Below are 72,089 nucleotides of genomic sequence, written 5' to 3'. Positions count from 1 at the left end.
TCTCCCGGACAAAAAGGGGGAGTATTGGTTTGTTAATTTTTGAGGGGTATATATGGGATATAGTTTGTTATGTCTTGCATTATGTCTTGCATACTCATTGTGGATTTTGCAGGCAGCCTGGACATACTACTGGACTAGTTTTTTGCTTACTTTATGATCTAGTTGTGTTATGTCTTAATATGTTTTCTCATTCTTTTTCTTGGTGTTGATTTTCTAGTTTTGCATATATTTGGTTCACGTTTCTAGTTTTGCAGATATTCAGTTCAGGTTGTTTTGTTAAGCTAGGTTGGTTGTTTTCTTTAGCTCATGTGGTGTCTAGGAAATTGTTAGAATGTCTTGCCGGGAATTGACAAAGGGGGAGATTGTTAGGTCCCTTAGTCTTGTCAATCCTGTGAACAAACATGTTTTTATCGAGTTATAATTTTTCTAGGTTTTTTTGTCTTGCTCGCTCGAGCGAAGGAGTTCTCACTCGAGTGAAGGCTGCGTCTGTAAAAAACCTGAGAAGGATGATTATACGCTCAAGTGAAGCCACTTAAAGAAAACACGCGTTTTTGGTTCCCCGCTCAAGCGAGAGAGTTTTCGCTCGAGTGAGCTCCGCTGCCCCAATTTTCTATAAGTAATTGTTTTAGTCCCAAACTAGGATTAAGTTTTAGAGATCCACTTTAAGGTTTTTAGAGTTTTCTTTTGGGATTGTTTACTAGTTTTCCTTTATGATTTGATTAAGTATTAAACTCATGTTTTGATAAGTACACATCAAGGAGGTTGATTGTTCATATTCAAGAGTGTTGTTCTTCGGTGGAATCCAGAGATTCAAACGTGGAGTATCAAAGGAGTTTGATATTAAGCGTGGTCGTTGATTCGACAATAGAAGTTGTGGATTCAACTTCAATCTAATCAATTCCGAGACGAAGGTTGTGGTGAAAGATATACAAAAGATTTGAAGACAAATTGGAAGCGTTTTGGGTAATTTGTTTGTTATCTTTATAATCTTTCTTTCTTCAGTAGTGGATTGATTAGTGGTGTTTCACCCGTGGTTTTTTATCACAATTGAAGGTGCTTCAATTGTGGTTTTTCCACGTAAAAATCGTTTGTGTCGATTTATTGTTTTTTCGAAAACAACAATCTAAATTACTTTCGTAAGTGCTTGATGATTTAGATTGTGAGTTTTATTTGATTGGGAATTGGAATAATTAAATCTTAATCTAATCACGAATCACTTAGGTTTTTCAATTATTATTATTATTATTATTATTCCCTAGATCTAGCGTTTTCAGAGAGCGGTGGCAGGTCAAGATTTGTTGACAATGGTGGGAGGTGATGGCAACGGAGGTGGGTTATGATTTGGCAACTGTAACGCCTTGTATTTTATTACTCGCATGACATTATCAATATTCATTAATTAAGTCCATTTATAAATGACAAGTCATCTTTTGATGAATTGATGAATATATAAATATACATGTTCCCTCTCGTTACACAATAATGTCATTTACAAATAAAAGACATGCCCTGAGACTTATATCCATATTACATACAAGGGGGGAAAATACTAATCTCTGAACTACAAGTATATCTTACAACCTCAAAATAAAATCATAAGACTGCACAAGAAGGAAATTCCATGTCTTGATATTTGAAATCTTCAGTTAACTGTGAAGTTCATCAGTGTGGGATGAGCACTAATGCCCAATAGGAATCTCATAGTTATAAAACAATTAATAACACATAAATAGAAATGATCATGCATGCAGGGTGATACCATATAGTAAGGTGACGTTTTGTATGCCCAAAATATTATACATAGAGTTATCATTTTCAAAAAAAATCATTTGAGCATCCAAGAAAACTTTCTGCCATAAATATTATCTTTCATCATCAGAAAAATCATAAGTCTTCTTTGAAAACAAGTATACTTGAGAAACAACATCATTTTAAATTTATTAATCCAATTCCAAGATGTTCCTCATTTCATTTCCATTTTTACAATTCACAAATACTATAATTCTATAACATTAAAGTCCAAGTTCCCCTTATATTAAAAAATAACCATCATACACTCTATTCCCACTTGTCTATCCGTTACATTATCAACATTTGCATTATCAATAATAATTCAACATAAAACAAGAATAATAAACCCTTTTAATTTTATTTCTCAATTATTTACAATTGATTTCAAATCCATCTTTCAAATAAACAGTTGTAGACACCCTATTTTTTACCGTCCTCAAGACTTGGACGTCACTACTTGAACACCCGGTGATCATCCTTGTTTGTGTTCGTTTTGAGTTCCCAGAGGTCTCGGCTATGCACCTTGCCTCAGGACCTCTCGACTCGACTGTTTTGTGTCTGGTTTTGCACCAAACACTTGTGTTTTGCCTTGGAGGGGCAGGGAATGGCTTGTGAGCTATCCCCACACTCCACCGGCCATGGCTTGAGGCCATCGGCTGTGTTTTGTTTCAACCGGCCAAATGTTTGGCCGGCCGGCACTATAGATGGCCGGCCGGCTATCTTTTTTTGGTCAATTGTATTTTTGGCCGGCCGATTACTATGCATCTACTTTTGCAGATATTTTTGTGCAGCTGGCATACACTTTCACCCCCTCCATACACGTGTATGGAGGGATTGCCCTCTTGTTAGCTTCCTTTGGAAGCTTTACAAGACTTTTTTGCCTACAAAAGAGAGGCTCTTCTCTCTTGTTGCAAGGGTTAGACAAGTTAGGCATTATTTTTCAGAGCTTTGAGTTCTAGGGTTAGGGTTTGTTTATATCCTATCTCTATATCTCTCTTTCTTGGTGTATTTGTGTGTGTTTTAGGCCTTAGTATTGCACACAAACACCTACTACTACACCATTCTCTTGGAACTGAGGTTCTAGAGGGTTGTTTTTGAAGTTTTGAAGCTGGTTTGGACCTAAGGAGACTGCTGGTCCACCATTTGTGAAGAGGGTCTACAAGGGTAAGAAACTTGTCCATTTTCTCCCATTTTTTGCATAGCTTATTTACCTATCTTGCATCTGTTTTTGAGCTTAGTGTATAACATATAAAAGTTGTGTTTTTACTTGCTCTAAGTAGTTGCTTAAGGGTGTTTCAAGCTTTGGGGTTGTTTGACCCCTCTTAAGCCTTGAAAGGCTCCATTTTGTGCCATTTTGGTTGAGCTCTGGGACCATTGTGTTTGGGCCTCCTCACCACTGAAATCTTGAGGGATTTCAGAGGTGAGGATGATGCCTTTAGGTCCCAAGAAGGAGAGGGCCAGCCCCTCTCCTTGTTGTCCTTGAAAATGGCCATTTTTAGCCTCTTGAGGGAGCATATAGTTTGAGTATGTATTGACCATGCCTTGGCTGATTTTTAGGCTTATTATGTCATAACATAGCATTGTTGTATGTTGGTTTTGGTACACCATGCTTGTCTAGCATACATACCTTGTAATGCCATGATTTGCCTTAATACATGCATAGCATTTAGACTACCATGCTTTTGTATTTTGGCCAAGCTTTGTGAAGCTTATATGCATATTTTGATGTGTTAAGGGACTGTTTTAAGTCATTTGAGTCATCCATGCCTTGCTTTGTATAGCTACCACGTAATCCCTCTTGTATGCCTTAAGCTTTGGCCCTTCTAGCATGCCATCCTTGCTTTGTTTCAGTGGTTTGGAACCACTTGACATATTATTTCAGACCTCATGATGTGCCCATATGCTTGCATTTGATCCCCCTTCAATGTGTTTAAAGGTTGTTGCCTTATGCCCCTTGTTTAGGCCTTGGAGTATGCTTGCATTTTTAGACCACTTAGATGCCATCTAAGTACATCCTTAGCTTTGTTTAGGTCTGCATTAGACCTATTTTAAGTCCCTTTAGCCTTGTGAGGCTTGGTTGACCTAGCCTTGGTTTACCTCCCCTTTGGCTTGCCTTAAGTCTTGGACCATTGTTGCATGTTTGGCTTGCCTTATTTACTTGGTTTGGCACCTTTATAACATGATTTTCAGAGCTTTATGTGCATGCCATTAATCCATGTTTTGTCACTTTTAAGTGTTCTTAAAGGTTGCATGTTTGATGCTTGAGTGTTGGCCCATTAGCATGTGCATGTGTGTGTGTGTGTTGGCCCTCATTTCCATAGCATTGGCTACTGTTTTGGACCTAGTTTAGGGCTATCCAATTAGTGTAAGTCCCTTCCTAGCATGCCATTCAAATGTCATTATATTATTCCATGGTTGCATGCTTTGATTGCATGTGTTGCATGATTAAAATCACTTGCATTGGGTATGCATCCTCTTGGTTAAGTTGTTAGCATATTTGTATGACTTGCATGTTTGCATGGCTGAGTTGCACATTGCATACTTGATTAGCTTGCATGGATTGCATGCCTAGTGAGCATTGTGCATTGCCTCTCCATGTTACATACTTAGGTTCACATGCTTAGGTTGCATTGTACTAGCATGCATGCTTGGCCTCTTGAATTGCTTGTGATAGAGGTTGAGCTCAATTTGTTTTTTTATGTGCATTGCATGACATTTGAAATGAAAATGCACAACTTGGTCTCTTGGGCCATGTAGACGTCCCCGAACACCCCGGGAGGAACGAGCTCCCGTTCTGTTCATTTGGGGTCACTATAGCTCAGGACTCTCAAATTTGTCACGGTTCTAAGTCTGAACCAAAGAGTCCAAATCCGGCAAATCGTTTTGAGAAAACAGATTTTGAAAGAAGTGCCAAACATGGACTGCTTTGCCAGATACAGAGTCGCCACCTAAATATTTTATTTCGGAGAAATTTAGGAAACCCTGACTCGTTTGCCTAAGGCCACGTGTTCGTCATCACCAAAGTTGCCTCGGCTCGGGAACTTGGGTACGATTGGGGAAGGTCACTTCGTGAGCACCCCCGCTCGCCCGATCAAAGATCGGCCTCTACTAACCATGATATCTATTTTTGAAAACTTTGTGTGTTCTTATTCCGATTATTAGCCTAGGTTACTATGTGATGCACACAGCATATAAGTATAGACTGGGTCGCCCGAATTGGAACAAAACATTTCATGCTTGTTTATTTGAAAGATGGTTTGCTACTCGCAAATAGGCTTAAAATGCAGATTTTTCCACCTGCGGGTGGGCTTAGAAAAGATGGTTTTGCCACTATCTAGTGGGCTTAAAACAAACAGTTGATGATTTATTCCAATCCGAGTAACCCAACCTTCACCCACAGGCATTCAGGCAGATATATCACATAAGCATTTAGCCTCATGGTAAGCATGCTATTTATGGCAGTCACTCACACGCATGCAAGGATGCTAAAGCATAAAACTTACCGAGTACTCCAAGCCAAAACAGAAACTACATTAGAAATCATGCATGATCCTAAGTATACAGAAATGCCTAATGCAACACATGCAAAAATGCAACTATAGCAGGCTCGGCTATTCTAAACATGGCATATGGAATGCTACAGTTAACAAGTATTCAACTTTGAAATTGAAATACAAATGCAGTTATTATGATGCGCCGAGCCCGGTGCATGCAAAACAGATGAATGATGCATACATGCTGTCATATTGTATGCTAATTGAAATATGCCCTAATCTAACCATCATAAGCAGGTAAATAAAAGGGAAGAAAGACGTGGGGTTGGAAGACATACATCACACTCACGCACACTTATTACAATTATGCCCTCGCACAGAGGGTCCGAATAAATATACAGTCCCGAATAAAAGAATATTACAGTCCAAATAATACAGTCCAAATAATGTACAAATTCCTAATCAATTAACAAATTAACTAAGAAAATAGATAAATTGGCATGCAAGCCAGGGACTACCTTGATTCCATTCCGGATGATAAATGATGCATGCCCGGGTTGCCTTTGCGCAGAAATCCATGACGATGCCCCAATTAGCCTCTGTTTACACCTTTTCCTGAAATGCGCGCCAAGCTCCAAAAAAAGTTGTTGATTCTTCATTTTGCTGCAACAGAGAGCAGGAAAGGGGCATGGCAATGTATTTTCACAGATATATGCATGCCTCGATCCTCGTGCCGCCAATCACGCATATCGATGCATGATGGCCGAGGAGTCGAAATGTGCAACTCAATATAGAATGAATGCACGTGTAAACACAACAAGAACCTAACTCCATCATGGATGATCCGGAGTGTCGGTGACTTGGAATTGAGACACGTCCCGTCACTCGGAGTACGAAACGTACCTCGTTTCCTGTGTCCGGGCTAACTCCTATCCTGAACACGATGCGATATGCATGACATGCATGAAATGCAACTAAGATACAATCCTAACATACACAATGTTATGGAATGGCATACACAATGCAATAAGGTAATACACAACCGAGCATACACAATGCTATGGATGAAATGGCATACGCAATGCAATAATGGGCTTACACCAACATGAGAGAGCCTCAGCCACACTCACACAGGAGGCCATCAGACGAAAGCAAGACAACTCGAAATGCGTGCATGCGTGCACGCAAACCGAGGACCGACCCTCAGGCACCGAAATGCCACTCTAATGAGACATGGCAAAGACATGGAATATGGCATACTATAATGCAAAAAACAGAAGTAAAATGAGATGCAAAACAGCCCCGAAACCCGGTAAAACGAAACCCGATGTATGGAACGAGCCCCGAATCATGGATTTTGGCGCATGAAATGGCCTATAGCTATGCAATGCATGCACAATTTGAACATGAGATGAAAATACAGAAGCAAGGCAGCCCCTAGATAAGCATTTTTACAGTTCAAAGCATGGCCAAACAGTAAACACAAATAGGGCAAAAATAGCATGCAAAAATGGCTCTAAATGTGAGATAATGAAACAACTCACAGCTGCTGACCCCAAACAGATTAGGGCCCTTCAACAAAGTTGAAGAGGGGCCCAAAATATGATCTTTTACAGTTTATGGAAAACCACAAAAACTAGCACAGGTATGGCTAAATTCTCATGCAAGAAAAGGGCCAAAAGATGGCCAAAGAAGCAAATAGTGATTTCTGGCCTTAAACACAAAGAGACCCTTCAACAATGTTGAAGAGGGGCAAAAAATAATGCATTTTACAGTTGATGGCCGGACCCAAAACAGTATGCAAATATGTCCAAAATGCTATGCAAAAATGAGGCCCAAAAGAGAGATATAACATGAAGTGTATAAAAGATGCCTCAAACCTTGAAAGGCCCTTAATGAAACATGAAGAATGGGCCAAAATAAGACTATTTTCAGTTCTGTAAAAAGACCAAAAACAGAAGCACAATGGGCTGCCAAAGCATGAAAAAATGGGGCCCAAAAGAGAGATATAACATGAAGTGTATAAAATATGCCTCAAACCATGAAAGGACCTTAATGAAACATGAATAATGGGCCAAAATAAGACTATTTTCAGTTCTGTAAAAAGACCAAAAACAGAAGCACAATGGGCTGCCAAAGCATGCAAAAATGGGGACCAAAGAGGGGTATAATGACAAGTGGCACATGGAGGTCCCAAACAGTGATGAGCCCTTCTCCAATGTTGAAGAGAGGCTCAAAATAAACTCACTTACAGTTTACAACATGCTCCAAAACAGATCACACATAGGCCAAAAATATTATGCAAGATAATGGCATTCAAGAGGGTATTGAAGCAAGTGCAATATGGGGGGCTCAAACAGTGTTGAGCCCTTAATGAAATAAGAAAATGAGCTCAAAAAAATGAACATTTTAGTTTTGGTCAGAGCTCAAAACAGTAAGAAAAGAGGCTAGAAAAATGTTGCAAAATTGAGCTCAAAAGAGGGGAAATGATGCTTACCCTTGAAGACAAGTCTTTGGATGCTTCTTGGCTTGAGAAGTGATGTCTCCTAGCTGCTAGAAAGCTCTACAAGCTGCTGGAAATGGAGTAGTGGTGGTGGTGCTTGGTGGTGATGAAGAAATGAGGTGTAGGACTTAGGAATTTTTGAGGAAATGAGAGAGATAGAGGGAGCTATGATGCAAAAGCTCTTAAGGGAATTTTTTGTAACCCTTATGACAGACCTGGCCAGCCAAGTATATACACCAAATAGGGGGGAAAAGGAGGGAACGAAATGGGGGGAAAACAAGCCCAGTTTCCCCCCAAAAGTTGTCCCCCCGGATAGAGATTTTTGGAGGGAAAAAAGTGTATAGCTGTAATGTACATGTTGCAAGGATCATGGCCGGCCACTTATTGGAGCTGCAGGTGGCCGGCCGGCCACCTCCCATGGCCGGCCGGCCAAGGGTCAAAAGGGCCAAGTTGAATTAATGGTCGGCCATCACATAATGCTGTCCTCCCAGGTGCCCTCAACACAACCCTGTGGTTCAAAATTGTCAACTGTAAAACAGGAGAGAGAATAGCCCAATTTTAGGAAGGGTTCAAAAGGGTCAAGTGGAATTAGTGGCCGGCCACTAACTTTTAGGGTCCTCCCATGTGTGTACATCACAAATATGTGGTTAAAAGTTCAAGAAAATGGCCCAAGGGTGTTCAACATTAGCTTGGAAGTGAGAAAAACGGGCATCGGAGGGCGCCGGAGGATATATAACTGGTTGCTGAAACAATTGCTGGCCTTCCACCCTTCTACAGCCTTCCTGGTGATGAAATAGAGGTACCTGCCAAAAATGAACGAAAACCGATGCAAAACGAATGTTCGGATGCCAAAACGCGCAGTTCGGGGCCCCAAAAACTGCCTGTTAAGCACCGAAAGTGGCATTCGGCCACGAAGTGGGTCTCTCAGACCTCAGTGTCCCTCAAAAGGGAGCAAATAAGAAGTATGCCAAAAACCGGGGCAAACAGAGGTGGTTAACCGGTCCCGAACCGAGGCACACGGTCTGACAGCTCCGAAAATCGGGAATCGGGCTCCGAAATGGGAAAAATGGCCTACAGCCACAAAATGTAGCCCACGGCCACTGAGAGATGGTCTACGGCCACCGAGAGATGGTCTACAGGACCTCTCCCTCCCCTCAGGAAAAGAAACAGAGAAAACCGAGCCTGGTTCGCAAACCGAAGCAAGGCACAGAAGAGGGTTCGGAAGTCCGGAGGTAGGGCTCGCAGCCGAGACTCTGAAACTTCTGAACGAGCACATTATGCAATATCACCAAGCACTTAACTGGTGACGCCTGAGTCTCAAGGTCGGTCAAAAATGGGGTGTCTACAGTTGCCCCTCTTTGACAGAACTCGAAAGTCATAAGTGACGGGAGTGAATGTCAAAGCCCGGAGACGACCCATTTTTGACAAGGCCGAAGACTTAGACAAACGTACAAGATAAACAGAGATGTGCCCGCAGGCATGCCCGCAGGCAAGGGGGCAAAATGCAAAGCGATATGCACAGAGTCGAAGGTAACTCAATGATCATGCAAATGCAGCAAGCTGTAATGAAGCAAGTATTCGCGAATAGATGCAACAGTTTTAAGCAAGAATGCAAAGCAACAACTACATTTCATGCAGTTAAGAATGCGGAGAATTGTTCAATTCTCGTCGCGTCTCACACGGAGAAGATACGATACCTGCGCGATTCGTCTGGTCGCACCAGTCCTAAATGAATCGTACATACAATATCGTGCCTGCAAAAGAGAGAAATTCAACAAGCACAATATGCTAACAACATATATTCCATGTGATTCCGAAAGTTTGACACACGCAGTGCCGGCGAGTGAATGCATCGCGATGCGAGAAAGGAACGTTCGTGACAACGCATGCTCAAGCACAGAGGTATGGCAATATCAAGAAATGTGCATAATAATGCAAGTATGCTCATGACAATGCAAGTTATGTGCATGATAGTGCAAAAGCGAGCATAAATCAAGGTGCCCGTTTGTTACGAAATAACGAGCAAGGAAACGCGTATTTCGGCGAAGGCGACTCGATCACGGCCTCCGATTCACTTCCTGGAAAGGCTACAACACATTCAAAAAGGATACATCTTGATTTCGATGAATAATGATGAGACACATGTCAGAACTTGAAGCTGAAGTTCCGGCGGAGCAATTTCGCGACCGGAAGTGCACTTTCCTTGAACTTTTTCAGGTCTCGGGAACTCCAATCTTCCTCAAAATTTGCAGAGAGCTAGGTGAGCATGTGGGAAACATGGCCGGCTAGTTATTTTCCCAAGGGGAGGTGGCCGGCTAGTTTCTCAAAAAGAGAATAGCCGGCCGGCTAGAAAAGGTGGCCGGCCGGCCACCTGCCCAAATCCGTGGGTAATTTGGTCTTTTCCCTTTCTTCTATATATATCCTCTCACCCAAACATTTTGAGCTCATAACATCAGCCATGAAATCTTCTCCTCTTGCTTCCCAAACCATTTTCTTTCTCAGATCCGGGCCCTATACGCGTTTTCCAACGCCCCACGCAAGTTGTTTTCGCGAAAACATTCAGTTTCAAGCACTTTGAACTGATTAAATTTTGGTTTCAGGGCTTCTTTTCTCATTTTCGCCACTTGAGGTGAGTTTGTCTCAATATTTGGAAGATTTTCTCGGGAGTTGACTTTTGTTGACTTTTTCATTTCCCGAGAGTTGACTTTTGTTGACTTTTTCCAATTTTGGCTCATTTTTGCTCCTTTTGCAGATTTGTTGAAATGGCGGGTAATTTTCCTCATGGTAGAGGCTCTCCAGGTGCCGGGGATGATTTTGATGTCATGACTTTGCCTCCGAGGGTTCGACCCTTTATTCCCGAGAGGTATGCTCCGCCGGCACATGTTCTTCCTCGGGCCACTTTTCGTCACTTTACTGATTTTGATGATCGAGCACCCGGAGATCTACTTCTGCGAGAGCCAGAGCATCACCTCTCATATGAGGCACGAGAGGTATTTACTTTATTTTCTGCATTTTTTGTGCATTTTGTGCTTTTGCCATGCTTGAACACACAGTTTAACCTATGACATAGTACTTAAACACTTGACTTTCTGAACACTCGGCTCATTAATTGATTACGAACGCACGGCACACATTAGTTAAGAAGTGAACACACGGCTCAAACACTGATTTGTCGAACACACAGCCCGAATTTGAAGGTGAACACACAGTACACACTGACTAAGAGTAGAACACGCAGCCCAAACTCTGATTTTCTGAACGCACAGCCCAAGTTGAAGGTGAACACACAGCCCACACTGATTGAGAGTAGAGCACACAGCCCAAACTCTGATTTTCTAAACACGCAGCCCAAATTGATGGTGAACACACAGCCCACACTGATTGAGAGTAGAACACACAGCCCAAACTCTGATTTTCTGAACACGCAGCCCAAGTTGAAGGTGAACACACAACCCACACTGATTGAGAGTAGAACACACAGTCCAAACCCTGATTTTCTAAACACACAGCCCGAGTTGAAGGTGAACACACAGCCCACACTGATTGAGAGTAGAACACACAACCCAAACTCTGATTTTCTAAACAGGCAGCCCAAATTGATGGTGAACACACAGCCCACACTGATTGAGAGTAGAACACACAGTCCCAAACTCTGATTTTCTGAACAAGCAGCCCAAATTGATGGTGAACACACAGCCCACACTGATTGAGAGTAGAACACACAGTCCCAAACTCTGATTTTCTGAACACGCAGCCCAAATTGATGGTGAACACACAGCCCACACTGATTGAGAGTAGAACACACAGCCCAAACTCTGATTTTCTGAACACGCAGCCCAAATTGATGGTGAACACACAGCCCACATTGATGGTGAACACATAGCCCACACTCTGATTTTCTGAACACGCAGCCCAAATTGATGGTGAACACACAGCCCACACTGATTGAGAGTAGAACACACAGCCCAAACTCTAATTTTCTGAACACGTAGCCCATTTACTTGCACACAGCTTATTCATTTCATTGGCACACAGCTCATTCATTTCATTGGCACACAGCTCATTCATTTCATTGGCACATAGATCATTCATTTTTATACTGACACATGTATTCATTCTGAATGCAGGTTGGTTCTCGCAATGTGCGAGGATATGGCTCCACTGCCGCAAGAGATTGGTATACACAGCTCCCGGAGGCTGTTCGGGATTTAGTAGACCTGGCGGGGTTCGGGGCCTTCTGCATGGGGTTATCGCGTTGTCCTGCCAGGAGGACATTGATGGCAGCCCTGGTAGAGAGATGGTGGGACACCACCAACTCCTTTCATTTTTCCGCCACTGGGGATTTGACTATGACCCCGCTAGATTTCGCTGTATTGGCCGGCCTGGACATAGGAGGTTGGTCCATTCCTTATGACGAGGACATGGGCGAGTCGGAGACCGCTTGGATTCATCTGCTGGGGGCCCGCCCGCCCGTTGACAGGGCTTCCGGGAGAGTCCGGTACACTTGGTTCTCTTCCCATTTTCGGAGGGCGGAGAAGGAGCCCGGGACTCCTGAGGAGACAGAGCAGTATGCCCGCAGTTTCCTTATGTTCCTCTTCGAGACTACTCTGTTTGCCGATAGAGGGAACACGGTTGGGCTATATCTGTTGAGCGCTCTGGTTGACCTATCACAGGTCAGTCGGTACGACTGGGGTGGCGTCGGCCTGGCTACCCTTTACTGCTATATGAGCGCGACCTCCCGCGGGCAGGGAGACTTACTCGGCGGTTATTGGCGATCCTGGGAGGTACTTTCTGTCCTCTTGATTTACATTTCTCCTCCTCATTACTTGTACATTGCACACATAATGCACTTTACAGTCTGTATTTTGCCCTCAGCATTTTGTATTTACATTCTGCACTGCTTTTCTCAGTTATGGGCCTACGTCTATTTCCCGACGTTAGCCCCAGAGTTGGAGGTGGCAGGGCCCCTCATGACCCCATACTCAATAGTGTTCGAGAGCCAGCACCGGCCGAGACCCCGAGAGACTCTCCTTCATCTGCGGCAGTATTTTGACACTGTGCGCCCATCGGAGGTACTTTAGAACTCTCAGTCCCTTCCATTTTCAACTTTGATTTGCCACGCATATTCTTGATTTTTGATTGGTTTATGCACTTGTTATCCGCAGATCACATGGCAGCCCTGGGCACCCTTGGGTGATGGTCTCCGATTTCAGTATCCTGGAGGATCGGGCACCTCCCAGTACAGGCTCCTGCTCGAAGGACCGGTTGGTAGAGCATGGTTTCTGGGGGAACGTTTTTTACGTCAGGTATGGGGGTACCTTTCTCAGGACCCTCCCGCAGCGCCCCCAGTCAGTATGCGGACCGCTGATAGGTTCTCTTCCCAGGAGGTAGTCAGTGCTATGCTGGGTACTGATGCTTTGCTACATCTCGAGGAGGGGGACTACGCCACTTACCGTCATACATACCTGATGCCTCCATTGACGGGAGTTCGCACCCCGATGATGAGGTCTGCTGGTATGCCATCCTCTAGCCAGCCTCGGGCTTGGGCTGCGGACGCCCCTTCCACCAGCAGGGCTGGTACATCTAGAGGTGGGGGTAGACCGGTTCCCCCTATTCCTCCGACTCTTTCTCATCCTGGGTGGCCGGATATGCCGACTGAGCTGATGGGGTGGCAACTCGGGGCTACCTCTCCGACTCCGATCCCGATTGAGCCTCCGATGCCCGGTCATCGATATGCCATTGATCCCGACTCACCGCTGGTATGTTCTACTACTTTTCATCTATCATTCGAATGCTTTAGACACTCATTTATTCGTTGATGATTTGAGCTTGTATTTGCAGCCACCCACAGAGTACGTGGAGGAGGTGGTCGGATTGGTAGCCTCACTCGAGGGAATGGACTTGCGGAGGGAGGCACAGTTGTCTGTCATGGGCTTTCAGATACCCTTCAGTTTTCTGGCATTTATCATACTTCTGATGACATGCTGATTTCTACTGCATTGATAGGCTATTTGTGTAGAGCACATCTGACACACACCCCACTTGTACACTGTGTTTTCATGCACCCACTTTGTGTAGTTTTTGCTTGCATCTGCATCTGATGTACATATTTGGACTGATGCATTTAATTTCAACTCTTTGTTCTCAGATGCCTCCGGTATACGCTCAGCCGCGGGCTGGGCCACCTGGACCTTCTTGGGGAGCTGGGCCATCTGGGCCTTTTCAGGGAGCTGGGCCATCCGGGCCTTCTGAGGGAGTTGGGCCATCCAGGCCTTTTCACGGAGCTGGGCCATCCAGGCCTTTCCGAGGAGCTCGAGGAGGGTCCTCTCGCAGACGCAGGGCACATGTTGTAGAGGCAGAGCTCGATGAGGAGGAGGAGGAGGAGGAGGTTACCGACCGTCAGTTAGAGACATCTGCTGAGGAGGGGGACTCCGGTCTTGGTTCGGGGAGCGGAGGCGAGGCTGAGGGGGATCATGAGGACGAAAGCTCTGACCCGGATGATGATGATGGTGCAGAGGTTGTCCCGCAGAAGAGGATGAGGAGTGCCTCTCATTCCCGCTCCCGAGGGCATTGATGTTGCTGTTTCCTACTTTATTTTCCTTTTTGCTAGTAGTTTGTAGCACTTTGCATATTGTTAGGCAGTTTTATTTTCTGTAAAACTTATGCCTTTGTTTGTTGTAAAACATGATGGAATGAAACAGCTTTTGAAAAGGTGTTTGTATTTTAGACTTTTAACATCGTATCGCATCATTTTATTTTGCACAAAAATGAAATTGAATGGGAATGTGCATTGTGTAATCACCAAGTCAGGTAGTGAACCGACGCAACAAACTAAGCAACTCAACTTACTAAGATATAACAGAACCCTAGCAAGTTTACAACTCGATAAACAAAATGCAATAATGCTGACAATTCGATAAACAAGACTTAAACAAAAAGTTTAAACAAAGAGTAACAACTCAAAAACACGAAATACGACAGCTCGACAAACAACTCGATAAGCAAAACGACAACTCGATAAACAAAACAACAACTCGATAAACAAGACTTAACAAAGCGAAGTGTACTTCGGACGATCTGGGCACCGGAACGCATCCGAGACAGAGGGAAATAGAGGCTTTTGACACATCCGTTGCACGGAAATGCTTGAAACTTTCCCTCGGAGGGTAAAACAGGGCCAAAGGCATACATTGAGCATGGCCGGCCACTTTTATTGCAGATAGGGGGGCCACCGGCCAGTTTTTTGTTTTGGAAAGGAAAAATGTGGCCGGCCAGCTAGAAAAGGTGGCCAGCCGGCCACTTATCCCTGCAGCCGTCCAATTTTCGACACGTGTCCTCCTGAATAGTGTTTTTCCCTTTATAAAAGCCTCAACTTCGGGAACATTCATTTCATCACTACTTTGCACAAGAAATGGAGGCGTTTCTTATAGAAAATCTCACATCTTGGATCTCTTCTCTAGACGGCTCGGAAAAGCAGAACTTCCGGGGTTTCGGCTTGAATGCACTATTCACGCTGAGCCGTACTCGGCTACATCTCCCTTTTCTCCATGCCGCGGCGAGGTTTTGGAACCCGGTGACGCACGTCTTTAGCTTCGGTGGTCAAGAGGTATGTCCAACTTTTGAAGATTTTCAGGTTTTGATGGAGTCTGAAAGTCATGAAGAGATCTTGCCCCAGTTCCGCTTTGGCCATGCCCAGGCTTTAGGGCGGATGTGTGGACTCACCGCGCATGATGCTCGATCTCTGATCTGTAACGGGGAACTGGATATCCTTGGCTTGATCCATCGCTTTTCTGACGCCGGTGATCGCAGCAACCATTATTGGCAAGGTTTCCGGCAACATGCCCTTTGCTTGTGCTTGCTGTCTCACTTTCTGCTTTCCTCGGGCTTTGGCGGAGCTAGCATTCGCCTGATTGAAGTTGCCCAAGGTTTGAGAGAAGGAAAGAGCTGTATCGCCATGACCTTGGCCGAGACGCTGATGGGTTTGGATTCTGTCTATCGCCGGGAGACGACTAGATTTGCTGGGAGTCCACTGCTGCTGCAGGTAATGTTTCCCACTCTATCTCATATACGTATTTGCTCACATCACTCGGCCCTCAGGCTCGGTTTTTCTCACAAAACCCTTTTCTCACTTTTCTCTCACCGTACATCTCTCTATTCTTTATTCTCTCATTTTCCATCCCTCCCCAGGTATGGTTAATGGACAAATTGCAGGTTGTGGACTCTTGCCCAGCCTACTCAGCTCGAGGCTATTTTTTTCGACAGCGCCTAGTCGATGCCCCTGACGAAGGGTGGTGGTTTGACTGGATGTGCAACTTGTCCACAGATCGCATTGATTGGCGTTGTCCTTGGCTCAATCTCCCGGCAATGAGCTATAGCATGTCCCGGCTGATCGGGATCCAGTTAATTGATCTAACCCACTGTGTATTCTACTTTCCGTTCCGGTTCCTGCGCCAGTTCGGTCATGATCAGATCTGCCCACCAGAGGGGATTGAGTACCCAGCTGCTTTCCCGGTCCGAGGTGCACAGCTTGCCCGATATGCCACAGCATGGAGGACTAGAGAGCTCCTGGCTCCTGCTCCCACTTTCAGTTGCATTTTGTCTGACAAGTGCTTGGATTGGCTCAACGAGGAGGCACAGGTTGGGCCTAGCTTGGCATCAGAGGCTTCGACCAGCTCTGGGAGGGGGCGCAGGGATACTTGACTTGACCATGCCCCGAATTTATTGCTTTATTAGTGCTTTCAAGTTTTCTTTATGAATGTAATAAAAAGCAACTTCGATTGTATGCAAGAGCAAGAGAACTCTGTTGAAATCAATGAAATTGAAAGTTGTGGTACTGAAAATTTTCCGCTTTGGTCGAAAAATGGTCTTGGTTGTAAAGAGATTAATTTGAACAAAGTCAACTTTTATTAAAACTTTTCAAAACCATTTTCGATATGGATCAGAACTGGACATGCCGAAGATCTGTCACTGAGATGCACAACCCCAGATCCCTGCAACTGGAAAGTTGCCCCTAGTTTGAAGAGTACCGCGGCACTGCATGGTAACGGAAAGTTGCCCCTAGTCTGGATAGCGTTTGCACCGTCGCGGCAACGGAAAGTTGCCCCTAGTCTGAATAGCACTGTACCGGAGATCGCGATAAATGCTGATGGACAAAGATGACCGAGATGATCAAAATGGACAAAGTTGACCGGGGAAGAGTTTATGGCTGAACTTCAAGGTGAAGTTGCCTACGTATCCCAAAGATGGGAATCAACCCTTACGTAGTTCAGGCTTAGGTTCACTCGGGTATTTTCACTCTCCTTTTACGCTCTAACTTTTGCCAAGGTCGCTCTTTGCGGGTTTTTAACCTTGCGAGCTCAGTTTTTATATTTTCTAATTTTTTTGTGCACTAACTTTTGCCTAGGTCGCCCTTTCGGGTTTTCGGCCTAGCGAGCCTCTCAAGGGTAATATTTCTTCAACTTGTCCATGTTGATCGGTTGTGAAAACTCTAGGCCATCTAGATCCATCATAACCACAGCTCCACCTGACCAGATAGCTTTGATGATGTAAGGACCAGTCCAATTGGGTTTAAACTTGCCCCTTGGGTCGTGGATGGGAGCTCGGTTGTCCTTGAGCACCAAATCTCCTTCTTTCAGATTCTTGGACTTAACCTTCTTGTTGAAAGCCCGAGCAATTCTGCGTTGATAGCCTTGAATGTGGTACAGTGCTTTCAGTCTTCTTTCGTCAAAAAACATGAGTTCCTCAAATCTACTCTGCTGCAAGTCTGCTTCGGCTATTTGGCACTCAGCCAATACTCGTAATGATGGAACCTCAATCTCGATGGGTAGAACAGCCTCCATCCCATAAACCAATGAATACGGAGTTGCCCCGGTAGAAGTTCTGATTGAAGTCCTGTAGCCCCACAGAGCGAATGGCAGCTTATCTGGCCAATCCCGGTAGGTTTCCACCATCTTCTGCAGTATGTGTTTGATATTCTTGTTGGCGGCCTCGACTGCTCCGTTGGTTTGCGGCCGGTATGTAGATGACTTATGGAAAGCCACGTTGTATTTCTCCAACAAGTCTATCACTTCCTTCTTGAAGTGGGAACCATTATCTGAAATTATCTCGTTCGGGACCCCATAGCGACAAATGATGTTGTTCCTGATAAACTTTGCAACGTGTGACGCCTTCAACACTGCATATGATTGGGCCTCGACCCACTTTGTGAAATAGTCTATCGCAACCAGGATGAACTCATGCCCATTTGACCCCTTCGGAGTGACAGTCCCGATCACATCGATTCCCCAAACTGAAAATGGCCATGGCGAAGTCATGTTGTACAGCTTCGACGGTGGGATGTTCATGCGGTTTGCATGAATCTGACACTTGTGGCATCGCCGAACAAAACTAATACAATCATCCTCCATGGTGGACCAGTAATAATCCTGTCTGAGGATCTTCCGTGCTAGCATCACTCCATTCATATGCGCACCGCATTCTCCTCCATGGATGGCCTCCATCAGGCACTTCGATTCCTCGGCTTCAACACACAGCTTGTGCATTCCCAGATGACCTCTCTTATACAGTTTACCCCCACAAATGATGAACTGGACGGCCATTCTTCTGATTGCCCTCTTATCCTTGGAATTTACCCCTGGCGGGTACGCTTCCTTTTCCAAGAAATTCCAAATGTCATAATACCAGGGGTTTTCGTCCTGAACCTCATCTATAGCAGCAATCGACTCATAGGCTGGCGCAAATTTCTGGTCAATGACGACTGGACGCATCCGGATTCCGAATGGGATGTCTATCATGGAAGATAGAGTTGCTAGAGAATCTGTGAACCTGTTGTTCTCTCTTGGAAGATGAGCAAAGTTTAGCTTTTCAAACCGAGGAATTAACAAGTCCAAGGTCTGGTGGTACATCATCATCTTTTCTTCCTTGACTTTCCAGTCTCCGTTTGCTTGAGATACAACGAGGTTTGAATCCCCGATGACGTCCAAACGTCTTGCCCCTAGTTCTAAGGCCGCTTCTAGGCCGGCAATGCACGCCTCATACTCTGCTTTGTTGTTCGAGACTTTGAACCGGAGTTTGAAGGCTAGAGGGATACGGGAATTGTCGGGTGCTATCAGCAACACTCCTATCCCATACCCGTACTGATTTGACGCTCCGTCAAAGTACATCGCCCAATATTCATCGTCGATGTGCAAAATGACTTCATCTGGGAATAGGTACTCAACCGCTTCATCCCCCTCAACCGAGTGGTCGGCAAGGAACTCCGTTACTGCTCTTCCTTTGACTGACTTGCGTGTCACATACTTCAGATCGAATTCGGAGAGCAACAGCAGCCAACGAGCTAGCCTACCCGTAAGTGCTGGTTTCTCGAAGAGGTACTTGATGGGATCCAATCGTGAAACCAACGTTACGGAGTAAGTTAACAAGTAGTGCCGCAGCTTCCTGGTAGCCCATACCAGAGCTAAGCAAGCCTTCTCGAGCGGAGTGTAGCGGGTCTCGTAGTCCAACATCTTCTTGCTCAGATAGTAGATGGCCCTCTCCACCTTATCCTCCGATTCTTATGCGAGCATGCAGCCCATTGTAGTCTCAGTCACCGAAAGGTACAAAATCAACGGTTTCCCCGGCTCTGGTGGCGACAACACAGGCGGGTTCTGCAAATATTCTTTGATCTGTTCAAAAGCAGCTTGGCATCGGCCGTCCCATTGGAACTTCTTGCCTTTCTTCAGGAGACCAAAAAGTGGTTCACAAGTCAAGGTTAATTTTGAGATAAACCGTCTTATGAATTGCACTTTACCTAGAAAGCCTCGCACCTCCTTTTCAGTCCTTGGTGGTGGCATTTCTAAGATGGCCTTGATCTTTGAAGGGTCGACCTCGATGCCTCTTTGTGTAATCAGAAACCCAAGCATTTTTCCCGCTGTAACACCGAATGTGCATTTCTGAGGATTTAGCCGCAACCGGAATTCCCTAATCCTTCGGAAGAACTTTTGCAAGGCGGTGTAGTGGCCCTCTCTTTCCTTGGACTTCACAATCATGTCGTCCACATACACCTCAACCTCTTTGTGGATCATGTCGTGTAATATCGTGGTTGTAGCCCGTTGATAAGTAGCTCCGGCATTCTTCAACCCAAACGGCATTACCCTGTAGCAGTAAGTCCCCCACGGGGTGGTGAATGCAGTCTTTTCTCTATCTTCTGGTGCCATTACTATCTGATTGTACCCTGAAAAGCCATCCACGAATGAAAGTAAAGCATGCCCTGCTGTAAAATCCACCAACTCATCAATATGCGGTAAGGGAAAGTCGTCCTTCGGACTAGCTCTGTTCAAATCCCTGAAATCCACGCATACCCGGATCTTGCCATCCTTCTTTGGCACTGGAACGATGTTGGCCAACCAAGTCGGATATTCGGATACCAGCAGGAAGCCTGCATCGATTTGCTTGGTGACCTCTTCTTTGATCTTGAGAGCCCAGTCGGGGCGGATCCTTCAGAGTTTCAGCTTAACAGGTCGGGCTTCGGGGTCAAGGGGGATCCGGTGCTGTACAATCTCAGGATCGATCCCAGGCATGTCTTCGTAGGACCACGCGAAAACATCTTTGAAATCTTTTAATAAAGCGACTAAGCGCTCGCGTTCCTCCGAAGACAGCGTGGACCCGATCTGGACCAGCCGCGGGTCCTCCTCAGTACCAATGTTCACGGTAATGATTTCATCTGTTAAGGGTTTAACAAATCTCTCCTGCTCCTGCTCAATTAGACGTTGCAAAACCGGAGGAATTTCGTCCTCGTCGTTTTCATCAAAATTTTGAAAGTCTGAATTTATGCAATAAATTAAGGGCACAGAAAAGTACTCAGAAACCACAGTCACTTGATTCTCATTAAGTTCATCCAAATCGTCCGAATTCTGGGTTACAACAGACTCAAATAAGAAAGAAAAAGACGACCTGGACATAACTGTGGCATCCGGGTTATCATCCCCAGGATTACCAGACTCAGACTCAGTCGAGCTAGAACCTGATTCCGACTCACAGGACTCGGTGGAATCAGATTCCGGCTCACTACCTGACCCGGCGTTGCTGGACAAAAATCCCTCCTCGTATTGCCAAGTGAGAGAGGGTGCGATAGATGCATCCAAGATAGTCGCTGGAAAGCCCGCAGCTGTTTCATCTCCAATCATGGAAACCGAGGAGTTATCCCCCAAGCACTTTTGGTCGATCGAAGGATCTGAAAGTAGACACGCCAGCGCTACCCCCATCTCGAGTTCGGTGCTCTCAGAATCCACTGCTTTACACTCCTCAACCTCAGCTGATGGGTCTGTCTGCTCCTCGGCAACGTCATCCCCAGGTAATTGCAAGTCGAAGAAGATCTTGAAACCAGGCACGCGCTTCCTCTCCGCGTTCAGCCATGGTTCTGGGAAGCCGCAAAATGGAAAGTCTTCCCCCTCCCGAACGAAGCGTCCGTTTAGGGTGCCCCAAATGGGCCTATGCATTAACTCAAACGGCTTCCCAGCCTTCTTTGCTCTGGCTCTTCCAGCCATCTCTTTTTCCTTCCTCACCCAGTCCTCTTTGGTGGGCAGATAACCCAATCCAAAGGTGTGAGGGTTGTGTGGCACTTCGGCCAATGCCGCGACACCTTTCCGGCCGCTTCTTCCCAATCTCATTCCGGGGATGTGTTGTAGCTTGTTCATGAGGTAGACAGATTGAGCACTGACGTACACTCCCTCATTCACAGCCATGACATTCTGTACCACTCGAGCCTCAGCCAAAGTGAACCCCGATAAAAACACATCCTCCGTGCCGTGCTCGATCTCCAAGACAGGTGTGGACACTTCCGGCGGCGAAGTCATGTTGTACAGCTTCGACGGTGGGATGTTCATGCGGTTTGCATGAATCTGACACTTGTGGCATCGCCGAACAAAACTAATACAATCCTCCTCCATGGTGGACCAGTAATAATCCTGTCTGAGGATCTTCCGTGCTAGCATCACTCCATTCATATGCGCACCGCATTCTCCTCCATGGATGGCCTCCATCAGGCACTTCGATTCCTCGGCTTCAACACACAGCTTGTGCATTCCCAGATGACCTCTCTTATACAGTTTACCCCCACAAATGATGAACTGGACGGCCATTCTTCTGATTGCCCTCTTATCCTTGGAATTTACCCCTGGCGGGTACGCTTCCTTTTCCAAGAAATTCCAAATGTCATAATACCAGGGGTTTTCGTCCTGAACCTCATCTATAGCAGCAATCGACTCATAGGCTGGAGCAAATTTTTGGTCAATGACGACTGGACACATCCGGATTCCGAATGGGATGTCTATCATGGAAGATAGAGTTGCTAGAGAATCTGCGAACCTGTTGTTCTCTCTTGGAAGATGAGCAAAGTTTAGCTTTTCAAACCGAGGAATTAACAAGTCCAAGGTCTGGTGGTACATCATCATCTTTTCTTCCTTGACTTTCCAGTCTCCGTTTGCTTGAGATACAACGAGGTTTGAATCCCCGATGACGTCCAAACGTCTTGCCCCTAGTTCTAAGGCCGCTTCTAGGCCGGCAATGCACGCCTCATACTCTGCTTTGTTGTTCGAGACTTTGAACCGGAGTTTGAAGGCTAGAGGGATACGGGAATTGTCGGGTGCTATCAGCAACACTCCTATCCCATACCCGTACTGATTTGATGCTCCATCAAAGTACATCGCCCAATATTCATCGTCGATGTGCAAAATGACTTCATCTGGGAATAGGTACTCAACCGCTTCATCCCCCTCAACCGAGTGGTCAGCAAGGAACTCCGTTACTGCTCTTCCTTTGACTGACTTGCGTGTCACATACTTCAGATCGAATTCGGAGAGCAACAGCAGCCAACGAGCTAGCCTACCCGGAAGTGCTGGTTTCTCGAAGAGGTACTTGATGGGATCCAATCGTGAAACCAACGTTACGGAGTAAGCTAACAAGTAGTGCCGCAGCTTCCTGGTAGCCCATACCAGAGCTAAGCAAGCCTTCTCGAGCGGAGTGTAGCGGGTCTCGTAGTCCAACATCTTCTTGCTCAGATAGTAGATGGCCCTCTCCACCTTATCCTCCGATTCTTGTGCGAGCATGCAGCCCATTGTAGTCTCAGTCACCGAAAGGTACAAAATCAACGGTTTCCCCGGCTCTGGTGGTGACAACACGGGCGGGTTCTGCAAATATTCTTTGATCTGTTCAAAAGCAGCTTGGCATCGGCCGTCCCATTAGAACTTCTTGCCTTTCTTCAGGAGACCAAAAAGTGGTTCACAAGTCAAGGTTAATTTTGAGATAAACCGTCTTATGAATTGCACTTTACCTAGAAAGCCTCGCACCTCCTTTTCAGTCCTTGGTGGTGGCATTTCTAAGATGGCCTTGATCTTTGAAGGGTCGACCTCGATGCCTCTTTGTGTAATCAGAAACCGAAGCATTTTTCCCGCTGTAACACCGAATGTGCATTTCTGAGGATTTAGCCGCAACTGGAATTCCCTAATCCTTCGGAAGAACTTTTGCAAGGCGGTGTAGTGGCCCTCTCTTTCCTTGGACTTCACAATCATGTCGTCCACATACACCTCAACCTCTTTGTGGATCATGTCGTGTAATATCGTGGTTGCAGCCCGTTGATAAGTAGCTCCGGCATTCTTCAACCCAAACGGCATTACCCTGTAGCAGTAAGTCCCCCACGGGGTGGTGAATGCAGTCTTTTCTCTGTCTTCTGGTGCCATTACTATCTGATTGTACCCTGAAAAGCCATCCACGAATGAAAGTAAAGCATGCCCTGCTGTAAAATCCACCAACTCATCAATATGCGGTAAGGGAAAGTCGTCCTTCGGACTAGCTCTGTTCAAATCCCTGAAATCCACGCATACCCGGATCCTGCCATCCTTCTTTGGCACTGGAACGATGTTGGCCAACCAAGTCGGATATTCGGATACCAGCAGGAAGCCTGCATCGATTTGCTTGGTGACCTCTTCTTTGATCTTGAGAGCCCAGTCGGGGCGGATCCTTCAGAGTTTCAGCTTAACAGGTCGGGCTTCGGGGTCAAGGGGGATCCGGTGCTATACAATCTCAGGATCGATCCCAGGCATGTCTTCGTAGGACCACGCGAAAACATCTTTGAAATCTTTTAATAAAGCGACTAAGCGCTCGCGTTCCTCCGAAGATAGCGTGGACCCGATCTGGACCAGCCGCGGGTCCTCCTCAGTACCAATGTTCACGGTAATGATTTCATCTGTTAAGGGTTTAACAAATCTCTCCTGCTCCTGCTCAATTAGACGTTGCAAAACCGGAGGAATTTCGTCCTCGTCGTTTTCATCAAAATTTTGAAAGTCTGAATTTATGCAATAAATTAAGGGCACAGAAAAGTACTCAGAAACCACAGTCACTTGATTCTCATTAAGTTCATCCAAATCGTCCGAATTCTGGGTTACAACAGACTCAAATAAGAAAGAAAAAGACGACCTGGACATAACTGTGGCATCCGGGTTATCATCCCCAGGATTACCAGACTCAGACTCAGTCGAGCTGGAACCTGATTCCGACTCACAGGACTCGGTGGAATCAGATTCCGGCTCACTACCTGACCCGGCGTTGCTGGACAAAAATCCCTCCTCGTATTGCCAAGTGAGAGAGGGTGCGATAGATGCATCCAAGATAGTCGCTGGAAAGCCCGCAGCTGTTTCATCTCCAATCATGGAAACCGAGGAGTTATCCCCCAAGCACTTTTGGTCGATCGAAGGATCTGAAAGTAGACACGCCAGCGCTACCCCCATCTCGAGTTCGGTGCTCTCAGAATCCACTGCTTTACACTCCTCAACCTCAGCTGATGGGTCTGTCTGCTCCTCGGCAACGTCATCCCCAGGTAATTGCAAGTCGAAGAAGATCTTGAAACCAGGCACGCGCTTCCTCTCCGCGTTCAGCCATGGTTCTGGGAAGCCGCAAAATGGAAAGTCTTCCCCCTCCCGAACGAAGCGTCCGTTTAGGGTGCCCCAAATGGGCCTATGCATTAACTCAAACGGCTTCCCAGCCTTCTTTGCTCTGGCTCTTCCAGCCATCTCTTTTTCCTTCCTCACCCAGTCCTCTTTGGTGGGCAGATAACCCAATCCAAAGGTGTGAGGGTTGTGTGGCACTTCGGCCAATGCCGCGACACCTTTCCGGCCGCTTCTTCCCAATCTCATTCCGGGGATGTGTTGTAGCTTGTTCATGAGGTAGACAGATTGAGCACTGACGTACACTCCCTCATTCACAGCCATGACATTCTGTACCACTCGAGCCTCAGCCAAAGTGAACCCCGATAAAAACACATCCTCCGTGCCGTGCTCGATCTCCAAGACAGGTGTGGACACTTCCGGCGGCGGATGGATTGATGAATTCCCAAAAACAATTGCTACCCCCTTCCCGTGAGGCTATTTCAGCATTTGATGTAGAGTGGAAGAGACTGCCTTGACCTGGTGCAACCACAGTCGTCCCAAAAGTAAGTTAAAGGTTGCGGGAACGTCCAAGACATGAAATTCAATGTTGTGTTGTCCTGGACCAACCTTGGTTTGAATTCTGACAGTCCCCATCACTTCCCTGCTGGTATTATCGTATGCTCTGATTACTTGAGTGGTCGGGACGAAGTCCGCTGGCTTCAACCCGATTGCATACGCCGTTCTGGTCGGGCAGACATTAATAGCAGACCCAGTATCAACAAGTACCACCAGTATCCATTTGTCTCTACATTCTACGGAAATATAGAGAGGTTTGTTATGATTTGTGCCCTCAGGCGGTAGTTCCTTGTCCGAAAAGGTCAATGCCGGGGAACCTCCTCCCGGAAAAACCAGCCCGACCAGCTGTTCAGGGGTGGTATCTATGGAGAGTTTGGACTTGTCCATAGCAGATAGGACAGCTTGCCTATGTACTCTTGATGCCATAAGCAGTCCCCAGATGGAGATGTCTGCTTGTATCTTCTTTAGCTGTTTCAGCACAGCTTCCTCTTCAATCTGCTTCTCCTTCTGCTTCTCTGCTTCTCTATCCTTTCCGGATGCCTCGGGTTGGTCTAGGTGCGGGGGCTTGAAGTACCGCCCGCTTCTCGTCATGTGATCCACCTCATCGAGGTACCAAGTGTCATCCGGTTGATTGTTTCCCCAATCTTCATCCGTGTGAGCAAGACATAAGTCATCGTCTTCCCACCACATTCCGCTAGCATTCAGAAGGCACCCGTCTGGTTCGGGCATGTTCGTGCTCACAGCACTTTCAGTCTGTATGTCCACAGCATCCTCTATCCTTGTGCCCGTAGCACTTTCGATCCCTTCATGGATCTTAGCTTTCCCGGTTCTCTCAGAACCTTGTTGTTTTATCTGCACCGGTGCAGCTTGTTGTTCAGCCTTTCTTGCATCCACAATGCTTCCATCCAGAGCGAAATTCTTCGTACCGGCGCTCTCCGGCAATATAACTTGACTTCCGGCCCTTCTGGCCACAACTGATACTCCCGCCCCTGCCGGGCCCTGTTCTGGTTGCGATCCTCCCACTACATCTAGTTGATCATCGAGCCATCCAGTGGCCTCTGCCGATTCCTCATAGTCGAACCAGTTGATTACTGCATCCCCTGATTCTTGGTCATCGAAAAATTGCAGGTTGGCAAAGTCCTCCTCTACGGCTGTCAGATCATCTGCCCCAAGCCCATATCCATCCCCCCGGATCATGCACAGCTCTCCTATCTCTGGCAATTCTATACCCAGCCCAATCTAGCTTGTTGATAGGATGTACTCGCTTGGATCATAGGCTCCCCTGGCAAAACTTTGTCCAGTCCCAGATTCTACAACCCCATTCTCTCCCGAAGTCTGCCCTTCCCCATCTTCGATGGCCACCACCATCGGCTTTAGTTGGGTTGTGGAGATGTCCAACATGCACAAAAAATCAGTGCAGTCGGGGAGGAACACCTCCGGCTTAGGTAGGTGGGTGGGAGTAATATAGATGCTAGGATCGTAAGACACGACCCCAGTCTAGATAAAGTTGACTCTTTTGGGAGGTGGATTTTGGTTGTGTGTAGGGAGGGGGTTGGTTGTGACGTTGGGTTTTTCTGGCGGCAAAATCACATTTTTGTCAACGAGGTCTTGAATCTCGTGACGCAGCCTATAACATTGATCAGTATCATGGCCATGCTGCTGGTGATATGCGCAGTACTTGGCCGGGTTGTGAGAGGGAGGGAGTGGATTCGGCAATGGCCTCGGCTCTAAGGGCTTGAGATGTCCCTTTCGGATCAAGACCCCCAGAGCCTTGGATAAAGGCATGTATAGTGGGGCGAAGGTTCTTTGGCCTCTGGGGGGGTATTTGGAGGTTTGAGTATTGCTTCCGGATGCACCGGAGAAGGGTGTGGCAGCCATGGGCCTTGGAAGGGGAGGGGGAATGGTGGCGACCATACTAACTTCCGAGGCTCTTGCGTTTGCAGCGCCACTCGGGCCTGCATTGTTATTTCGGTTGAAAGTCCTCCTCGGTTGCTCCCTATCCAGGTCAAACAGACCTTGTTTCATTGCGTCTTCGATCTGTACCCCCATCTCGTGTAAATCTAAGAAAGTGGGAAAGGGGATTACAATCATTCTCTGCATCATCTTTGGTTGGAGATTGCGCACAATCATCCGGATTTGGTCCTTGTCAGTGGGCCTTAAAGTCATCATTGACGCCTTTGCCCTCCATCGGGTTACAAAGTCTGAGAAAGCTTCCTTGGGCTCTTGCCTTGTCGTTTCAAGATCACGAGTTGTAATCTCGATTTGAGTGTTGTACGAGTATTGCGCGACGAAGGCCTCAGCCATTTCATCCCAATTCTTCTTCACTTCATCCTCTAACTTCGCGTACCAGTGGGCGACCACACCCGATAGGGTTCGGCCGAACAGTGAAAGCTTCTGTGGTCGGGTTAGGCCCATTGGCCGTAGGATGTCTGAGAATAGCCGAAGATGGACCATGGGGTCGCCGGACCCGTCGAAACGGTCGATTTGCGGCATTTTGAACCTATCGGGCAATGTTACGGCCACGTCGGTGTACCCATCCTCAATGTCCGGGATAGCCCTTACCCCTTGGGATTTCTTGAAGAGCTTCTCAAGCTTGCTCAATTTCAGAGCTGTATGATCAATCTCGAACTCGAAAGGAGAGTCCGGGTGATTAGGTGTATGGGTCTTAGACAGTTGTGGCAGAAGCGGGGGCGGAGCTGGCCCCGTTGGAAGATTCGTGTCCTCTTGTAGGTTCTGGAGATTTGGCACAGTGTTCTGGGTGTTAGGCAGAGCGTTCTGAACAGTGGGTGCCTGCTCGGGTAATGGAGCCCCTGGCGGATGAGGGACTTGATGTGAAGCAGATGCCGCATTCTGCTGTTGCAGTCTGGTAATCAGTTCGGCCTGCTGGGCCATGATTTCGGCCTGCTGTTTGGTAAACTCATCCCGGCGAATGGCGTCCTGTTGCATGGCTCTCATGGTTTCTTGCATCTGACTCATCATTTCCTCGACTCCTGTCGGTGTTGCCATACTGCCTCGGTTCGTCTGAACTATTGGCAAGTCTATTTCTATAGTAGTAATTGGGATCCCAATCTGACAGTCCACTGACGGGGTAGTCCTCTGCTCGGATACACTGTGCTTCCTCGGTCTCTGCCTGATAACCGGGGGTAGAGAATAGAACACTGGCTGTCCGTCAATTAGATCCTCGGATCGATTGAGTCGACGACCTCGTGTCCAAAGTGCTTGGGGAATGTCTGTTGGGTTGGAAGCAATTGTGCTGGAACTGCCCTAGCAAAAGATAAATAAAGCGAAAAGGAAATAAATAAATAGATAAACGGACAGCATACAGCTTAAAATAAATGCATGACACACAGCCGAGCATAACAACACACAGTTGACAAGCTGAATACACACTGTCCTCCAACACTGATTATTATCCCTGAATCACTGTCCTCAATCACTGTCCTCAAATCTGAATCTGATACCCGCGGATAACTAATTCTCAAATACTGATTGATGCCCGCAGGCCTGATACCCACAATACTGAACTGACGCCCGCAGGCCTGATGCCCAAACTCTGTAAACTGATACATGCATTCGTATGGAGACGCACCCCAAAAGCACATAACAAGTAAGTGAGAGCCAAAACACCCCTATGTTGGGGTAGGGTTTCCCTGTCCTATTTTGTCAGGAGCTAGGGTTTCACTACGCACACAGCGGTTTTCAAACAACCTATAAACGGGTGAGCAACCTGTCATAGTTTGGAATGGTCACTATGGATCCGAATATGCACTAGGTCGAATGGTCAAAGAGGGTGCCCCGGTAAAACCGGGGTTTGTGTTCCCATACTGGCAGAGCCCACAACCGGTCAGCCTTATGGTCATGCCTTGACAAGACAAGCCTCCGGCAAACCGTTCAGGAATAGCAGATGGCAAACACGGTGTCCTAGGCGCACCAATGCAAATGCAATGCAAAGAAACACACAAGTGTAATAAAAAACAGATATCATGAGTTCGAGTCAAGTTCTCTAAATCCCCAGTGGAGTCGCCAGAAACTGTAGACGTCCCCGAACGCCCCGGGAGGAACGAGCTCCCGTTCTGTTCATTTGGGGTCACTACAGCTCAGGACTCTCAAATTTGTCACGGTTCTAAGTCTGAACCAAAGAGTCCAAATCCGGCAAATCGTTTTGAGAAAACAGATTTTGAAAGAAGTGCCAAACATGGACTGCTTTGCCAGATACAGAGTCGCCATCTGAATATTTTATTTCGGGGAAATTTAGGAAACCCTGACTCGTTTGCCTAAGGCCACGTGTCCGTCATCACCAAAGTTGCCTCGGCTCGGGAACTTGGGTACGATTGGGCAAGGTCACTTCGTGAGCACCCCCGCTCGCCCGATCAAAGATCGGCCTCTACTAACCATGATATCTATTTTTGAAAACTTTGTGTGTTCTTATTCCGATTATTAGCCTAGGTTACTATGTGATGCACACAGCATATAAGTATAGACTGGGTCGCCCGAAATGGAACAAAACATTTCATGCTTGTTTATTTGAAAGATGGTTTGCTACTCGCAAATAGGCTTAAAATACAGATTTTGCCACCCGCAGGTGGGCTTAGAAAAGATGGTTTTACCACTATCTAGTGGGCTTAAAACAAACAGTTGATGATTTATTCCAATCCGAGTAACCCAACCTTCACCCACAGGCATTCAGGCAGATATATCATATAAGCATTTAGCCTCATGGTAAGCATGCTATTTATGGCAGTCACTCACACGCATGCAAGGATGCTAAAACATAAAACTTACCGAGTACTCCAAGCCAAAACAGAAACTACATTAGAAATCATGCATGATCCTAAGTATACAGAAATGCCTAATGCAACACATGCAAAAATGCAACTATAGCAGGCTCGGCTATTCTAAACATGGCATATGGAATGCTACAGTTAACAAGTATTCAACTTTGAAATTGAAATACAAATGCAGTTAGTATGATGCGCCGAGCCCGGTGCATGCAAAACAGATGAATGATGCAAACATGCTGTCATACTGTATGCTAATTGAAATATGCCATAATCTAACCATCATAAGAAGGTAAATAAAAGGGAAGAAAGACGTGCGGTTGGAAGACATACATCACACTCACGCACACTTATTACAATTATGCCCTCGCACAGAGGGTCCGAATAAATATACAATCCCGAATAAAAGAATATTACAGTCCAAATAATGTACAAATTCCTAATCAATTAACAAATTAACTAAGAAAATAGATAAACTGGCATGCAAGCCAGGGACTGCCTTGATTCCATTCCGGATGATAAATGATGCATGCCCGGGTTGCCTTTGCGCAGAAATCCATGACGATGCCCCAATTAGCCTCTGTTTACACCTTTTCTTGAAATGCGCGCCAAGCTCCAATAAAAGTTGCTGATTCTTCATTTTGCTGCAATAGAGAGCAGGAAAGGGGCATGGCAATGTATTTTCACGGATATATGCATGCCTCGATCCTCGTGCCACCAATCACGCATATCGATGCATGATGGCCGAGGAGTCGAAATGTGCAACTCAATATAGAATGAATGCACGTGTAAACACAACAAGAACCTAACTCCATCATGGATGATCCGGAGTGTCGGTGACTTGGAATTGAGACACGTCCCGTCACTCGGAGTATGAAACGTACCTCGTTTCCCATGCCCGGGCTAACTCCTATCCCGAACACGATACGATATGCATGACATGCATGAAATGCAACTAAGATACAATCCTAACATACACAATGTTATGGAATGGCATACACAATGCAATAAGGTAATACACAACCGAGCATACACAATGCTATGGATGAAATGGCATACGCAATGCAATAATGGGCTTACACCAACATGAGAGAGCCTCAGCCACACTCACACAGGAGGCCATCAAATGAAAACAAGACAACTCGAAATGCGTGCATGCGTGCACGCAAACCGAGGACCGACCCTCAGGCACCGAAACGCCACTCTAATGAGACATGGCAAAGACATGGAATATGGCATACTATAATGCAAAAAACAGAAGTAAAATGAGATGCAAAACAGCCCCGAAACCCGGTAAAACGAAACCCGATGTATGGAACGAGCCCCGAATCATGGATTTTGGCGCATGAAATGGCCTATAGCTATGCAATGCATGCACAATTTGAACATGAGATGAAAAGACAGAAGCAAGGCAGCCCCTAGATAAGAATTTTTATAGTTCAAAGCATGGCCAAACAGTAAACACAAATAGGCCAAAAATAGCATGCAAAAATGGCCCTAAATGTGAGATAATGAAACAACTCACACCTGCTGACCCCAAAAAGATTAGGGCCCTTCAACAAAGTTGAAGAGGGGCCCAAAATATGATCTTTTACAGTTTATGGAAAACCACAAAAACTAGCACAGGTATGGCTAAATTCTCATGCAAGAAAAGGGCCAAAAGATTGCCAAAGAAGCAAATAGTGATTTCTGGCCTTAAACACAATGAGGCCCTTCAACAATGTTGAATAGGGGCCAAAAATAATGCATTTTATAGTTGATGGCCGGACCCAAAACAGTATGCAAATATGTCCAAAATGCTATGCAAAAATGAGGCCCAAAAGAGAGATATAACATGAAGTGTATAAAAGATGCCTCAAACCATGAAAGGCACTTAATGAAACATGAATAATGGGCCAAAATAAGACTATTTTCAGTTCTGTAAAAAGACCAAAAACAGAAGCACAATGGGCTGCCAAAGCATGCAAAAATGGGGCCCAAAAGAGAGATATAACATGAAGTGTATAAAAGATAACTCAAACCATGAAAGGCCCTTAATGAAACATGAATAATGGGCCAAAATAAGACTATTTTCAGTTCTGTAAAAAGACCAAAAACAGAAGCACAATGGGCTGCCAAAGCATGCAAAAATGGGGACCAAAGAGGGGTATAATGACAAGTGGCACATGGAGGTCCCAAACAGTGATGAGCCCTCTCCAATGTTGAAGAGGGGCTCAAAATAAGCTCACTTACAGTTTACATCATGCTCCAAAACAGATCACACATAGGCCAAAAATATTATGCAAGATAATGGCATTCAAGAGGGTATTGAAGCAAGTGCAATATGGGGGGCTCAAACAGTGTTGAGCCCTTAATGAAATAAGAAAATGAGCTCAAAAAAATGACCTTTCTAGTTTTGGTCGGAGCTCAAAACAGTAAGAAAAGAGGCTAGAAAAATGTTGCAAAATTGAGCTCAAAAGAGGGGAAATGATGCTTACCCTTGAAGACAAGTCTTTGGATGCTTCTTAGCTTGAGAAGTGATGTCTCCTAGCTGCTAGAAAGCTCTCCAAGCTGCTGGAAATGGAGTAGTGGTGGTGGTGCTTGGTGGTGATGAAGAAATGAGGTGTAGGACTTAGGAATTTTTGAGGAAATGAGAGAGATAGAGGGAGCTATGATGCAAAAGCTCTTAAGGGAATTTTTTGTAACCTTTATGATAGACCTGGCCAGCCAAGTATATACACCAAATAGGGGGGAAAAGGAGGGAAAGAAATGGGGGGAAAACAAGCCAAGTTTCCCCCCAAAAGTTGTCCCCCCGGATAGAGATTTTTGGAGGGAAAAAAGTGTATAGCTGTAATGTACATGTTGCAAGGATCATGGCCGGCCACTTATTGGAGCTGCAGGTGGCCGGCCGGCCAAGGGTCAAAAGGGCCAAGTTGAATTAATGGCCGGCCATCACATAATGCTGTCCTCCCAGGTGCCCTCAACACAACCCTGTGGTTCAAAATTGTCAACTGTAAAACAAGAGAGAGAATAGGCCAATTTTAGGAAGGGTTCAAAAGGGTCAAGTGGAATTAGTGGCCGGCCACTAACTTTTAGGGTCCTCCCATGTGTGTACATCACAAATATGTGGTTAAAAGTTCAAGAAAATGGCCTAAGGGTGTTCAACATTAGCTTGGAAGTGAGAAAAATGGGCGTCAGAGGGCGCCGGAGGATATATAACTGGTTGCTGAAACAATTGCTGGCCTTCCACCCTTCTATGGCCTTCCTGGTGATGAAACAGAGGTACCTGCCAAAAATGAACGAAAACCGATGCAAAACGAATGTTCGGGGGCCAAAACGCGCAGTTCGGGGCCCCAAAAACTGCCTGTTAAGCACCGAAAGTGGCATTCGGCCACGAAGTGGGTCTCTCAGACCTCAGTGTCCCTCAAAAGGGAGCAAATAAGAAGTATGACAAAAACCGGGGCAAACGGAGGTGGTTAAGCGGTCCCGAACCGAGGCACACGGCCTGACAGCTCCGAAAACCGGGAACCGGGCTCCGAAATGGGAAAAATGGCCTACAGCCACAAAATGTAGCCCACGGCCACTGAGAGATGGTCTACGAGACCTCTCCCTCCCCTCAAGAAAAGAAACAGAGAAAACCGAGCCTGGTTCGCAAACCGAGGCAAGGCATAGAAGAGGGTTCGGAAGTCCGGAGGTACGGTTCGCAACCGAGACTCTAAAACTTCTGAACGAGCACATTATGCAATATCACCAAGCACTCAACTGGTGATGCCTGTGTCTCAAGGTCGGTCAAAAATGGGGTGTCTACAGGCCATCACGCATTGAAACGCGCAATTGGTGGTCCGAGAACCAAGGGCCGTATCCCTTTGAGTCATAAACACGATAAGGGATGTGGCGGTGCATACATTGGCTTGAAATGCATTGCCATGCTATGCCTTGCCCTCTGCAGCTGTCAATTGCAGGTTCTGCAAGAATTCTTTGCCGACCGACAGTGTTTAGTGCCGACTGGTCATCAATTTGTGGCCGATAGATTGAAAGGCAGCCGATGCCCATTCTCCATGGCCGGTGATCATTGCCCTCAGCCGTTGGTGTTTCCCAGTGTCCATAGAAGCAACTCTGAGACTTTGGCAGTCTTCAGAGGGGCAGAGCAGGGAAAACAGAGGCAGCTTATGCATTGCAGTGGGCTTCTGAGCAGGACTGAGCGCGCATCGCACCGGACCCTCGTCCCGAGGCCATTTACTGCTTAGATTAGATTAATTAATTTGCTTAGTTAATTTGATTGTTTGTAATATTTAATTAGCTAGTCAGTTAGTTAAACTGTATTATTCTTTCAGACCCTCCGAGCGAGGGCAATTGTGTAATAAGTGTGGGTGCGTGTGTGCATGTCTTTCAACCCCCGCTTCTTTCTCCCTTTTACTTACCTTCTTTGATGGTTAGTATTAGGACATGTTTACTTTAGCATACCTTATGCTATGCATGCGTGCATCATTCATCAGTATTGCATGCACCGGGCTCGGCACATCATGCTAACTGCATCGTATTTCAAATATGACTTGAATACATGCTACTTGCCGCACTTTACATGCCATTTTAGGATTAGCCGAGCCTATCCTAATTGCATTCTGTATGCGTTGCATTAGTCACTTTAACATGAACTAGGATCACGCATGTTTGCTAACTAGTTTATTGTTTTGGCACGGAGTACATTGTAAGTATTTATGCTTTAGCATCTTGCATGCGCGTGAATGTTAACATAACAGCATGATTACCATGAGGCTAGCTGCTTATGTGATATAACTGCTTGAATGCCTGTGGATGGAGGCCGAATTACCTAAATTGGAATAATGCATTAAAACTGTGAAATTTTTTAGCCCACTAGATAGTGGCAAAACCATCTTTTCTAAAAGCCCACTCGAGGGTGGCAAAACCTGCATTTTAGCCTATTTGCGAGTAGCAAACCATCTTCAAAACGAACATGCAATGTTTTGTTCCAATTTAGGCGATTTGGTCTATACTTGTTTGCTGCACGCATAACATAGTAATTCTAGGCTAATAAACGGAATAAGAACACATAACGTTTTCAAAAACGGATATCACGGTTAGTAGAGGCCGATCTTCGGATCGGGCGAGAGGGGGTGCTCATAGCTGACCTTCCCCAATCATACCCTAGCTCCCGAGCCGAGGCAACTTTGGTGATGACGGACACGTGGCCTTTGGCACCGAGTCAGGGTTTCCTAAATTCCCCCTTAAAAAATATTTAGATGGCGACTCTGTATCTGGCAAAGTAGTCCATGTTTGGCACTTCTTTTCTAAAAATCTGTTTTCTCAAAACGATTTGCTGGATTTGGACTCTTTGGTTCAGATTAAGAACTGTGACACAAATTAAGTCCGAACTGTAGCACGAAGGCCTCATGCGGGCGCGTCTACAACAGTCATCTTCAATTTATGAAATAAATCCTCAACCTAATTGAAAACCCACTTTAGACCAAAATTTTGAATCTAGGATTTTTTAGAATACTCATCATTTATAAGATTAGAGAATCCATCCCTCATAAAATCATTCTTCACAAATTCACATAAGATTCTTCCTTTTTACTTAAACTTCCAACCCAATTATACCATGATTACCATAAGTCCACAATCCGTAACTCAAATTGAGATTACTATTATTCACAAAATAAAACTCATAATCTTCACTTATGGTCACAAAACAACCCGGTGAGTTCATCATCATCAACCCCTTACGCAATTACCATTTCATGTTTCATTTCTTTCAAGTAATTTCTATATGGATTTCTCCTCTATACAAAATCACACAACAAATTGTAATTTTATAAGTTCATTACGAGTCATACACATTATCACAGACTCAACACATTTCTCAACACTTCCACTTTTTGCTAGCTTGATACGGCGGGATAGCGGGCACCCAACTCATAACACCTTCCACCTTTTGTTGGCTTGATAGGGCAGGCTAGCGGGCACCAACATTTATGTTTTTCCACATTTGCCTGCTCGAAAAATGGCGGGGTGATGGGCACCCAAAAACATTTTTCCCTTCCACATTTGTCGATTCTTGAAACGACGGGGATGCGGACACCCAAAAATCATTTTTCAAAATTATGTTTTTCCACATTTGCCCACTCATGAAATGGCGGGATTGTTGACACCCAAAAACCATTTTTCCACATTTGCCGACTCCTGAAACGGCGCGATTGTGGACACCCAAAAACATTTTCCCACATTTGTCTGACGATATGCACAAACAGTGCAATTTGGCATATTGACTCCCGGCGCAAGTACCAATTACAACACAACACAACCCAACACAACTCAACTCAACTCAACTTAGCTCAATTCAACTCAACCCAACTCAACCCAACTTAACCCAACTCAACTCAACACAACACAACACAACACAACACAACACAACACAACGCATTTCCTAAATCTCCACTTTATCATTTTATCACAAATTTCATATCATCAATACAATTCACAAATTCAAATCCCCAAAATCAATCTCATCTCATAGCACAACTTAGAATATCAACAACAAAAGTTCAATTGCAATTTGTTACAAGGATTTTTCCAAACATTTTCAAAATTCAATTAAACATGGATATGTGCAATTTAATATCTCAACTTCATGATGCCACTTTAAATTTAAGTAAAATCATCAACCATCTTTATGAGCCAAACTAGGGTTTTGGAAGAAATTGAAGCTTTTCAAAAAAATACTTTTTATTCCAACTCTTCTATTCATCATTCACCCAAAATCATAACCCAACCCAAAATGGTAAACCCCAGAACATCAAACCCAAACCCCCAATCTCATGACTCATCACAAAATGCATAAAAGATAAATTTTGTATAAGGAAAATACCATAAATCTATCTATAAATGAAAGTAGTGCAAAAGAACTAGAAATCCCTACCTCAAAAGAAGAAAAGATGAGAAAACCTCTAAACAGACAGTTCAACACTCAGTGCATGACCTACATATCACACATAGCATGTACTTGAAGACTCAGAGCATAAACAATGCAACAAACGGCTTAAACCTAACTTCAACCTTACGCCTAACTCAAAACGTTGCTAACGTGCTCATAGAGTGCTAAAATGCAAGTTCTAGATGTCCCGAGGGGTCCCATATGTAAGAAAACATGAAAAACATGACAATTGAAAACTTAATCCATGAATCAATCCTAATTTAATGATTTTTGCTTCGTAAATTTGAATATAAAACTCATCTTCAAAATAATCTCCTCAAACTCAAATTAGCCAACCTCAATAGAGTCCCATAGCTTCAAAAATAAGTAAAATAACTTCAATTGAGAGAATAATTCATGATTCAAAACAATCTCCAAGTTTTCTGATTCGTAAATTTAACATGAAAACTCATCTTTAAAATCATCAATAAACCTCAAATTCCTTTCATAAAATGAGTCATAAGGTTCTAAAAACATGTTAGATAATATCAATTGAAAGCTTTATTTAAGATTCAAAACAAAAACAAAATTTCAAAATCTTTTATTCGCTATTTTAAATATGATGAAACGTTCTTGAATCTTCAAATACACATGCAATTGATCTTACAAAACAAGATTGATACACAATTTCTCTCATAAAATCATGAAAAATGCATGAATAAAAGGATGAAACACAAGATAGATGCATGAACTCATCAATCTCAAACCCTAGATTGCAAAATTCCATGAACTTCTCTATAAAACCCAAAACACAAGCTCTAGTATGTGAATCCATGCAAAACAAGATCAAGACACGAAAAAGATGGAGAAATCTTACCTAAAGTTATTCAATTGATGAGTTCCTTGATGATTTCCTCAATTTTTCCTTCATTTCTACACTTTCCTTCTTTGATTTTTCCTTGAGCTCAATTCTCTTCTTCTCTTTTTGTTCCAGCATCTCTCTCTCTCTCTCTCTCTCTCTCTCTCTCTCTCTTTGGGCTCAATCTCCCTTTCCCTGAATGTTAAAGAATGAATAGGAAGGAGTACAATGTGTTATCCTCTCAAAAAAAGAGAGTACAATGTGTTATGTATACACAACCTTCTCTGCATACGCACAGAATTTCTTAGCACACTCACACCCATATCCACACATAGTCCCAACTTCTAGACCATTTTACAATTTGATTTATGATCAAGATTAAATTAATTAAGCAACACATAGTCTTAATAACTTTTAATTAACACATAATTAAATTAATCATAACTAATCACAAGTCCCACTTAATTTAAGTCTAATTTGACTTCCTCTAGGGCCCAATCAATTATATTTAATTTTATCATTATGAATTAGATTTTTAATCAAACTCCCAAAAGGTTTCAAATATCAAATTAAACTTATTTACATCATCAATTTTGGTTTTTCAAATCTTTAAGGCCTTCAATTTCAGATAAAACTGAAAATCTCCATCAATAAATTACATACTCAGATTGAACACCTCATAAATAAATTTAATTCATAATAATCTTAATTCCCAATCCTCATAACTTAATTAATTTCAATTCGGACCCAATTGATCAAATCTTTAATTTCACTAAACTAAGTCAAATATTTAATTAAAATCTCATATGGTCTAATACTCAAATTTAAATCGATTCAACTCATCAAGTTCACCTTCTTAAGCCATTAGGCTTCCAATCTCTAATTCCAAAATAAATTCTTAATCAAATCATATACAAATCAGACTAAATAATTTCCATAATTCCAAAATTAAATCAGAATAATGACTAATTAAAATCTGAATCTCCTTAATTCATTAAATGCCACATATTATACATGGTGGGGTTGTCACAGTGACGATGGTGGATTTAAAGTTTCAAGAGAATAAGAGAAGGAAGAGGAGAGAAGGAGGTGACAGCGGGTGATGACAGCGGCAGTGGCTGGTGGACAGTGATGTGGGTTTGCGATGGCGGTATATCTAGATCTACGGTTAGGGTTTCGGAGAAGAAGACGATGATGATGATGAGGAAGAAGAGAAGAGAATGAGAGCGATGGTGTTGCCTCCCTTTCTTACCACCGCTACAACTCTCCTTCTCGCCGTTAGAAATCGTAAGGGTAGGGGCGGCGACGAGAGGAGAAGAAAGATAATGATAAAGGCTAGAGAGGGTAAAAGAAAAATGATGAAGGCTAGAGAAGGTAGGGGTGATGACGAGAGGAGGCGAAGCACAGGAGGGAAAATGCAATGATTGAAGGAGGTGACGGCTGGCGACAGTGGTGATTAGGGTTATGTAAGGATTTGGGATAGAGAGTTGAAGAAGCTGAGGGTAATTTAGGATTTTTTTTTTTTAAAAAAAAAAAATTGATGAGATGAAGTGAAAAGAAGTCAAAAAAATTGAAAATGTGTATGGTGCGCATTGAGAAAATGGTGTATAGTAAGAGATTTGGTGGTGTATAAATAGAATTACTCTATTATATATTGTGGAAGGTAGAATTCTTCTTCACAGGGAAAGTGAGATGACATGTCCCTTCCTTTACTTTGCCAAGAGAAACCAAAAAACATCAATCATATGCCCAACCAAGATTGGTCAGGAGGACCCTCCGACGGTCAAGTTAGGATACTGTTTGGCCATAGGAAATTTATTTTTAAATGAGGGTTCTTGGATTATGTAACGCCTCCAAAATGTAATAAGAATAATCCATTCATAAGATCTATGAGCATAATGAAAATGATATACTTTCATTCATCAAAGTTTATATTACAAGAGGTGTCACATGCATTATACATTCATAAACGTTCATTCTGAATTTACAACATGTAATACAAGTTGCTGACAACAAAATAAATGCCCTATGGGCTTACATCTTTCCAAGATAGGACTTGGTTACAACAAAAGAGAGTCATAAGCTCTATACATTTAAAGCCCTAGGCTTGAATAAACATTTAAATACAAAAAAAATAAAAAATATATAACAAAATAGAGCCTTTATCTCCTAAGTCCTCCCAAGCTATGTCCTTGGAGGAAGCATATCACATGTACCTGAAAATGGTTTCCCAAGTAGGGCGAGCCAAAGCCCAGTATAGATAAACTAACACAATTTATGAAGTTTAACTAAGATATAAGTGTCAGATAAATGTTCAATATTCATAACCAACTTATATTCTTTCTATGGCCCTTTAATATAGATAGCCATACCTCAATCCATTTCTATTCATTCATTTTAGGTTAATCTATTAACCAATTTCATTATTATCTAATCAACCAAAATGAGGCTACAACTTAATGGTTCACAATTCAATACATTCATCACTCCAACACTTCTATTTTGCCATTTTACGGAGTTCTCATCCGAGGGAATCGACACCCATGTATACATAGGATTTCTAGACTTTCACCCTGGACACTCCGGCCAACTTAATTTTAAATGGAGTCCATCCCCTATCTCCTTCCAAACAATGGAGTACATTCCCTCTCTTCTCTCAAACAATTATACATATACAATATATTAAAACATCATCATATACAATGACTATCCACAACACATTTTAAATGTTTCAATCATATCGTCATATTCAATGACATAATTTAAATGATAGGTTTCAATTCACCTAGTCCTGATACAATTTCTACAACAATCATAGCTATCCTCTACTGATAGCCCAAAAACAGATATTTCTAAACAGATATACAATCTATATAACATATAATTTATTAAGTTTCCATAGGTGAGTGATTAATCAAATCCAAATCCACTATCCATTCACACATCTTCCCAATTTCATATTTCCATATCAATTTCATTATTTATACAAAATAATTATTTAACACAAATTAGGGCAATTTTCCCCATTTTCCAAATATCAACCCCAAGGCCAAATTTCACCATTTTAACCTAAGGTAACCTCATATTCAATACCCAATACTCATTTATGGAACCCAACATAGGAAACCCCTCTTTTTAATTTGAGCCCAAACCCTAGTTTACCCAAATCACCCCCAAATTTCATCATTTATACAAAACAACAAATACCTAGGTTAAAACTCATATTAAGGTGTAGAATGTCTCTACCTCAAGTGTAGAAGATCAAAGGAGATGAAGAAGAACCTCAAAAGTGCACAAAACCAAGTTTGGTTTGAATGAAATGGAAGCCCACAAGATGCTCCACCTTTTTCTCAAAGGAATTAGGGTAGAGATGCTTGAATCTTGGAGTATTTGTAGAGAGAAAGAGAGAGAGTTTTAGAGAGCGAGGGTGCCAGATTAGGATTTTTAGGAAAAAGGAAATCAAAATGTGATGTAAAATGACTCAACTGCGAACTGATATACGTGACCCTCACTCGAGCGAAGGAGTTGTCGCTCGAGCGACCAAACACAACAAGTGACCTCGCTCGAGCGCAAGAATCGTCGATCGAGCACAGAATGCAAAGCTTCAGAAGTTTTACAGACACGCACACTCGCTCGAGCAAAGAACTTCACCTTTCCAGAAATTTTGCGTCTGGGAAAGAAACCTGAGGACTCTTAATTCTCGCTCAAGCGCAAGAAGCCTCGCTCGAGCAAAGAAGCCAAAATCTGGGCAACAACAATCTAGACCAACTAACAACCAACTTGTTCCAAACACGTCCAACATGTTCCAAAGCTCAAATTCATAGAGTTAAAGGAGGAAAACAAGACATGGATACAATATTAAACCACGAAACTTGAGTCCGGAATGTAAGAAAGGATGGGTCAAAACCGGGATCATTATAGATTACCTCATGTCTGTCTTTTTTGCTTCACGCGCTTCGCCTTTTATAATATTCTTGACTTAAACCCATTCGTTGGATTAATGTTTGATTCGAGAGTTCTGCTCGCTTCTGGGTCTGGTCAAGCAAGTGGCCATGTTACTTTTATCTTTAATCATTGGATCATCGTCTTTCAGACGGCTTAGATTGCGTCAGATGTTAGTGGGCAACTTGCCAAGTGCTATGGTCGTCCAATCAAGCTGATCGGATGGCTGTGCCATTTAGTAAACTTGACCTATGTTTTTGTATTTGCTGCTTGATGTCTTCACCATTAGATGAAGATGAATCCAATGATCCTCTAGCATTCTGCTGATCTCCTTGCTCCTCATACACTCAGTCATGTGCCATTGTTCCGCCAGTAGTCTCTAATGGGCCCCTTAGTAATCTATCTAGGCCTTTCCTTTGGGCCACTTTGTTTAATTACCTTTTGAACTTGGGCTAGCATTTTATCTCTCCACATATATTGTTTACATTGTGTAAACAAATTCACACTCAAATAGTGGCAAAGCATTCATTGTTGATATTTTCAATGATATAAATCCCAACACTGCAAATAACAAACAAAAATTCATATTTCTTGTGTGTGTACACACATCATCATTTCAAAAGAAAAAAAAATATTACTTATTTTGACATATTTCTAAACAATAAAGGGAAATTTATTAAGAAAAAATCATCTTTCAAATACTTGTATTCTAATTAGTTCATAAAACATCCTTATATTTCAATAAGTCTTATTATTTTGGACCTTTAATACACTAAATCCTAATTATCATATTTAAGTTATTTTATAAATAATTTTACCCTTACAAATATTTTTTGAACTCTTACCAATTGGCTATGTGAATATTTACATTAAATAAATTTGACAGTATGAATGTTCACGTTGACAATGTGAATATTCAAATTGACAGTGTGAATGTTCACATTATAAAATATTTACACTATCAATATGAACATTAATGCGTGCTTTACCCTATTATTATTAGGAGTATTTTGATAATTATGTCACCCATGCAATTTATTGATTTAAGAAAATAATTTAGATCAAGTGAAATATAAATAAATGAAAAGGAATTTATGAATAAATGCAATAAAAAAAAAGTTTATACATGATAAAATGTCAAAACAATTGGTGAATAAATGCAATAATTTATACATCATAACGTGTCAAAACAATTAGTGAGAATAATATGTTAATAACGTAGTAATGTTGGATATTTTGCACAATCAAAATATGTTAAAAAAGTTTCTCTATAAAATGGAGAAAGTTTTAAGGTGGTTAAGTATTTGACTCATGTTTAAATGTTCAAAAAAAAGTATAAACTTACTTTTTCAAGTTACTAAATTATTAGCAAGTTATGTGTGTGATGAATAATATCTGAGACGATTATGTAAGTCACTATTATGAACTAACCACAAGTTGATTGTCCACTAGAGAGAACTTACTTTCTAAATAAAAACATAAAGGGATCTGTAATATATATATATATATATATATATATTTTGTCTTTTTATCATGTTAGTTGATTTTTTCGTAGTGGATTAGAAAGTTAAATAATTACTAATAACCATTTTGTATAATGTTCCATCTTTGTCAAACCCTAGACAAAAGTAACCGAGTTTGAATGGGAATGCATTAAAGAAGTAAACTAATTAGTTTGGGTAAATTATATTGTATCATTAATTTTTGTAATTTAAAGTATTACTTTAATCTATATAGTTTTTAATTTGAATAATTTTTTTCTTATATTTTTAATTTTGTTGCAATGTGGTCCCTACGTCACTTACTACTAAAATTTAAAATGGAAAATGACTTTGTATAAAATTTGAGAAACTGAAGTGAAATTCAAAACGAATTATAGGGACCATCGGTGTAATATATTCATTACACAGGTGGGTATTATAATTTGTTTGGCCCCCTTAATGCTGTGTTTGGTTGGGGGATTTGAAGAGGGATTTGGAAAAGGAAATGGAAAAGGAAGGTGAAATGTGAATAAAACATACCTATATTTCACCTAGTTTCACACATTTTTTTTGTTTTCCCTTTCCAAATCCCTCCTCAAATCCCCCAATCAAACACAGCATAAGTTTGCATGTGGTTTTTGCTGTTCAAAATCTTGACAATGTATGACGGAGGGAACACATTACAAGACCAAATAGTTCAAATTAAAATTACAAGAATCAAAGTGAAATTTTTGCTCAAACTAGAAGGACTAATAATGTAATTTACATAATTAGTTTTGATGATCTCATGGCATACGCGTTCTTTTGTTTTTCTTGAATGGATATGGGTTGATGTTGTCGTCCCGAATGACCAAATAATAAGGGGCACTTACCAATAAATTCCATACACAAAGCTCAAAATTTATCTAATTCCAAAACAAAATACTTATACCAATTAGTCCTACATATTTTTAATTGTTACCAAAAACTCGTTTTTTATTTTTATTTTTATTTTTATAACTTTAAAAATGCTGCTACATCCAACAACTTCCGTTAGACTCACCGAAGACTCGTCGGAATATTCAACATCACCGGAAAGTTCGCTGGAGCATCACTGAAAGTTTGCCGGAGTGTTTTGAGCATTGTCGGAAGTTCGCCGGAGTGTTCTGAGCGTCATTGAAAAATGTCAAGAATATCATTGGAGACTCATCGGAATATTTAGAATATTGCCCGAAAAAAAAAGAATAAATGAAGAAATTATAGTTAAAAAACATAACAATAACAAACAACAATGGGAAAAAGTATATATTGTTTTTCAATTTTTGTAGGGTTTAAACAAATAATCTGTAATATTGATCAAATTAAAAAGTAAGCTTTGAAACTGTAAAAAGTTACAGTTTCAAAGCATTATTCTATTAAGTTGGAAAACATGTTATGAAACTGTAAAATTTTACAGTTCTAAAGAATGTTATGAAACTGTAAAATTTTGTAGTTTTAAAGTATGATTCATTTCAGTACCAAAAAAGCTAAAACTGTAAAATTTTATTGTTTTTACCGCCTGTAACTAAAACTTAAAAACAACTTATTCAGAATTTGAAATTTTTCTCCATTAAAATAGAAAAATAGACGTGTGTAACAGAGAAAAGGTAGAAAAATTGAGAAATCAAAGGAAAGAATAGATATAGAAAGAATATTGTACTCCAACAACCATTTTTTATTTAGATCTAGTTGGATCTCATGTAGATCTGCTCAAATCTAATGTAGATCTCATCTTCTTCGTCGTCGGTGAGGATGAAATCACAAGTTGATGTCAGTGGTTGGTGGTTGCTGGTGAACCCTAATCAATGGTGGTCGTTGGTCATCAGTGACTATATATTAGAAAGAGAAAGAGAATAAGGAAGGTATGATCATCGGTCGTCGGACATGATAAAGAGAAAGGGAGGAAAACGCAAAAAATAGAGAGAGAGGAAAATGTAAAGAATGAGACAAGAAGCAGAGAGAGAGAGAGAGTAAAACATGTAGGATTTTTGGATCTACTCAAAAAGTTATTGGATTAAATAGTGTACACATATTTCAAACAGGACCTACGGGCAATTTCCCCAATACTAATAAACAACTATATTTATTTGACAGAGTCCAGTGTTGCACTGCACCACTACTAGAAAACGAAGTATTGGACACGAAATATTTTGCGACGGTTTAAAAATCATTGCAAAAATTATGTTTTTGTGACAGTAAATGGCGGCGTTGTCAAATAAATTTTTTTGCCATGGAAACTTCAAGACCATGGCAAAAAATAGTATTTTATGTGACGATTTCTCCCCATCGTCTTCTTTTTTTTTTTTTTGCAAATGTTTGTTTTGTTTTGTGACGCCATTTATTCTTCCGTCGCAAAAACTTTTATTTTTGCTGCCCGCGCCTTCCTCTTTGCCCTATCTTCCATCCCCTTTCAGGATGCTCTTCTCAAATCAACTAAAAAAAGGGCAAAAAAAACCGTCTGTCTTCTCTAGTCCCCATTCTCTGTCTAACTAGAGCTGCCAGCGTGGGAAGAGGTAACCCCCTTTTCTTCCCTCTCACACTCGCTCGCACCAACTCTCACAATCTCTCTCTCTTGCTTTCGCTTTCGAGTTAGCCTCACAGACTGTCTGTAGCAGCGGCGGCAGCGACTTCCCACGGGTTCTCCATCCGGCATCCAGGTATATCTCTCCTCTGCTTTCCTCTGTTGTTCACTCCTCTTTTTCTCTTCTTTTGCCTTCATTGGAATCAAACCCTCTTCATTGGATTTTAACCCTGAACACCAATTTTTAAAAAAATTAGGTTTTGATCTCAATTGAAAGAGGGAAACAAGTGATCGTTCTGGATCTTTTGGATTTTCCCATGAAGTGTACTATGGATATAACCTCATAAAGCGCCTACCCTAATCTCTGCAAGTATAGATTTTAATTAGACAAAGCCTCATGGAAGCTAAAGCTTCACATATTTTTCTGAAAGATAAGCATTTTAATACTTAACAAAAATCAAAACTCTGAAACATGTAACAAACACTGTTAAAATAAATTGATGACTTAATAACAAAAAAATAATAAAATAAAAACATGCCCCTCTTGGAGTGGGGGAAATTCAGCGAATATTCTACCTGAAACTCCAATGCTGAATCATTCAACACTAATAGAATTGGTGTTCCAATGCCAGTTCTCTAGTTAGGCCAGGCACTGTTGAATATTTTTCTTGTAATCTGAATGTTAACTCCTTGCCGTTTGTCTTACATGAAAATTTCATTTGAAATGTGATTTTGCGGGAAGTTATTAGAATTTAGCCAAATAGTTTTGGCCTAGTGAATTGAGATGATGCAATGAAGAAATACTTTATGCTTTTAAAATAGGAATTTACTAACTAGGAATTTTATGTCTATATCAAAATTGAGAACTTGGGAGAAGATGACAATCAATAATCTTTTTCACTGAGTTAATGTTAAATTTTCTAGAGGAAACAAAACATAGTAAGTATTTAATTACAAAATTTCTGGTTCCTTGAATTATTGTTAAATTTAGTTAGATTTAACAATAAGAAGAAGAATAGAGAATAAAAGAGAAATTGTATACTGGGATGGGAAGAGAGAGAGTGAATTAGGATTCTCTCCATCATCCTCTTGTATTAATATTAAGGGGTTGTTTAGGGTGTTCTCAATAAGTACACTTTTTGACTTTTTGGACTAAAAAGTTGAGGAAAAAAAAATGGTTGTTTGGGATAACTTTTTGATTTTTTACGAAAAAATGTGTATTAAAAAATTGTATGAATTAGTGTATATGAAAAGCTTGGGCAGAGTAGGTAATACGGTGGGCAAAGTAGTGTATAGGAGAAGCTTGCCTCCTTTTCGGGCATTGAATTGGACGATGCTGTTTGGCCTGTGGGGGCCCACCACGGGTCCCGTTTTGCTAATTGGAACCGTTGAATGTATAAAACTCGTTGAGTACTATATGCTTGTAAACAATCACGTTAAACGGATATCGATATCTATCTGATCAGTGTAGTTTTTTGTCAGCCGTTAACTCTAACACCATCCATTTTTTATACAAAACGGATTTGATCATGTAGTTAGCGATATCCGATCAACCTGATTTTTTACAGGCATATATTACTCGAGGAGTTCTACACAATGAACGGTTCAGATTATCAAAACGGGACTCGTGATGGGCCCCCACGGATCGAACAACACCGCCTTGTTTGCTTCTCCGCCTGTTCCTTTTGTACAAACGGTGGGCAGCTAAAGTACAACTCACATGACGTGAGTTGTACTTTTTTTTTGTAAAATTATTTTTTTTATATTTTTTTTGGTGAATAGTAATAACTTTTTAACTTTTTTATTAACTTTTTGGCTTTTTTGAGGTATCCCAAACCAGCCCTAAATTGGTAACTACAAATACACTTCCAAGTTCACATAATACGTAATACTTATCATGCCCAACTTGCAAATAATGGGGTGAAAATTCTTACTACCAAGCCTTTTAGTGAATATATCTTCTAACTGACATACAAGTCAAAACCTTGCTCAACTTTTTCTTAACAAATTGTCTGTCAACTTCAATATTCTTGGTTCTATCATGTTGAACTATATTATGAGCAATGTTGATGGAACCTTATTTTGAAAAACCATAAACAACATTCGAGAAACAAAAGAAACCCATAAAGCTTCATTTAAGCTCCAATTACCTCAGCTGCTGCCTCAACAGGCTCCTCAGCAGGCCTTTCCATTTTCACTCCAGCATCCTCCGTAGGTAGTCACCATGGACCTCCATCAACTTGCCAAGATCAAACTTGGGAGCTTTCAAGTTCTTGACTTTGCGAATGAAGACATTCTGCAGAGGGTAGATGCTTGAAGTTGTCTTCTCAATCTCCCTATCAATTGATTCAGGAATAAACTTCTGGACCAAATCCTTCAGATCACAAGATTGCGGCTGGTTTACCATGATCACAATATAGATCTTTCAACTAAACCTAGAGCCACATAAGCTCCCAAATTCCATGAGCCACATAAGCTGCCACATAAGCTCAAAATATAGATCTTTTAGTTTCTTGAAACTTCTAATTTTTAATGAAAAATTAAGTAATTTTTCTCTTTTCAATGCATCTCAAATTATGAACAACTTTGCTTATGTTATGAAAGTAGAAAGAGAAGAGAAAAGAGAAACTATATATTGAATTGAATAATGAAATACAAGAAGTATGTATTTATAGGCTGAGAAGAAATGTAGATAAGTATAGAAAATGAGATAAAGATACATCAGAGATAATTATAGAAAAAGAGATGAGATACATCTATAATACAGATAGATAATTATAAAACAATCATATATATATCTAACAGCTTATCTTCACAAATTTATATTTGTAATTACAGTTCGTCCTGAGAAATTTGCTAAAATAATTCTCTTTTTCTTGTTTGTTGGGTTCATTTAACAGTTTTTTTCTTATTAGTATTTTATTGACAATTTCTTGCAGAACCAAGTACTTGCAATGAATTACATACATGAGGGAACAGATGATAACATATGGGTTAAGAACAATTTTAAGTTGAAAGATTACTCAATTAATGATATTCGTGTCAATCTTTATTAAGTGAGAATTGGCAACTGAATCATAAAACTGAGGCAGCAGTGGGAGTGTTGGTTGCTGTTTTGTTCTGTTAATGCTGGTGCTATTTTCTTTTTATTGTTTTCTGTTGGTGTCTTGCCAACATTTAGTGTGTGTCAACTTAGTTGTGATATGTTCCACTAGCAATGATGCAATGTTATCACCAAACTACTGGATTTGAAAACAATTCAAATTTGCAGATGTTATAATAGCGGTTAGTGTTTCGATAATGATACTTCTCCAACTCCGGCAACGTTCATGCATTCCATAGCTATAGCAAACATGCAATTTCCAACACATTCTGTATTGAATAATTGCATACCATAGCAAATAATAAAGCCTTTTGTCTTGAGTACAATTCTATAGCACAATAAATGTGTTCTTTAATACTATCAACTATTCTCTTAGCCCTTCTGTCTCTTTCTATCCATGCAGCTGTAACAGCTTTAATAAAAGACCTTATTCTATCCTTTTACAATTGTTTGAGGAGCAAAAACTAACAAAATAGTTACTAAAGCTAGACACAGCTTAGTTGGGCCAATTGTAGAAGACTTGCATAGTGCCTATCTAAGAAGCATGGACACGGACACGTGACACGACACGGACACGCTGACACGTTAATTTTCAAAAAATGTAGGACACGACACGTGAGGGACACGCATGAAATATGTAATTTTATATATTTATTATATGTTATATATATGAATATATCATTAAAAAGATAATAAAAATACAATATGATACTAATTCCTATAAATTTATATAGTTTTTGTTTTATTATTGTATCTTAAGTTGTTTTATTCAAACTTATAATTAATTTCACATATGTCTAATCGTTAGACACTTGTATTTAAGCGATGGACACGTATGTCCTTCAAGTGTCCAAAGAGTGTCCAAGTCTTTAAAAAAATTTAAAAAATAGGACACGTTTTGAAGAGTGTCGGACACGTGTCCTGAGAGTGTCCAAAGAGTATCGGTGTCCGACACGGATACGACACGAATACGTCACCTTCTTAGAAGTGTCCGTGCTTCTTAGGTGCCTATCCAGGCCTATTCAATTGAGGAATAAAGGCTATTTCTCATGAATGATGCAAGACAACATGCTGCTGTCCTCTTCAAGTCTTTTGTTGGCCTTGGTTGGATTCTGTTCCACTTATTTGAAGAAGCTCTACTTCTGTATAGATTGTACCTTCTTTACTTGAGTAAGATATATGTGTGTGTGCGTGTATATTCAGTTTGGTTTGGGACCTTGAGTAAACTGACCCTGCAATCCATAACCAAACAGCCTTTTTTTTTTTTTTTGAAGTCAAACTTCGAACTGGGAGCAAAACAGAAGCACTGATGAACAGAGCCAAAACAAGCCAATCAGGTTTTGGTTCATATTCTACCTTTCACCAAGAATATGTAGAATGTGGCCGCCCTTGTAGAGGTCAGTACTCTGATTTCTTTGGGTGAACTAACACTTCAACTAATAACTGATGTCACATATGATATACCAAGGCCACAGCTTTTAATTCAAGGTAGTGGATTTTCTTAATTGCAACTTCAAACTGCACTAAGTTCTCCATTTTTCTGAGTTCCCATTTGGGAACATTTCAGCTGCATGCTATTTTTCTTTCCGCACTGGACAGTTGAACCTCACCTAATATAAACATATGAGTCTCCTTTCCCTTCCAAAGATGAGGCTTATTTTTAAGGAGATAAATTTACAAATGTTGGCAACCAGTATGCTGCTGCTGAATAAGAGTTGTGGAACTTGCTATAATGGCCAAGCAAATTGACTGTATGATCATAGTCTGGGTGAGTGCAATTTCTGCGAGCTGCTCTAGAATTTGGTCATAATCCTATAGCTTACCTCCAACTCAAGAATCAATATGAGACATGCCCTTAGAATCTCCCATGAGTTGATTGATTCTTCCTTCACTTGTAAAAGTTTTGACTAAATTTTTCTAATTTTTAAAATTGTATAGTCGAAAAATGGACCTAAAAAGTACATAGATAATTTTTTTTTTTTTTACTAAAAAAGAAAGAGAATATTTTGGTCTTATCACAAAAGAATTAAATTCATTCCAAGCAAACATTCATTACTTGTTTTGATTTCTATGCAAGTGGAGGTAGTTGGCTTCATTTAATACATTCTAACTAGTGCCACTTGTCAACAAAACCCCTCTAAAAAATTAGTAAAATGGTAAAAGCTTGGCACTAAGAGTGAGAACAAGGGTTTGAGTACAAGTGCAGCTGGGTAGGCACTCTGCAATTAATGCTGAAGGATAGGTCTATGATTAGTTCACCTAGAACTAGGAATGGCCTGTTTTATGGATCATCTTGAGGGGCCTAACTGTCATTATTATGAACTAATAAAACCTGCTTCATGGTTAAAAATTCTTTTGCATGGTTTTTAATTCTTGAATGTTATGGAAGTGTAAGCCTACATTATGTTCGTGTAAATTTCATTTTACTGATGTGTATTCTTTTTTGTAAGATTTCTGATTTGAAAAGTAACCAAATGCAGCTATGACGAATCAAGAGTTAATAGATAATGGAAATCGGACGATGGATGAGGCTGATCAAGCCATTGATAGGTCAAAAAAGGTTAGTATATCTATTCTGCTCCAGTCAACTCAACAAGCCTTATGCCAATTGCCTTTGGTTGCTTCGTATGTCTATCTTCTCCAGCTAACTCTATGTAAAGCTATATATTGATTAAAGACTTAAAAAGTCCAAACTTGGCTTGACCCACATGTAATTGTTTTGGAGCCTTCAATTTGATTCGAGTCACTCTTTTATGCCTATGCATTAGTTAACCTACAATGCACAAGGGCAAAGCCATCTCAAATGGCATTTCCCCACTTTATCTTCAATCTGTGTCACTACTAACATAATTTGATTTTAAGTTTTATGTTGGCTTTTTGGTTACCCACAACCCTCTTCCCCCTCTCCGGGCTTGGGATGGGTTTTCTGAAACCCCTCTTGTATCACTAATGGCACCTGTTGCTGTTACTACTACTACAGCTTGGTGCTTTCCTTCAGAAACAATCATTTGATCTTTTGCTGGTTTGCTTGTATCAATTTTGGCTAACTCAGTGAGGTTCAGCTATCTGTCTTCGAGTGGTATAGGAATCATTGGACATTTAGTTTTATCTTTTTTACTTACTTAGGGAGACTGTTATTCTGCAGTCAAAAAATTGCATTGGTAGCCCCCTCCTTCACCCATGTGTCTCACAGTGACACATGTGAGAGAAGGCTTTGGATTAGCCCCTTCCTTTCTTTATTATTGATATAATTAGCTGCCTTTCCTTTTTTACTTTTGATGATAGGCTGGCAAGTTAACCAGAGTTAGTTAACTTTTGCTACATATTGTTGAAACACCTACATTTGGCAATGCCCAGAAAGCTAGCACGTATCTGAAAGTATGCATTTGTTATCTCTGTCTTGATATTCTAAGTTACAATTAAAAATGATAAAAAAGAAAGTTATGTTGCGAATAATTGTAGCTGACCTATCTGAAGACTAAAATTTTCTCAACTTGTGCGATGAACTTGTCTGTGGTTAGAGGTGCTCATGGATAACAATTGTTCTAGTTTACATTTTTTTTTTTCTATGCCACATCATATACCTGCTAATGTACCTCCAGTTTTTAAATTTGTTTGGTAGTGCTAGCAACATCTTCCTGTCAATCTCATTTGGTTTTGGGTCTTGGAAGCAATTTGGTGTGGAATTAAAAAGAAATAAATAAATGATGATGGTTTTTCTATCCAATAACTTGAACCTGAATCCTGATAAAGATTTTTCTGGTGTTACCGATGTGAAGCAACACCACCAAACTATGCACATTTTGTTTAATATATGTAAATTAGTGACTCTCTCAAATGTGCCCCACCAAGAGGGAAAGAGGGGGAGGAGGCGGTGGTGAAATTACTTGTAAATCTTCAAAAGCTTATTTTCCAGGTTCTTTGTTTTTTGTAATAGGTTGTCCATGACACAATTAATGTTGGAACCGATGCGGCAGCAGTTCTGAAGGCACAGTTACATTGTTAGACTAATTTGAGAAAGAAAGTTGACGGCTTCTAAAATTTAGGTGTGAGAATTGAAGCATCATACTTCTTTTATGTTTAGACTGAACAAATGAGTAGAATTGTTAATGAGTTGGACTCTGTCCATTTCTCGATCAAGAAGGCTTCTAAATTGGTGAAGGAAATTGGTAGGCAGGTCAATCTCTAAATTATTCACATCTCTCTTCTCTGATGTAATTAATTATATTGTAAATGATTTTTTTTTTTGGTTTTCTTTTTGCAGATGCAACCCTTTTGAGTACATGATGATATTTTCACATATCGATATTGGAACTTACACTCTTATTTATTTATTTATTGAAATAAATATCCAATGTTTTGCATTTTTTGTAAGCTTAAAATTAATTATATTGTAAATTTATTTATTTTTATTTTTATTTTTAATTTTTTTTTGCAGATACAACCCTTTTGAGTACGAGATGATATTTTTGCATGTTGATATTGTAACTTACAATCTTTTTTGTATTTATTTATTTTTTGAAATAAATATCAAATGTTTTACATTTTCTGTAAGCTTAAAATTAATTATATTGTACATGATGTTTTTTTTTGTATTTTTTTGTATTTTTTGCAGATGCAACTTCTTTTGAGTAGGTGATGATATTTTCGCGTATCAATATTGAAGCTTATTGTTGATATTAAAACAAACTATGATATATAAGTTTTTTTTTTTTTTTTTTTTTTTTTTTTTTTTTTGTATTGTCGATACTTTTGTTTTGCTTTAGATACAAAAAATTAAGTTCTTGAATATAAAAAATTATTAGTATTGTTGGAAGATGTTTTATATATTTTTGTAAAGAATATTTGGTTGACAACATATATATACGTATGATTTTGTGATTGTGAATGTGGATGTGGATGTTGATGTCGATATATTTTATTTTAGAAAATATTAATAACTTGTACTGTCATGACCCCATTCTGCCCCTATTAGAATGGTGCTGTGATGGCCAGTAATCCGAGATTAACAAAGGCCAATTTATAAAGATTCACACACAATTAGAATATACATATGGGGCTTACATGTGCGGAAGCAATAAATTTAAATCTAAGTGGTCCATAAGAACTGTGCATAGGTCAAATGAAATGACATACATACCAACATGGTTTACAACTTGAATAATAATAAAACAAGGTACGTGTTACATCTTGATCAAAAGGGTTCTCAAGCCGACATATACAAAAGACATGAAACATAAACATCTTGATCAAAAGCTAAGAAGCATAATCTTCAATACGCTAGCCAAAAACATAAACCAAAACATCTTGCAAATAATCATCTAGGCGTCACCGCCTTCAAGATGCTAGCCAAAAACATAAACCAAAACATCTTGTAAATAATCATCTAGGCGTCACCGCTTTCTTGCTCGTCACCTACATATATATATGGAGAGGGTGAGCTTGAATACTCAGTGAATGATATTAGTAATAAAGGTTTAAATGAATGATATTCGAGATCTTTATCAAACAATACATGGCATATCTTGTACAAAATCAAGGGATGAACCAAGTTCATCTGCCAAATCTTTCAAAATTTCAAGGGATGCTTACTAACATCAATATAATACAAGGGAAGACATTCCGGACAAACCCGCGCGGTAAACCGTCGGTGGCAAGACAAAAGGAGATATCTCAAAAAAACACGCTAGTTTCATTATAGTCCCTTAGCACTAAAGACTTTCCAAGACAAACGCGCTAGTTACATTATAGTCCCCTAGTACTAAGGACTTTCCAAGAATGTCATCAAAGCAAGATAATACTTGATACAGAAACTAGGGATAATCATTCATGCTTGGTCAAATACTTTCTCAAAACAAAGCAAAGCTTTATCAAACTTTATAACATAGCTTTATTAAAAATACCACTCACATAGTTCTTCGGGTGTAGGGATTAAGGCAAGAATCTAAGACCTACAAATACATGGCAAAGTCCACTTAATGCACTTCAAGAAGACAAGAAGAAATGCTCAAAGATGGGTATAAAATGCATTCTTAAAACAAGCTTTTCATGAGTGTAAATGATCTGGGCATTTCTTTCAAAACTAAGTCAAGACAAAGTAAAACACGTGCTGGGAGTTAAAACACTGTTTCTCATCTCGGGAAAACATGCTGGGTACCAACCAGGTCTTGGCCGAGGTCCTACACCTCTTGGCCGTGGTGTGGTCCCGATGACCACATTCAGGGAAATGAAGTTTGGAAATTTTGGGTTTCTTTTTGAAGAACATGTACATGAAGAACATGAATGCTAAAAATCATAACTTCTTTATTCAAAATCTGAGATTTCATGAGATGAGTTCGAAGACATGGACCTAGGCACCCATACTCGAAGATCTTATGAAAATAAACACAAAAACATGGATCTTGATACAAACTTTCGGATCTAAACATGGTTTTATTTCAAGAACACAAGAACATCATTTTTTCTTTCTAAAGCAAGTTTTAAATCAATGCATGGCTCATGAAAATGCTAGATCATGCAATGTGATTAAATGAACATGGAGAAGAGTATATCAAGATTCTAACCTCAAAACACGGATCTAACGGCTCAAGGTGTGAAGATCAAGCTTGGAAATCTATTCTCATTCTAAGAACTCTTCTTCTTCTCTTCCTAGAGTTTCTCTCTCTTCCTAGGACAAAGATATAACAAATGATATGTTTTCTCTACTGCCGGCTGACTTAACCCTCTGCTGGGACACGTGGCAACAGCTGGTTGGCTCTTCTAAAAAAGGTGACTGACTGATAAGACAAGAGCATGAGAAAGTGTATACAACAAGTAAGGTGACATGGGTACTCTAACAAGGCAATGATCTCAGATCGAGACATAAGCGTCAGCAAGTAAGGTCTCAATGATCTTGGCTAGGAAGGATTACACTTGGCCCAGCTGTGCCACACCTCGGTCTAGGTCATACCAGTCCAGGAACAAGATCACTACGTGCAAGGGTCAAAGATCTAGGATGTCTAGATGATAACATCTCGGCCTAGATGACACACATCTCGGCCAATATGCCAGGGTGAAGGTGGAGGTCAACCAAAGTAGTTTCAAGATGATCCTAGGTGTAAGAGGTTCGAAGGCGTGACCTAGGCTTAAGATGACCTCGGCTTAACATACACCAAGCAAGAAACAAAGCATGCAAGTAACACTTAGACAAAACAAATCAAGGTCCGAAAAATGTAAGTTTAAGCAAGACGAAGATTATGCAAATGCACGTGAGCATGTCTAAGACAAAGTGGGGGGTTGTTACATGTATAGGGAATAAATTAATAAAATATATATTGATTTTATGAAAATAATTTTATTGTGACAATAATCACCGTTGCTAATGTAATCATTATTTCCTTACATTTTATTAGCGACGGGTTAACTTGTTGCATATACATATTAGTTCAAATCTTTAGCGGCAGTTTAAATTGTCGCAAACACGGTATTAATTTAATTCACCTTTTTTGCGAAGTATTAGACCGTCGCTAATAATACTTTTCGCGACGGTTTAAACTGTTGCAAATACAATATTAATTTAATTCTTCTTTTTTTGAGACATTTTCGACCGTTGCTAAAAAAGTTTTGGCGATGACAACCAACATTGTCACTAAAAGTGAAGTTTTTTCCCTTTTTCTGTGTCAGGTGAAACCGTCGCAAAAACAATTGATTAGCCGTCGCTACAAGAAAGCGACGGGTTATAACCATTGCAAATTCTTTTTGTCACGGCCCCTTCTGCCACCCCTCATTTCCCGTTACTACTTCGTCGCAAAAAGTCTTTTGTGACGATATATGGACCTTTTGCGACGTTTGAGACCGTCGCAAAAAGTTCAGCTTTTAGTAGTATATTATGTAAATGTTTGATAATTGGTTAAAAATCTACCCAAAATCGCCTAAATCATGATTTGTCAATCCGCCATTCAATTTGTAATTTACTCTCAAACAGCTCGAACTACACCACGCACAACCCTACCTACTATCCTCTCAAATTACTCAGTCACAGCCCCTGTCTCTGTTTCTCTCTCTTCCCAATATGCTCTCTTTTCACTCTCCTTTGCCTTCACCAGCTCCGTTACCGCCTTCTTCATCACCTGGCTCGCCTCCTTCAAACTCCTCCTTGATCTCGGCCCATTCTCTTCAAACCTTCCTTAACATCTCTTCCTCTTCATCATGATCATCGCATGTCTCCCAATCGGAACCAATCAACAACAAAATCAAAACTAGGAAAACCATCAAAAATCTTAGAGAAATCACGAAAACCCACAAAATTGCCTCCCAATTTCGCTTCAGAAATTGTAGTTTCAAATCATCATAATCAAAACCAAGAAAAACCATCTAAAATCTCAGTAAAATGGCCTTGCAACATTCACCGGAAAATGAAGTAGGTAATTGTCCCCTTTTTTTTTAACAACTCTGTACATGCACTGCTCCACCCCTCACTGCCACTGACTTCAAATTTTTTGAACTTATCCTCACTCTTATTTCTTAATTTATATTTAATTGGACACTCGCTCCATAAATCAAAGTCTCAATTTTGTTCGATCAAAAGTCCAAGCGTTTTTGTACTTCGCCCAAAAGGACAAACTTAAACATCATGACCAAAAATAGGGAGAAATAGCATCACTCTACTTTTATTTTTATTTTTTATGGAGATACAAGAGTTTCATCTTCATTTACTTTTACTTTTATAGTTGAAATTATCTACTTTGGAAAAAACTGCCAATATTGTTGAAAAATCTCCCAAGGCTTTCTTTCTTTACTCACCTCAAATTTAATGTTATTTCATTTTAGAACCTAGGTCAAAATTGTTATGAAATGATTTATTTATTTATAATTCTATAGTTGGTTCATTGGACCAACTAATTTAGAATACCAGTTTCACCATCCACTAGCAGGGGTCCCAATTAAAGTCGAGATAAGGCCCGTATGGATTGACCCGAAAAAATTATTTACACTTAAGAAGTTTTGAACTTGAGACTTTAACAGAAGCACACCTCTAGAAAATGATTACTTAGCCCATGCAAAGAATGAAAAAATGAATTAATCACTTATAATATTTGTTTATTTTGTTAATAAAAATAATGTATTAGTTGGTCATTCTAAAAATAATGAAATATGAATTTCATAGCATTTAAATATTAAGAAAAAGTGATAGTTTTGAAAAAATCAAGTTCTAGGAAACAATATCTGTTCTTGAAAAAACAAGGAAAAAAATTTATGGGGTAATTATAAAAAAATAAAAAATAAAAATCCCAACATTTCACTCTTATAATAAAATAAGTCTTGAATTTTTTATTTCGGTAATTTAAATCGTATACTTTTAATTTGTTTTCAAACTAAATTATTTGTCTATTTTTGTTCAGTAAAACAAATTAAAAAATAATATTTTAATCATTAAATTCAACTACAGAATGTATTTTAGACACTTTAAGTATACCTATATTGAGTTTAAAGACTAAAATATATTTTTTCCGTTGATTTTACTTAAGTTAAGTAAACTAATGGTTTAGATTGAAAAAATAAATTAAAAGATTAAAACTTAAATTAACAAAATTGAAAGTTCAAGATTTATTTTATTATAAGAATTAAACGTTGGAATTTTAATTTATTTTATTTTGTGTAATTACCCCCAAATTTATTGTTCTAATAAGATGATGGCATGATAGAAATATAAGCGGAAGAGGGTTTGCAAGATCATATAAGAAGCTTTTTTTTAAGCCCTTTCTCAACTTAAAAGCCTAAGCTAGAGCTAACCACAAAAATCATAAAAATCTCAAACTGGTCCAATCTAAGCCAAATTGTACGAGTTTAAGAAACTTTTAGGTAGCGTTTGGTAGAATTTTAAAATTATGATTTGAGAATAGAATTGTATTTTGAGTTTGTGCGTTTTAAAATTATGATTTGAATGTGAAAAATTTGTTTGGTTATGAGTTTTGAATTGAATTTTTGATGTGACATATGATATTTGATTCAAAAACTTAAAACTCATAACCAAACACACTATCCAAAATTATATTCAAAGCTCATAAAAAATTTTAAAAAAAATTCTGAAATTTTTTTTAGTTAAAATATAAAAAAAAATTAAAAAAAGAAAAACACTGTTCCGGTCAATCGGCCGGAAATCTAGGGGATGACCAGGTAGACGAGTTTTCAAACGCGGGTGTGGAATTAAATTTGAAAGTTGTATCCAAACAGAGGGTTCACGTGAAGGGGTATTATTAATTTTTTCTATAGAACTGTGATTGTTTCTATAGAACAATTTTTTTCTGGTATTATTAATTTCAGTTTACAAAAATAAATTGTGATCAATTTTGGATTTTTTTTTTTCTTCAGAAAAATGGTTTCATGAATCCTTTTGATGCCACTACAGCTACTATAATACATTCCTAATGATTTATTTGTCTAGTTTCAATATATCTCACCCAAAAAAATAAAATAAAATTGGGCATTACATTGAATCATGTTCTAATGAAGAACTTCAATCAAACAAATTTTCTAACAGTTTTCAACAAAAATTAATCCATTATTGATCAACTATAACCTTTCAAAGAGAATTCAAAAATTCTGCTCAAAAAAAAGAAAAAAAAGAAAAAAAAAAGAGAATTAAGAAATTCCATATTAAAACCACCCTAATCCGCTCCATGAAACAACAAAACAAGTTGATAAGTTCACCAAATTAGGTTTGCATTTTCTTTTTAACAATATAAATGCGTTTTCACTTGCTTCAACGTTACACTGGGCAGCCTGCAAACAATAACAATATTATAAAACAAATATTCAAATCCCAAGATCTATTTTCCAACAAGCATAACATACGAAGATTAAAGGATGCATTTGAACATCAGATATGGTGTATTATGGATCCGTTGGGAATAGATTATTTTGGTAAAAGAAAATGTTTAAGACTCACATAAAATTTTATGTACTCACAATGATATAGTATCATATGTGTTAATTTTGATTTGTTATAAATCCAATAATCATTGTAGATGAATTATTTAGTAAAAAAAAATTATTAAAAAATTGTGATTATTTCACAATTACCAAGTGCTTCTCGGGCACGTGATTAGCAGCAACCAATAATACTTTATTTCATGATTCTTGAAATTTGTTCAATTTTAAATAATAGGTTAAGAATACCAAACTATTACATGCATCTAATTTAATTAATGAATAAATTACACTTTGCACTCTTGTATTTTATACCAAATTTTACTTTGATCTTTACACATGAAATTGTGGCAGTAAACTCCTGCACTTTTAGTCAATTGTCAATATCTTCCTTTTATTACTCTACTGTATAAATCTTTAATAAAAATAATAATATAATAAGCACATGACTACGGAGTGTAATTTACCCTTAATTAATAAAAATAGAAAATTATTGAATTCAAGAAAATTTAATGTAATATTAAATACGCAATAATAATTTAACATTAGACCGTTACTAAAATCAAGAAAAATTAATACTATCCTATTTAATAGAATTAGGGTGCCTATTGTCCTGATAAAGAAAAAAATAAAAATTAGGGTGCCTATTGTATATGTCAAGCATTACTGGCACTGTTTGTGCTCATAGTGAGGGTCACTCTGATTCTTATTTTAATGATTGAAAGTATTTATTTTTTATAGTATATCGTGTACAATATATTTATAAAAATAAGTTAATTGAATAACGATAACCCTTTAATCGAAACATATTTATAATCAATATTATATTTAAAATAACTCTTACTATTCATTTTTATCGATACAAATGTGTTTTGATGAAAGAATTACTGTTGTCAGATCAACTTAATTATTTATAGATATGTTTTTCATGGTATACGCTAAAAAATAAACAGTTCGAATTATCAATATAAGATTCAGAGTGAGCCTCAAAGCGTGCACAATAGTGCCCACATGCTAGATGCACAATAGGCACCCGAATTCCCTATTTAACCTATTGTAATGTTAGAGATATCAAATTTTTTACCAAACAAATTACCATAATAATAATGGACACTGCTAAACATTTATTAGCATTTTTCTTAACCACATCTTATCAAATACCCCAGAGACATTTATTAGCATTAACCATAATAATAATGAGCATTGCTAGACATTGGCTTCTTTTACTAGTATATATATTCGAACCACACACATTCCCATTCCCATTCCCATTTCCATTCCCATTCCCACGTGTATTGAGGTCTCAAAATCATTCTTGTGACAGAAGTCTACTGTCTTTCAGGTATTTGTTTATGATTTATGGCATTATAATTTTTTCCTAGTTAATAATTTGTTATTTTTTAATAGAAATTTCTGTAACTTCCTTCAAATGTAAAGATGTATTAGTCTGAATTCCAAATTAGAGAGTGAAAAATTAAATAAATGTTTGTCATTCAATCAAGCAAAGCTGCATTTCACAACATCTCTCCCTACAAGTATATTTTGTTAACAGAAAACGGTGTTAATTCATGCTTAATAGTTGTAAAATTAGTATATTTCAATCCATTTTTACTAAACTCAAAAAATTAAAATTAAAAAAATAAACATTTATTGTATTTTCCTTCACTTACTTTTTTTACATGGCAATCATTACTTTAAGCAAATTATGCCTTGTTTTTGTACGTGGGTTTGTAAATTTACTCAATATTTCCTGTTTAATTTGTCTGTTCATTTTCATTGTTATTTGGTTTACTTTGGTTTAGCAGTTTGAGTTGTCTTTTTTACTTTCTTCATAATAGAATATTGCTAACTATTATGCTTTATTTTTGGTTCATTAAAATGAATTGTAATTCCATAGACTTTCATATGAATGACTATTTATTTAAAATTGTAAAAGGTAATTCTATTTATATGCGCTTGTTATTATTATTTTTTAATTTAATCAAACATATAAATGAATATTTTGATGGAATGATAATTTCATTCCACTTTAATCATTCCAATGAATGAAACACTACCTAAGGAGTTGGTCTGGTGGTCAAGGTTGGGGAAATGGGGATGTACTCTCTCTATGTTCTTAAGTTCAAAATCTTCTTGCCCCAAACAATTTTTTGGGTCAGTCCATACTTTAATTGGACTATCTGTTAGTAAACGGCGAGATTGGTGGTTACCAAGTTATAAAAAAAAAATAAATAATAATGTTCTCTCGCACTCTTATTAAAACAAATTTAAGAAATTGATTTACAAAAACAAATTTTACATAAATAATTTAATTAAAATAATATGATAATGACATTTTAAAATAATAAGTTACTTTGATAAGAATCTAATTTAAAATGAATTTTCCTATATTATAAATTTATCACCTCATTGGTATAATTTTTCTCGATAAAAAACCCAATGGTTAGCCATCAATCCAGTCAAATTGATATTTTCAGTTTTCAACTAAAATTAAATTGGAGTAATGCAAGAGATTGAGTTTTTAATTCGTTAATTCTTAAATAAATTACTTCATTGGAAATAAATTTAATTATTAGAATTTTAAGTTTTTTTTTTTTTTTGGGTCAATATATAAGAGAGATATTTACAACCAATCTATCAACCCCAACTTCTCTATTGAAATTGAACCGGTGACTATACAACTATTAGATTAAACATCCTAATTTAATTTTACGAAATGTGCGTCCTAATAGCAAGTGTATACACACTAATACTTCAATTGCAATGATAATAGGGCTAGTGTATGTCTCAGGTACAAGGATATTCATTGTTCAAAGTTTCATGATTTCAATACGATTCTAATTTAATGCCAAGCATGGGTGTCGTTTGTTTTTTTTCACATTACATAAAAAATAAAAATAAAGGATAAACTACAATTTAGTCTGTAAAATAAAAATATAGATTCATTGTCATTTTGGTCCCTTAATTTTTAATTTTGTCAATCAACTAGGCCTTACCTAATTAACCACCATAACTTTCTTACCTGGGGGAGGTTACTCAACTCTTCTTAGGGAGAGTTAAATTTACAAAGGGTGGGAAGGCTAACTTCTAAATGTGCTAATCTAAAAACTAATAACTGATTCTAGTAGATCAAAAAAATAATAATTTTGTCATTTTGCTTCAAAATTGTCAATTTGAGGCAGATTAATATAATTTCAAAACGGATGTTTAAATCGTTAAGAAAAAATAATCATAAATTTTACTATGGTCCTAAAAATGTATATTTTGTGTCATATTGGTCTCTCAAGTATCAATTTTATTAATTTCGTCCTTTAATATTGTATGGTTATGTTTTATTTTCTTCATTAATGTTTCATGACCAAATTGACAAAATTAAAAACTTCCAGGACCAAAGTGATACGAGTAACAAGAAACACAAATTTTAAAGAACATGTGTGTATTTTATTACCATTCTGTTAGCTATTTAGATAGTACACTTAGAATTGGAACAAATTGACTCAAATTGAAATTTGAATGATGCAATTGACAAAATTAAAACTTGAAGAACCAAAATGACAATAAACGCACACTTTAAGGACTAAATATATTTTGTTCAAAAATAAAATATGTGAACCTTATGTGTATAGATATAGTACGACTGTAATTTCATTAATTGCCTTAAATAATTATAGCATGATTGTTGTGATATTTTATCACTAACTACCTTGTTTTTTTTATTATTTTCCAGATCATCCCATGGACTTACATGCTATTGTATTATTTCTGTGTGCATGCTCTCACCTTGTGGGACACAATGGAATTGAAGGAGACTGGAGGAGTTTAACTAAAGAGGAAGATTTGGAGTTGGAGGAGCAACTTAAGCATCTCAACAAGCCAGCAGTCAAGACTATACAAGTATTTATTCTCAACTATTATTAGAAACATTTAGACTGCGTTTGGATCACTAATTTAGATAGAGAAATGGAATAGTTAGGTAAAGTATAATTACATTTGATTCACTTTTCACTCATGTTTTCTATTTCCCTTTTCAAACTCATATGTAAATTTAAAATCCAAACACAATCTTAATTCAATTTTGCTATGTTTGTTTCATGGGAGTAAATTATATTTGATTAATAGACTTGCCATAATTGATGTTGATATTATCAATTGCATGTTGTATCCCAGTTTGAAATGTTCCTGGATTGGGAAATTGGTAAAATCTTATCATATCTCATGTTTGTCTGGAATCACACTAGACATACATACATAGTGTAATCACCATAATGGGAGAATATTTTGGTGTTTTTACTAATGCAGACCCTTCTTAATCTCTCATCTATATCTCATCACCTTATAGAGATCAATAATCAGTCATATCCCATACTTAATGTCATATTTTGTATCTACCTCTTATGGAACTTAATAATCACCATATAGAGGATATATAGGGACAATCCCAAACAAACACAATCTCGATGTACGGCATGGGATCCTTTTGTCTCCAATGTGGAATGAATTAAATTTATATCAAATTAACAATAAAATATTAAACTAATTTTTTAAATCAAAAGTTATTTATTGGGTTAAAAAAATCTGTCTCTTCAATTTTAAATCGGAACATAAAGTTGTTGACATCAACAAACTATTGTCTCAAATATAATAAATAAAAATTTAAGTTGAGCCGGTTTCCTAGGATGTCCTGGGACTAGTTTCGAGGACATTCAATTCCAATATTGTCTAGTTAAATTTTCTATGAAAATCAAATGGCAGAGATTAATAAGCATCTTAGGCCTAATATCATGGATGTCTTGAATTGCAACATCTAATTTGATGTTCTGAACTTGAGAATACAGAATATGGTATTATTATTTTTGCACAAAATTTTGAACAACCTTTCATGAATTGAACAATTGTATATAAAAATTAACAGAAAGATTGTAACATTTACAGAATAATTATGGAGATATATATGATTGCGTGGATTTCTACAAACAGCCTGCATTTGATCATCCTTTACTGAAGAACCACACTTTTCATTTTCAGGTTTGTCTCCGTACATCATCTTATCTCCAACACATAATTGAAGGCTATTTAATTATTTATTCAACACTCTATGAGCACAAAATAAATCACAGAACACTATAGTTCGCACAATAGGTGATGGGATTATTGCACATCCTAAATTCAAATGGAAGCACATCCATATGCACACACTAAAGAGGAAAAATCACAAAGATTTGCATACAAAAGAGAAATATACTATGAATCATAGCGAGTACCACAATGAAACCAAAAACCTTTAAAATCTGACACCAATACCGAAGTCTTGAAACTCTGCCCATTTCCCTACTTAATATTAACTGATTCTAGAAGCTACACATGCTTACTTACTCATTATCGTTGTCTCCAGAATTTTTTCATATCCCCTACATCTTTACAAAACCTCTCAATCTCACACCTCTACAATACTTCTTTTTATTGGCAAAGGGAATAATTGTATTGATCAAATCCAATAGATAAAATATAATTTTGGGACAAGCATCAATAAAAGAGAGGAGATTGTAGAGAAGATTCATATTTGTAGGCAAACCATAGAAATGTTAGTCCCATACAATTAATAAAACCCTACACATTGAATTACTAGTGAACTCTTGATTTCACAACCTAACCCAAAATACAGTATGGATCTTACCAAATTTGATACACACAGCCGACACTAATAACTTTATGAGGCTCATAGAAAACAAGACATGCACGAACCCAACAATAGAAGCCAACTCTTTTGAATTTTTTGTAATCCATTATGTGATCAATTTATGTGCAAGTCTCCTTTACCTTTTTCGAATTGAGTTGAATTGCAGATGAAGCCCACTTCATCACCTAATGGATCAAGACATCAGGTTTCCTCAAAAGATAGCAAACCTCTACATGTAGGACTAAAGGGTGGAGGTTGCCCGGTTGGAACAGTTCCAATTAGAAGAACTACTAAAGAAGATCTCATTAGAGAGAAACTTGCTTCAAAAATAATGACTCCTGCAGATGGCATTGGTGGTGCTGATGTAAGTTATCCTAGTCAATCAAGATTATATAGCTTCACAATACTAGTTTTGCACTATTGCTTGTTTTCTATATTTGGTTTTATTTGTTTCTATGAATCACCTTCTTGAATGAGCTGTCAACACACACAGAGAACACTCTAGCCACATTTTTTGATCCTATAAATTGATTTTAGTTCTCATTTTTTGAAGCAATGTTTAGCCTCATCTTGTTGAAAGTTTTAGGCAAACTTTTGATAATAATTTTACTTGTAGATGTGTTTGTTTACATGCCTTGAATCTGCACAACCAAAAACACTAAACGTTAAATCTTACAGTTAGGGCACAACGCGTTATTTGAATGAAAAGAGGGGGAAAAATCAACAAAAAAAAGTAAGCGCATGCATATATATACTTGTGTTGGGTTGGGTTTCCCTCGTATGTGGATGATGGCCTAAATAGTCAGTAAAGCCCATGTGAGTCTCAAGCCTACATGGAGAGATTATGGTAGCGTTTGGTTTATTTTTCAAAACTCAACCATGATTTGAATACAACTTGTTAACCAAACATATTTTTAAAATAAAACTCAAAATTACTTTCAAAACTCCTTTTTATTTTTATTTTTATTATTAATCAATCAATCATTTTTTCTCTCTCAGCTCTCCTCTCACATTCTATACATCAATCAATCTAAAAGAAAAAAATTACAAATCATTTCGAAACTATTTTCAAAACTCATAACTAAAACAAATTTTCTCTTTTCAAATCACGATTCAAAAACTCAAAACTCTATACTCAAATTATAATCCTAAAATTAAACCAAACATATAATGTTTTTTGTTTGGTTTTTGGTCCATGCGTGTGATGAGACAAAAACCCTCTCTACTACCCTAGAGAGAGAGAGAGTAGAGTGCAACCACCAAACAAAGAGGAAAAAGGGAGCCAAGCAGTTTTTTGATAAACTCTATCCAGCTTTGATCAAATAGTTCGATCGGCAAGCATTCATGGTCCGATTGAGCTGAAATTTGGTAGATCTGAACGGTGGAGATCAGATTTGGAGCACTCTGAATTTGGTTTTCTAGCTTGTGAACAGTACCCTGTTTTTGGAGATCTTTCCTAAACTTTGTAACTAGTTCTTTGGTTGCCAGGAAAACTTATTTGTAGTTCTTCATTGTTTGCCACTAGTTCTAACTAGAGAGAACTCTTGTCCACCCATTATTCTTTGATAGTGGAGATATTTGGTGGACTACAGTTCCGCAGTTTTTTCTTTCTCACAGTGGGAAGGTTTTCCACGTAAAAATTGCTCTTGCTTTTTTTTTTTTTTTTTTTTTTTTTTTCGATCAGCAAATTGCTCTTGCCTTGTTGTGTGATTTTAAGATTTTTTATTTTCAGATTATATATATATATTGTGCTCTATTCAAATTGTTTCCTAATAGATTCACACAAAGAGGGAGAAAAATTACTTCTACTATTTTGTGCTAGATTTGGGTATTTCGAATTGGCCTTTGGTTTTCTCCCAACAATATGGATATGTACAGATTTTGAGAGTGGAAAAGGTTAAAGGGAAAATATAAAAGTAACACATATGTTTTGGACTTTTATTACCCAGTATGCCATAGTTGAGACAATAGATGGTCCAAACAAATACAGTGGAGCGTCAGCGGTGCTTAGTGTACACCAACCAGGTGTCAGGGGTAAACAATATAGTGCAGGGCGAATGATGATTCAAAATGGGCCTGATAGCTTACAAGTCGGGTGGAGGGTAAGTTGATCTTCTTGCTTGTAAATTTAACTTCTTACTTCTTTTACAAACAATTTTCAGAAGTAAAAACTAGCTTCACATAGACAAAAGCATTTGTTTTTATTATGTTTTTGGTTTGTCTCAGGTGGATCCAACTCTGTTTGGTGACTCAAGTAGTCGACTATTCATATATACAAATGTAAGTATCATTGCTTTTGAGTGCATATTACTTAATTGACCATATTTCTTAGTAGCTCTTACAATATATTCTTATATGTTTGTCTACCAAACAGGCAGGTCAATCACATTGTTTCAATACAAATTGTCCTGGATTTGTGATTGTGGACACAGATATACCTCTTGGTTCAGTAATTGAAGAGGTCTCTATACCTGGAGAGACACCAATTGAGTTGGAAATCCACATCTTGCAGGTAAAATTTGAAAACTCTTAATATACATGAAGTCTACACCTAGACCACTGTATTGGCAGATCACAAGTTCCCAAGTCATGCTACTATTGTGTCAAATAATTATTACACCAATAATTATGAAACAAAAATCATAATTAAGTAATTAGTGGTAAAGAAATAGAATTTGCGTTCTTCTGTTCAATTATTTAATTTTGATATCCATGTAAAAATATATAGGACCTAGTTAATGGAAACTGGTGGCTTGGAGTTGCGAATACCAATGTTGGATTTTGGCCAAAGAGCATACTTGGCGGCGGATTAGCAAACTTAGCTTCACATGCTGAATGGGGAGGAGAGGTATTTAGCCCACCGGGCATCCCTAAACCCGCAATGGGGGGAGGTCAATTTCTAATTGGGAGCACCCGATATGATGCATACTTCAGGACTATTGCACTTAAGAGTCCAAGTGGAGGGGATATAAATCCTCATACATACGAGTTTACAAACAGTAGAAAACTATATGATGTGAAAGATGAAGAAAACAAGGGGGTTTACTTTGGGCATCTGGTACTATATGGGGGCCCTGCAGGTTCCTAGAAGGAGAACACAAATTTGGTACTTTTAAAACTTCATTTTGGCATGGATTAATAATGTAAAGCTGACCACCCCTTGTCCTTCTATATATATATAATTGCATGTGTTTTGCAAAACTTTTATTAAGGCTCAAGTGCTATTGTTTATGGTTGGGGTGATGCACAATCCAATTCTTTTAGCTTTGCAAATTTTAATCTTCTTGATTGCAATGTCATCAATTAAAAAAAAAAAAAAAAAAAAAAAAAAAAAAATTGGGTTATTCATACAGGACCTGTTTTGAACATTTAGGGGTGCTAAGCCAACTCTCAAGTTGGGGCTTTATACATATTTATACTATAATATATATATATATATATATATAGAGAGAGAGAGAGAGAGAGAGAGTAAGTGAGCTTGTCAATGTAATAGGAATTACCCACAATTATTTATTTATTAGTACCCACACAAAGATTGTTTGAATATGATTACAAAAATTTGCTTGCATAGATTAAGATCTTGGCAAATCATTATAAGAACTCAAAAAGATAAAAATAAAATAAAATAATTTGATTTTGTTGTTTCATGGCTTAGCAAGACTCAATGTACAACAAGGGGGAAAAAAAATACCAAACAAAAAATAAAGCCATAAATCAATCCAAATTAATCTAAGTACAACAAAATATCACTTAAAAATTACTTTTCTTAGATTTTTAACAAAAAAATTACTAAGTAGGCTTTTTATAATCAAATTTATCTATCATATCATTTTCAATAAATAATTTATTAACTCCAATATAGATTTGTCCAATTAATAATTAAACATCAACATCTTTTTTCTATTGTTTGGTAACTAGTTGAATTATTTTTTGCGGGGCTTTGATTGTGGTTTGAGCTTTCCATCACGTGGGTATTTAAAATTAGAGCAATTAATAATTGTGAAAATTATAATTCAGTGGGATAATTATAAAATAATTACAATATAGAATATATATATATATATATATATATATATATTTTTGTGCAGCAACACACAAATAAAAATAACAAAATTTTTCATTACAACAACAAAATTTTGGACAACATTATATTATTCCTTTTATTGACATATCAAAAATAACATTAAAAAATAAGAAAAGAATACAGGGGAAAATATAGTTCTTCATGAATAGATATGAATTTTCAACCATAATCCTCTACATGCCATATGCAAATTTCCTACCCCAGGGCCAATATTTACCATCTTCTAGTGTTCATTTTATACATTCTGTAAATTGGGAAATAGCACAAAAAGGAGTCTCAAAAAGGAGAGGATCAACACAAAGGTGGGAATGGTTGAATTGTAACAAATCGAAAAATTGTGAGATAATCTATCATGTCACTATGATTAAATTAGAACAACTTTTTTAGGAGTCTGAATCTTTTCAATGCCAAATAGTCTACCAATAATTTTTTTTAACTTCCAAAAAAATATACCCAATAGAATGATTAAAAAACAAAAATGAACAAAATCCATACACTTGAAAATAACCATGAATAATATATATATATATATATATATATGAACAGATGTCACGAGATATATAAGGAAGAGAGAAGGAAATGACATGAGGCCCTATAATGAAAATTTGGGTGAATGAAGAAAGAAAATTTGGGAATAAGTATGTAACTGTTAGATTGAAGGGCATACCTGGAAATAGAAATCAAGGATTTAGGCAACCGTAGTAATTAGCTCTGTAGCTCCTTAATTCATTCCTTTGCTCAGTCTTTGTTAGAACTAATAGGGGAAAAAAATTAGAACAAAAATGAAAATAAGTTGCAAATGAAAATTTGAAAATTGAAGAATGTATAGGACAGATGAAAACAAAGAAGGTTCTTTCACTCCTATGGAGTACCTTTCTTGGTTGGCTTGCATGCAGGATAAAATCTCAGCTCATGATATTGGATGCTTCTGTTGTTTTGGCTCCAGACAAGGTAATCAGGCTATATGATTGAATAACAAAATATCAAGCATAGAAAAGTCCATACAAACAAATGAATATAAATATACAAAGCAGAACAAAAATAGACCACGATTGACAATGAGGATTCCAACGACTTATTTTTTTTGGTTTCCCAAGGTATCCCCAGGCTTCACCCAGGACTAATCCTTTGAGGTACGGTTCGGCGCCAAGGTAGGGACCTCTCCTAAGAAGGTTTTCTTCATCGACAAGGACTCGAACCAGAGCTCCTTCAACTCAGGCCAACCTTCGTTGGTCCAACAACTTCTTCTACATACATATAACAGGACTTTCCATCCAAATATGACAAATTGAAGAGTGCAATCAAAATTCTGCTATCTACAAATATGATTTAAGAAACTGTGTCATTCCCATGACTAAAATAAACCCAGTCCTTCCATTGCAATAAAGCCAGTACTTAAGTGTTAAATAGTTGATCTAATCTAACCTATTTATCAAGGCCATACTTAAGAAGAAATGGCCTAGAGAAGAAAAAAAAAAATTGAAATAATGAACTAAAAAAAATAAAAATAAAAATAAAAGAAAGAAAGAAAAGAAAAAGAATGTAACGCGGCTGTTTTGTCTTCAAACTATAGGCTATCATTTGGTCACCAATTGTTATCATACTCAACTTCCTTCCTTTCTCATTATCATCAATCATAAAATCTACAATTAACAATAGGCTTTCCATTGAATGAAATATAATGAGAAAAAAATTATTCAATTGATCTCACTATCAAAATCCAACACCCTCCTCTCCCCCAATTTTTCTAGCAACTTTGTCTCTCTTGAAAAGGAGGAAGCTCTATATTTGAGGCTTATTTCTATTTAAGCAAGAAGAGTTGTCTTGAGAGATTTTTGGTCACTTAGAAATAGATTGTCACTCACACATTCAAACTGAGAGTATGCTTCATCTGGTGGGAAAGATATTTCTCTGCCCTTGCCAAAGCAAACTGAAGTCCAGATATTGTATGTGTCCCATCAGTCAGCATCATCACCTGCAAAACACATTGGTATCAGATTTGGCCATAATTGTGCAAGTTATGTTAGGCTTTTCATGCTGTCAATTAAAAGTGGATAAACTTTATTTAAAACTTTTTTAATGATTGTGTATAAATATAACAGTGAAATCATGTGATGGTACTACTAAATAATGTGAGAGTTCTTACATCGCAGTTCCAAAGATTATATAGTTCAGTAAGCGAGAGAGACAATAATTGTTTACTTAATCCTAAATATATTTACAAGATTTAATTGGCTAGTGATACCATGATAAATGATTTGTAATTAGAAAATTTAAATAGAAATAGCTTTGAATAATGTATTCATAACATTTTCAAAACTATAATTATAATAATGGATGTTTTGCTTAAAAATAAAATGATCACATAAATTTATATCGTTATATGTAATAATTATGTAAAAAAAATTCTATTTGTATATTAATCTACCAGAAAATACATTCTTTGGAGAACTATCAAAGAAACAGTATTAGAAACAAAAGAAACTTATGCGTTGTCCATTGTCAAGGCTATTCAAGGGAGCGAGTATCTACTATCTAATTTTTTC

At 39.1% G+C, this 72,089-nt stretch overlaps 2 protein-coding genes across 14 annotated transcripts; both read left to right on the top strand.

The window, feature by feature from the left end:
- The first annotated feature begins 45,675 nt into the window (after positions 1-45,675).
- Positions 45,676-53,690, top strand: LOC114286747 (putative plant SNARE 11). 13 transcript variants are annotated; one of them, XR_014337908.1, is made up of 6 exons: positions 45,682-45,907; positions 47,340-47,467; positions 51,355-51,434; positions 52,812-52,920; positions 53,313-53,358; positions 53,490-53,690. XR_014337908.1 is itself a non-coding variant. In XM_082882974.1 (5 exons), exons 2-4 carry the CDS (start codon positions 47,368-47,370, stop codon positions 52,878-52,880), a joined length of 249 nt encoding a protein of 82 aa, XP_082739100.1. In that variant the 5' UTR covers positions 45,680-45,907; positions 47,340-47,367; the 3' UTR covers positions 52,881-52,920; positions 53,490-53,690. The 13 variants fall into 13 exon arrangements, 4 of the variants coding, with proteins under 4 accessions (XP_082739100.1, XP_082739101.1, XP_082739099.1 ...); XR_014337907.1 differs by having other exon boundaries at positions 45,694-45,907; positions 52,812-53,043; XR_014337910.1 differs by lacking the exon at positions 47,340-47,467 and having other exon boundaries at positions 45,676-45,907; positions 52,812-53,051; positions 53,139-53,358.
- Positions 53,691-63,513: 9,823 nt separating this feature from the next.
- Positions 63,514-68,626, top strand: LOC114262703 (protein neprosin). The gene is made up of 7 exons (XM_082882972.1): positions 63,514-63,676; positions 64,715-64,807; positions 65,626-65,823; positions 67,409-67,561; positions 67,686-67,739; positions 67,834-67,971; positions 68,188-68,626. Exons 1-7 carry the CDS (start codon positions 63,518-63,520, stop codon positions 68,545-68,547), a joined length of 1,155 nt encoding a protein of 384 aa, XP_082739098.1. The 5' UTR covers positions 63,514-63,517; the 3' UTR covers positions 68,548-68,626.
- The last annotated feature ends 3,463 nt before the right edge of the window (positions 68,627-72,089 follow it).

The sequence above is a fragment of the Camellia sinensis genome, chromosome 8 (genome assembly GCF_055761805.1).
Source record: "Camellia sinensis isolate YWXY chromosome 8, ASM5576180v1, whole genome shotgun sequence".
Taxonomy (NCBI): Eukaryota; Viridiplantae; Streptophyta; class Magnoliopsida; order Ericales; family Theaceae; genus Camellia; species Camellia sinensis.
The sequence above is the reverse complement of the archived record's forward strand: the minus strand, read 5'-3'. Positions and strand labels throughout refer to the sequence as shown.

Excerpts from the sequence above, each read along its gene's own strand:
- LOC114286747 (XM_082882974.1), top strand. The coding sequence starts at position 47,368 with ATGAACGGTTCAGATTATCAAAACGGGACTCGTGATGGGCCCCCACGG. Across the intron at positions 47,468-51,354 it reads CTGTTCCTTTTGTACAAACG|CTATGACGAATCAAGAGTTA; the intron begins GTGGGCAGCTAA and ends AACCAAATGCAG. Across the intron at positions 51,435-52,811 it reads CCATTGATAGGTCAAAAAAG|GTTGTCCATGACACAATTAA; the intron begins GTTAGTATATCT and ends TTTTTGTAATAG.
- LOC114262703 (XM_082882972.1), top strand. The coding sequence starts at position 63,518 with ATGGACTTACATGCTATTGTATTATTTCTGTGTGCATGCTCTCACCTT. Across the intron at positions 63,677-64,714 it reads CAGCAGTCAAGACTATACAA|AATAATTATGGAGATATATA; the intron begins GTATTTATTCTC and ends TAACATTTACAG. Across the intron at positions 65,824-67,408 it reads ATGGCATTGGTGGTGCTGAT|TATGCCATAGTTGAGACAAT; the intron begins GTAAGTTATCCT and ends TTTATTACCCAG.